Source organism: Glycine max, chromosome 3 (assembly GCF_000004515.6).
Source record: "Glycine max cultivar Williams 82 chromosome 3, Glycine_max_v4.0, whole genome shotgun sequence".
Classification (NCBI taxonomy): Eukaryota; Viridiplantae; Streptophyta; class Magnoliopsida; order Fabales; family Fabaceae; genus Glycine; species Glycine max.
This window is the reverse complement of record NC_016090.4, coordinates 2,956,923-3,027,512: the sequence shown is the minus strand read 5'-3', so window position 1 is coordinate 3,027,512 and position 70,590 is coordinate 2,956,923. Positions and strand designations below refer to the sequence as shown.

The following is a 70,590-nucleotide window of genomic DNA, read 5'->3' as shown; positions in this document are numbered from 1 at the left end:
GATAGAGGGAGCAAAAATAATTTATTTTACAGGAGCTTAAAAAAAAGAATTAATAAAGACAACAAAAATTATTAATTTTTTTATTTTTTTAGATAAAAAAATAAAATGAATTTAAGAACATGAAACATTTTTTTGTTATTTTTTGTATATATTTAACAACATTAGCCTCTTATCTAATTTGAAGTTAGAAACTATGGGTATTATATATTATATTATGTATTTCCTTCAAAAAAAAGAATATTATATTATTATGTATGAAAATTGAGACCCACATGGGCTTATACAACAGAATATCTATGTGTAGTGTGTGTTTTTTTTCTTTCATTATAACAACTGACAATGGGTTTGATTCTGGGTGGTGTTATGATGAAATTTTTTATGATGTCATACTTATTTAAATTTGATTTTTAATTATTATTTTATATCATAATTCATCCAAATATTTAATACAGTTAAAATAGTCCTCAAATGTCTAAAAATAATAAAATTGATTCATTTAATATCATTTACATAACATTTTAAAATAGACTAATATAAATTTAAAAAATACAAAATTTACTGTAATAACTTGAATCACATTATTTCTTACAATATGATAATTAATATTATAAATATGACAGAAAAAATATATATGAAAAAAGATAAAACAAATAATAATGTTCTCTAAAAGTAATATTTTAATAAGGTCAAATACTAGTGATTTTTGGACTTTTAATATTAATAATATTTAAAGTCAAATCAAACAATTATAAAAATTTTTTTGATCAATTTGGTTCGATTTTGATCAAAATACCTAAATGACCCAATAAAAAATCAAACCAAATACATAAATGATTCAATCAAAACTCTTTGAATCAGATTTGATCAATTTGAATTCCAAAATGACCCATAACCATAAACATCCCTACAAGCGGATGAATAAATATATTTCTAGGTTTTTTGAATAGCCTACAATACTTATAACTTAATGCTCAACTCAAATAATTATATTATTAATAAAACTCTTTCTTATTAAAAAATACAATATTATATTTTTTTAACCTATATATAATTTAGGAATGATTATTTAATTAACTAAATATTAGAAGATGACTAAATAAAAGTAAGAGTTTAATGTTTATGTACTCATTGTGTTAAATAATTTATATTGTCATTTAATTATACATCATTATTTGAATTACATTAAGATAATATTTTAAAAGTTAATAAATTTATCATGATAAATAGATTATGATTGAATATAACTTTTTTCCACTAAGAGAGTATTATCTTTTTTCTCTAAAAATCAATACCCAAAATTGAATATTGAGTATACAACTACATTAAAAATTTAGCACCAGGATTCAGTTAAAAAAAATATTTAGTGAGTTTTACTATTCATAATAATATTTTACCCCACTCTAGCGTGATTGTCTTTGGTAAAAAGATCGTCCCTTTCCGTAGAAAAACGTTGTCTGCACTCTCCAGTGCTTCATCTTCTCTGACAATGGTACTTTCTCTCTCTACATTAGGGTTTTCTTCAGCACTTTCGCGCCTAAACTTCTTCCCAAAGCCACCACCTTCTCTTTTCTCCGCACTCACCACTTTCCGCAGAAACCAACTTCCACTCAAATCGTCGCTCGCCGCATCGAAACGTGACGGCGATGTTGTCGTTTTGGGCATCGAAACCAGCTGCGACGATACCGCCGCTGCTGTCGTAAGTAATCTTGCCTTCGCTTTTTTTCATTCTTTCTTATTTTTTTGCGTTTGATGGTTTGGTTTGTCGTTTAATTTCTTTTGTGTGTGCTGTATAGGTGAGAAGTGACGGTGAAATTCTCAGCCAAGTAGTGTCTTCTCAGGTACGGTGTCGTATTGTATGTGCTGAATTTGCTTTCGTGGTTTTTCTCAGTCAAGTGTGAAAAAATTGTGGATTTTGGTGAAATTGATGCTGAATTATTCCCATTACCTGTTTTGAGTGGGGAATATTAATTGATGATTCGTTTGTGCGAGTTTGGATTGGTTAAATGAAGATAATATTTCAAGTTTGCAGTTTCCTGAATAGAGGTTTTGAAAGAGATGAAAACGATTACTTTTACAAAAAACTAAATAAATTGAAACAAACTTGAGTTTAAAAGTTGCAATTAGTATGATATATTTTTTTAGTTCTTGTTTCCTCAACACCAATTTTGTGTGTGCATGCGTGAGCTTTTGCCTTTATTAAGAAATTAATTCAAATACCTGAAACTTTATATATACTATGTTTTAAAATTAGAAAGTTTTTTTAACTAAGGAAATTTCAAAGTGGCAGTTGGTCAGAGATATCAGATGGGTGGGTGAGACTTTCTTTGAATGTGGTAATGCTATATGCATATCCCAGGCCAGAAAAAGAACATAGAAGGGGCATTCTAGGGAAGCATAATAAGATATAATAATGTGACAAAGTAAAAGCAAAAACCAAGTAAGCAAATTGCACAGGTAATTTTCTTTGTTGTTTGGTTAAAATGATTTTGATGCTTCTGAAAAGTTTTATTGATCATTTTGAGATGTGTGGGAAGAGGGTGTCAATCTGTTGTGAATTGTGATTACACTTTCTGTGTAATGATTAATCACTAATGATCTGAGTCACGTATTTTTTTATTAAGCACTTGATTTCATTGAACATGAAAATGCTTATGTTCTATTGGATGCCTTTTAGAAATATTGTTGTTTTCACTTGTTTCTTCATGAACTCAATAATGTTTGCTGAGCAAAAAAAAAAAAAAAATAATGTTAAATGTTTAATCACTTTTGTATTGGAATTGAAAACTACAGCATTTAATCTTATAAAATCTTTACAATGGGTGTAATGCATAAAAATGATCTTCCAAACATTTGATGTAATCTTTTACTGTTGTACATGTGCTCATCAGGAAAGAATATCACCTTATATTTTCCATAAAATGAAAAGTTTAAAATTTAAATAAAGAAAATAATTAGATGTCTTTAGTGTTAATTTGTTCATACATCTATAATTAGGCAGTGGTAATGATTCCTGCTACTAATAATGGATAGATCACAACCCATTGGTAGCTTCTTTCCCTTTATCCTAAAAAAATTATAAGCTTTATTCTTATTAGCCACTTGATTTTATATTCGTCATCTTTCAGCTACCTAACATACCTCTTTTTTCTTTCTAACTATGTAACTTCTCCAAATTAAGGCAGACCTGCTTGCGAAATATGGAGGTGTTGCTCCAAAAATGGCAGAAGAAGCTCACTCAAAAGTTATAGACCAGGTACATCATTCCTGTCCTTTTCTTTATATATCCCAGCTAGAACACATTTTGTATAGGTAGGTCAGGGCACGCAAGGTATGTCTTGAGTATTATTTGTTCACATACTAGTTTTTGGAACCTTTCCACGAAGTGGCCGCATACATCCATTGTAGTTCCCTTCTGTAAACTTTATTTATTTATCTGCATTCAACTATTTATTTATAAATATTGCATTGCGTATAATGCACTTCAATGCTATAAATCTTTGTAGTTCCTAGTGCTTGTCTAGGTTGCTGGTGGAATATTCCTTCAAACATAACCCTGGTGGAATGTAAGTAACTTCTGAGTTACATTGGGTGCCGTAGAATGATGTTTGGAGGGTGCCACCAGATTCTCAAATCGATTTCTAATTTGGCTTCTTATACTTTTTTCTTTGACTCTCTTTCTCTCTCTATCCCTTTCTAGAGTATTATTGGTTTGGGCTTAACCTTTTTTCTTATTCATTATAGGTTGTGCAAGAAGCCCTTGATAAAGCTTATCTGACCGAGAAGGATCTTACTGCTGTTGCTGTTACTATTGGTCCTGGTTTGAGTCTCTGCCTTCGTGGTAATGCATGAAGTCAAGAAACTTTAAGAATAGGCTTGCAAATTGTTTGAGTGAGAACACTGATCATCTTTGATCGTTATATTTAGAAGAATGAATACATTTTGTATTTAGAAGAATAATAATAAAAGATAAATATTACAGTCATAATTCATCTTGTCTTTCTTCTGCTTTTGAGGAATTATTGGTGTTAATTATGTATATCTTCCGTCTTTGTCTTTGTCTTGCTCAATGCAGTGGGGGTGCAGAAAGCCCGGAAAATTGCTGGCGGATTTAATTTACCAATTATTGGCATACATCACATGGAAGCTCATGCTCTGGTTGCCAGGTAAAGTTATAGTTCTTTACTGAATATGTTAATCTTCTACTAATAGATGGATGTGGAGGCATGCTATCAACAATTGAAATGGCTATGTATAGTCTGTTATTTCCTATTTTTAAAAACAGAAAAGCAATAAAAACTTGTTTGATAATAGTTGATTTGGAAAACTGTTTTCAAAACTAATATCTCTTAGTTTTTAAAACCAGAAAATCAAAATATCTCTTAAGTTGTTTTTGTTTTGTATTTTTAGTTTTCTATTACTCACGTCTTCTCTTATACTTTAACTTCTATTTTTTGAAAATTATTTATAGAATAGATTTTAAAACAGAAAAACAAAACTCAATCAAAGTATCAAACACACCTTTAGTTTCTTTTTATTGTTTTCTTCTACAATTTCTCTGCACCCTTTAGTGTTCCATAAGAAATTATTTTTTTTGTTGTGAGTCATAGTTATCTTTTTGTTATAGGTTAATTGAGAAAGATTTGCAGTTTCCATTCATGGCCCTACTTATTTCAGGTATCATTCCTAGTTTTGGGTTTTAGTTTTGTTAGTCAAGAAGCACTCATGCTGGAATTTTTCTTCCTCACACCTGATCTATCTTTATTCCTTGGATCATAAAATCATTGTTTCTTGTTTCTAGTTCTTTTTTCATGTTTTAAAGAATTTGGAATTTATAGCATGCTTGGGTAATAAGATCCATGTGGTATAAATAAATTAAGCCAGGTCAATTTTTGACGGTTTTGAAATTTGAATGAGTAGTATGCAGCTTGATACATCAGGAAAGTTTGATGATGTACAAAGAAATGTACAAAACTAACATATTTCACAAGGTAATGCCATTTATAAGAATGTGCTTTAGATATTCCATGTGCATGTATATTTGTGATGTATGTTAGATATATGTGGTAGCATATCATGTATATATGGTAGAATCAATCAGGAACAATCTTAGGAACACATTCTCTGAACTCATGCTCTTCATCTCTCTCTCTCTTTTTCTCTGCTTACTTTTATTCTCTCTCTTTCTCTCTGTCTTGTTCCCACTTTCCTACATTTTCTCATATATGCTTTGTTTCTTGCACTCACATGTCACCCTTCCAGACACTTTCCTAAATTTGGGCACATAATTGTGATAAATGTCATTTATGTAGAGGTGATTCTTGTGGTGTAGTTTCTGAACAGTCCAGTGTATTGCAAACTTGTGATTTGATACAGCCACTGCTGACTATATATTTTTCAGGTACAAATACACTAGGCTAACTTGTGGGAATTGTATTTATAGGGGGACACAATTTACTCGTTCTTGCTCGTGATCTTGGGCAGTACATACAACTTGGAACTACGATAGATGATGCTATCGGTGAGGCATATGACAAGACAGCAAAATGGCTCGGACTGGATTTGAGGAGAAGTGGTGGTCCTGCTATTGAGAAGCTTGCTATGGAGGGTAATGCTGAATCAGTCAAGTTTTCTGTAAGTTAGCTGCACAATATTATATTCCTCTCCCTTCCCCTAGCCCGTGATTGTTGCCTTAGGTTGAATATCTATCCTTTTCTGACATTGCCATGGCAGATGTTGTGCTTCTAGTGGAGATTTAAGTTTATTACCTTGTCATTCTAGATTCCAATGAAGCAGCACAAAGACTGCAATTTTTCCTATGCTGGTCTAAAAACCCAAGTACGTCTGGCAATTGAGTCCAAAAAGATGTAAGTAAATATTTGAAGTTGTTTGTTAATAGATTTGTTATTTTTAAAAATAAATATACGGAACAATGCTGTATCCTGATGGATAACCTGATGTAATATTTATTCCATATCCTATTAGCTTTCTCTAATGTAGTTGTTAGCAGCACAAATTTAATTTAATATAAAAACATTCTGAATTGAAGAAATGTCTGGTTGCCACATTCTGTATGGTATTATCTTTTTTCCCTCTCATTCACATCATTTCTTTTTTTTTGCTCAGCAAAAGTAGAAGTAATATTAGATGAGTACCAGAGGTACTAAGCTTACAAATAGTGATGTCAAGCACTAGGTTCCAGATCAGACTTGCTGCAGTCTTGATAGGAACCCAAGCCTGAAATCAGAATTACATAATTTGAACAAAACTGTAACATGATACTCCTACTCTAACTCATAAAAGCTAATCGAAGATTGGTCGACCAATGGTTGAAGCTTGTCTCAAAATCCTTCTCTAAGTTACGAAGCCAAGTCCATAATAAAAAGAGTGCATCATCCATGATTTTGTTAGCATTGAATAAGTCGTTGGAAAAGATAATGTTGTTCCGCTGCTGCCAAATAAACCATGTCAACGCTAGCCACCAACACTTCCACCTGTTGACCTTTACAGCCTCAGCCACCCCAAATATATGTTGAAGGAAATTATGTTTTGGGTTTTGCGGGAGAGGACCCACGCAATTCACCCAAGACATCGATTCCCACCACAGCGGACTGATTTTGCTGCAATGAAAAAACACATGACCTGTATTCTCCTCTAGATTACTGCAAAACACGCAACTCCTATCATTTAATTCCACCTGTCGTCTTCTGTGAAGGTTTGCCCTTGTAGGTAGTCGATCTCTAAGTAACCTCCAAGCGAAAGCTAATACTTTATTTGGTGCCTTTGTCTTCCATAGTTCCTCAAAAGCTGACAGCTCTGCCCCTTCTGCTGCAATCTCCCTCATCATGATGTAAGCACTTCTTGCGGAATAATGGCCACTAGGATCTGCCACCCACAACCACTCATCTTTTCTGTCTGGCTGAATTTGCTTGCTGTCCACATCGTTTAGAAAAGCGACAGCCATGCCTAACTCATTATCAAACAACGGTCTCCTCCAACTAAGCTCCCATTTCCATCCTATATCCTTACAAGCCCCCATCTGCTGAATGGTGTGATTTTGCTGACTAGAAATGAGGTACAACCTGGGATACTTTGCTGCTAATGATCTGTCTTCACCTATCCATTGATCCTCCCAAAACTTAATATGGTCACCACATCCAACCCTCCACTCTATACTCCTCGATAATGGCTCGCCATACTCCGGATGCTGTAATACCCTTTTTAAATCCCTCCACCAAATAGATTCATTGTTGGTTGTTGGTGCATCGCCCAAGCTCCTCCACCCGCCATATTTGGATTCCAAAACCCTGGCCAAAAGTGCTCCTTGCTGCTGAAATAGACTCCACTTCCATTTTGCAAGTAGTGCAATATTGAAAGTGTTTATATCCTTGATCCCCAACCCCCCTTTCTCCTTTGGAAGGCACACGGTGTCCCATTTGACCCAGGCTATCTTGTGATGATCTGCATCACCTCCCCATAAGAATTTTCTCTGTAAGCAAACCAGCTTGTCTATCACCTTTTTAGGAACAATTGAGGTAATTGGTTGCTTCAAGTTTCCACTGTTCTGACATACCAAATGCTCCAAAACTACTTTTTACAAAATTGATTTTGAGTCCCGATACAAGTTCGAAAGCCCTCAAGATTGCTTTGATGTTCATCATGGTAGCCTCCCCGAAGAATATTGTGTCATCTGCGTATTGGAGGAAGCTAATGTCCACATTGTTTGAACCCACTGGAAATCCCCTGTATAAATTACTCCCCACAGCTGTTCTTACTAGCCCATTTAAAGCTTCAGCGACGATATTAAATAACAAGGGTGCTAGTGGATCCCCTTGCCTTAGTCCTCTCTGTGGGATGAACTCCTGCGTGGGACTGCCATTCACCAGTATTGAAATAGAAGCAGACTTTAAGCATCCATCAATCCATCGAATCCATTTGTCATCGAATCCCATCCTTCTTAACATATACAGTAGAAAATTCCATGATACTGAGTCATAGGCCTTCTCATAATCGACTTTAAAAACAATGCAAGGCTTTTGGCCTTTCCTTGCTTCATCGACTACCTCGTTTGTTATCACCGCACTATGAAGCAAATGCCTTCCTTCGATGAATGCGGATTGTCTTTCATCAATGATGGAAGGCATAACCTTCATCAGACGATTGGCCAGTATCTTTGCCACTATCTTATAGATGCACCCTATCAGTGAAATAGGCCTGTAATCATTCAGAAGTTGTGGCTCCGGCACCTTCGGGAGGAGGGCTATAAATGATGCATTGGAACCTCTTGGAAAGCATTCGTTGACATGGAACTCATCTAAGAATCGGAGAACATCAGGTTTGATTAAATGCCAGAATCTTTTGATGAATTTAAAGTTAAGTCCATCTGGCCCTGGGCTTTTCTCGCTACCACATTCCCACACAGCGCTCTTCACCTCCTCTTCAGTAAAACGTGACAGTAACATCTCGTTTTGATGGTTGTCTATGGTGTGAAAGATTATGCTATCCAACCGAGGTCTGTGCTGGTCTGGTTCTTGAAACCGTTGCATAAAGAAAGATCTCACCTCCTCTTTCACCCGTGCCGGCTCTTCAGACCATGATCCATTAATCCACACTCCTCTTAGGCTATTATTTCTGCGACTAGCATTCATCATCAAATGAAAGTATCTTGTATTACAATCGCCTTCTTTGATCCATTTAGACCTTGCCTTCTGCCTTAGTAAAGACTCTTGTGATTGGGCCGCTCTCCACAAGTCTTCCTGAAGCTGCTTCCTTGTCATCATTTCATTAGGAGTCAGGTGTCTGTCGCCTGTGTTGGTCTCCAACTTGTTCAGCTCCTCCTCAATTTTCTTGTATCTCTTAAAAGTGTTACCGAACTGTTCCTTATTCCACGCTTTCAACTTTTGTTTCAGGCTTTTGATTTTTTCTTTCAACACATACCCACCCCAACCGCTTTGCTGATTAGAACTCCATGATTCTTGGACAATTTTCTTGAATGAATTATCCGAGAATCAACAATCTAAGATCCTAAAAGGTTTAGGATCCCAGTCAACGAATTTAGATCTAAGCAAAATTGGACAGTGATCAGAGAAATTTCTATCCAATGTGTGCTGGGTGCTTCCAGGCCATTTGGCTAACCACTCTGGTGACACCAGAAATCTGTCCAACTTGCTCTTAGCGGTGCCGTTTGGTCTAAACCATGTGAACTGTCTGCCCAACCATGGCACTTCCTCAACCTCTAACTCCTCAATCCATTCGTTAAACTCGCTCATGTTGCTTTCTCCTGACCCTCTATGACATATGCCCACTCTTTCTGATGATACTCTGATGTTATAAAATCTCCTAGAACACACCATAGCCCCTCTTGGCTTTGATATTTCAGCTGTTTCACATTGTCCCACAAAATTCTTTTATTCTGGATGTCACATGGTGAGTAGATGGTGATGATATGAATCAATTGCTGCTCCTGAAGCCACTCTCCTACTAACATTAAAAAACCTTGCCCAATGACCTTCCTTTATAACTTAAATCTTTTTTCACTCCACAGGCATAGAATCCCACCAGCTGAATTTGATGCCGCTTGAGCTTCCCATTTGACATCGGTGTTCCCCCACAGCGCTTGACACATGGATCTGTCTACAATCTCTTTTTTTGTCTCCTGAATACATAGCATATCTATGTGCTGTTTATTAACCATTCTTCTGATTGCTGGCCACTTAATCCCCCTCCCTAAACCTCTGACATTATATGTTATTATATTCATTGGACAATCCCCCTGCTTCCCAAGCTCTGTGCCTCTTTACGGTCTCTGTTCTCCATCTCCACTATTTTATTAATCGGCTCTGTTTGTGAAGAACCAGTAGTAACCCCCAGTGATTTTACCATCTCCCATATGTCTGCTGCCTCTTGGTTCAATAAGTGAGGCTCTGTCACTGCACACTCAGATTGTGTTGAGGAGTCCTCCGTATTGGCTATGTTTGTGTGATGTATTGTCCCACATTTGATTATGTTGTCACTCGGGACCTGCACTACATTTGGAGTGTTTGAAACTGAGTCCAGTTCTAAAGGTAATGGGATTCCAGGTGCAAGGCCCGAAATGGATTTCCTTTTGGACCACCTCTTCCGTGAATAAACTTGTGAATATAGCTGTAACTTGCTGGCTATTGGGCTAGGTGCTGGTTGTATATAGGAGGCCTTGGGGGTGTGGGTAGAAAAGCCCATAACTCCTTCTGAATTCCCCTTACAGTCACGTGTCTCATTTAAATTTGAGACTTGCCCCGTGCTTTCTTGTTGCTTCTTTTTTAAATTTCCTCTTTCAGACTCACTCACCAGCGTTACGTCAGCATTGAAGCTCCCGATCATTCACATCATTTCTAATATTTTATTATTGTAGATGTAGCCTTTACCTACAGGATAATTTGCATATTGCAAGAAGTATTATGTGATGCAGTAGTAAATTTAAATTGTGCAACATTGCAGACATCTTTTTAATTTTTATTATTACCTATTTATGAGTAACTGTATATGTGCAATTGCAGTGATGCCAAAATTCCAATTTCTTCAGCAAGTAATGGAGATCGACTGTCACGGGCTGATATTGCTGCTTCTTTTCAGGTTAGTTATACTTTTGTACATTTTGTAGATTACAAGAGTGTCTTCCCTTTCAAGTCTAGTTAATAAAGTTTAGTATCTCCCTGCTCTTGTTTAAAATTTCCTCATCTTCTCTTTCATTCACATTTAACCCATTTGTTTTAGCATGTGTCATATAACTACTATCTATTTCATTTTCTACATATCAAGCAGCGAATTGCTGTGTTACATCTTGAGGAGAGGTGTGAACGAGCAATACAGTGGGCATTGAAGATGGAGCCTTCCATAAGACACTTGGTAATTTGAAATCTAAATTACTGCCATGTCAAATAACATCAATACTCCTCCTATATATTAATTTCCATTGAAAAATCTAAATGTCATTCTATGTCTTGTTTGTTGCAGGTTGTCTCTGGTGGAGTTGCATCAAATCAATATGTCCGAGCCCGGCTTGATATGGTTGTGAAGAAGAATGGCCTGCAACTTGTATGCCCACCTCCTCGGCTCTGTACTGATAATGGTAATCATATATTCTTACCTTTGCTTTTAGTAGTGAAGGCAAACTCTATCAATACCGTGCTTCTTTGCAAACTTGACAGTCCAATGTCAGAACAAGTGAGGGTTGTATTAGACAACCAATATAAAAAAAATTGCCAATCTTTTATTACATCATATGGCTTGAGTGCAGTGTTAACTTCGCTACAACAGCTATATCGGTACTAGGATATATTGCAAAATTGGCAAGTGATGTCACTTTTTCTGGACACATGTGGATAAAGAAGTTTGTCCACAAGAATAAGATTGATGATTGAAATATTGAAATGCTAACAGTTAAATATATGGAAGTAGTTGACTGTATTATCAGAAGGAGTATTTACCCAGTGTGTCATCTAGCAACCAAGTGGGTTGGAGAAAAGGCTGAAGAGTTGGTCTATTAGACACTTCAAGATTTAAATAAGTTAATCCAAGCACATAAAAAAAGAACCAGTAACGTGGCTTTCTAACACTCCCCCTCATGCTGAAGGATACCATGTTAGAATGTGAGTTTTGACCTAATTGACCAAAAAAACTGACTTGTAAGGTGAGGATTAATTCCCACTTTTATACTTTATCTCGAGTCAATGTGGGACTTCAACACGCCCCTCTTTGCCCATGGCTACCTGCCACAACTAAGGTGAGATAGGGGTGAATTAAGGTGGCTTTCTAACAATAATGAAATAGTTCCTTCTTATTGATAGGGTACAAAAATTTACATGAATATAGTGTCTTGTGGTTGGGCTGTTTTAATGTTAGTTTTTACATTTTACCTTTCCCACTCAATATGAGGAAGAAGTGGACTTTAGGGGCTCTATGGTACTAATTAAGGGATCAAAACGTATCAGGTTATTTAGAAATCACATTTTCCCTTGAGAAGGAAACAGGTGCCAATCAAACTTGCACTGGTTCTGAAATTTCATTTACCCATATGTTAGGGCATTGACAAGATTTTCTTGTATAGATGAAATGTAATGCTCGTCCTTTTTCTCACATTCATTCTCCTTGATGCTCTTCATGAAGATAAAGAAAAAGAAATTCTCCATTTCTCAGTTGTAATAGGCTTCCAACCAGGGCCAACCTTCTCAGGAGAAATATTCACATCCAGGACACCCTATGCCCTCTTTGTGAATCTCATCAGGAGGAGGCTGGGCATTTGTTTTTCCACTGCAAGATGACAAGAGGAATGTGGGGGGAATCCATGAAATGGATCCGGGCTATTGGTGCTCTCTCAGCTGATCCGGCCAGTCATTTTATCCAATTCTGTAATGGTTTTGGTGCAGGGAGTAGGTACAGCAGGGTGTGTGGGTGGTGGATAGCCTTAACTCTTACCATTTGGCGACACAGGAATTCTTTGCTTTTCAAGGGGACCCCTTTTGATCCTCATAGAGTGATGGATGAGGCTCTATTCCTTGCCTGGTCTTGGTTAAAAGCTAGAGTCAAAGGTTTCACCACCCATTTTAATCACTGGTCTACCAATCTACAGGAGGCTTTTGGTTAATTTTGTTTTCCTTCTTGTTAGGGGACTGCTGGGTTTTATGTTTGTTGGGTTTTGCTTTTGGAAGGTGGCACCATAGGTGCCTTGTATTACTTTATTAAGTACCTCTGGTACTGATTACTTAATTTAATAATACTATTTTTGCCTTCCAAAAAAAAAAAAAAAAAAAAAAATATCTCAATTCTCTCATTTGTAGATCTTTTCGCAATCCAAATTAGTTGTTGAATGAATTTTCATTTCGTTTATCTATCTTTCTTGATCCATTGTTTAAAATACCAGATTAGGATGGTACTATTTTTTATGCAACATATCTTATTAGCTTGCTTTTGAACTGAATAGGTGTAATGATTGCTTGGACTGGTATTGAGCACTTCCGCATGGGAAGATATGACCCTCCTCCTCCTGCAGAAGAACCTGAAGACTTTGTGGTGTGTTTTCCTGAACATTGACAAATATATAGATCAAAGCATTTTTTATCAGCTGAATTTGCTTTCCCATTATGATTCTCTAGATGGATTTGAAAAATAACTTTATCTGAAAGAAAATTAAGGTTAATGCTTTTTACACAATCAATAACATCAATTGTAACCCAGGCCTTTAAAATAAATGTTTATGTCCATTTGCTTTCCTATCTACTCTCATGGGAAATACTGTTAAGATGTTTTTAACCTCTTCTAATTATTTTCTATATCCATATCCATTTCATTTTAACCTATTAGACAAATGTACTAGGCTACAGGATTTAGCAGACTTTTTCTCCATGTTCTTTGTTGATGTTATATGTTAGTAATGTAAAATTCAAACGACTTTAGTGCAACTTAGCATTGCTGAAGATTTGTTGGCTAACATGGAGTTTTTCTTCTCTAAATTTGAGTTAACCTGTGTTACATACAATGCCTATGTTTCACAAATCTGTAAATTTTGTTAAACTATGATTCATTTCAGTATGATATACGCCCAAGGTGGCCGCTGGGGGAAGAATATGCTGAAGGAAAAAGTGTAGCACGTTCGTTAAGAACAGCCCGCATTCATCCTTCTCTTACATCTATAATTCAAGCATCATTGCAACAATGACACTGCTTGAACTTCCATGTTGCTTCAGCCTCTCATGAAGATTTGCAGGGCAAGCCTCTCTCTTTTGGACTTATCTATGATTTGCCAAAATGACGTCTGGGCTGAATTTTCAAAAATACATGAAAAAGTGGGCTGAAGTTTGCTGTGGAAACTGACCATTGGCATCAAGCAGTAGCACGAGAAAATCCAGCAAAGCAATGTCACGGCAAGGAGAAACATTATAATGGTATGGTGGTTGGTAGAAGTGAAAAAAGGAGTGGGATGGGAAGAGATCAAAATTCATTGTGCTATTAACAAAAAATTTCAACTTAAGAGTAAAAGAAAAGAAAAGGCTAGGAAATTTTGTATTTATGTATTATTATTGACATATTTTGTCAATGGAATTGATTAACAAAATATTAGTTATTAATTGGCACAAATTGTAAAATATTTGTTATTATTGGCACAAATTTGATGGCCATTTAAAATAATAGATCTTACATGATTAAACAACTGTAATTATCTTTGTAATTAGTTTTCCCAGTTGTAGGATAACATTTATTGCATATTGACTATTTAATGCACAGATGTAGAAATCAAATGATATGAACACTATTTAATGTAGAATTCTTCACAAGAGAACACAATTTTTCACTTGCAAAATTTCTTAGTCTAATATGATATCAGTCTAAGTTGTTATCCTATCATAGTTTTGTCCAAAATTCTTAGCTTCTTGATTTTGTGAGACTATCTAGTTCTTACTCCTTGTTCCTTTTGTGATTTCTCTTGCGATTATTTTTTCCCTTAGCCTTATGTCTAGTAACAAGTATGATATCTCTTATTCATTTGCCTCAATGACAAGAATCATTTTGCCTAGCCATTCTAGTTCCAGATATTTGTTAAAGGTAAGAACCTTTGGGGTCATGTTGACAATAAGAATTCTACTCCTAAGAAAATCAACTAAATGAATATGCTACGTGAGAAGTCAAGGACACCCGAGTCATGACATAGATCATAGGCTCTCTTGATTCTCATATTGTTCTCAATTTACGCCCATTCAACACTGTAGCCAAGATGTGGGTCTATCTCAAGAAGATTTATAACCAGAATAATACTGCTAGAAGGTTTAAACTGGAACATGAAATTACTATATTTCAACAAAATAGTTTCTCAGTTTTTGAATTCTATTCTCAGTTCATAAATCGTTGGGCTGAATACACTGACATTGTCTATGAAGATTTGTCAAATGATGGTCAAATTACAGTGCAACAAGTTCATGAGACTACAAAAAGGGATCAATTTCTTGTGAAATTGAGATATGACTTTAAGGGTATTTGATCCAATCTCATGAATAGAGCTCCTGCCCCATCCTTGGATACATGCCTCAATGAGCTTCTTCGTGAAGAACAATGCTTCCTAACTCAAGCATCCATGGAACAACAAAAATTTGGCTCTTTTCTAGTTGCATATGCTACACAAGGAAAATTTAAACGTCGAGACCTGAGTGTTATCCAATGCTTATGTTGCAAAGAACTTGGACATTTTGGTTCACTTTATCCTAAAAAGTTTTGCAATCACTGCAAAAAAGATGACCATATCATTAAAGAATGTCCCACAAGATCACCAAGGAAAACTGAAACAACCTTTATTGTTGTGGTTGGTCCTTCTTCTGCTAGTGGTTCTGTGAATCAAAATGCTCTTGGCTCTACGCAACAATGACCCCTAAAATGGTCCAGCAAATGATAATTTATGCATTTTTTGCTTTAGGACTTTCATGTAAACCTTTCCTTCTTGTACTCTATGGTATTTTGATTCTGGTGCATCCAATCACATGATCAACACTGCTGAATCCCTTAAAAATGTCACAAGATATTCTAGTAACCTTTAAATTCATGTCGTTGATGGAAACAATCTACCAATCACAACTATTGGTGACATTTCCTCCTCTTTAACCAATTGATTTGTTTCCCTTGGTTTCACTAGTAATCTTATTTATGTTGGTCAACTAGTTGACAATGACTGCAAAGTTGCATTCTTAAAATTTGATTGTCTTGTGCTGGATCAACAATTAGGAAAGATGATTGCGAAGGGGCCTAAGGTCGAATATCTTTTTGAAAATTCTACCATTTCCAATTCATAAATAAAAAAGGTAAATAAGCCTTTTGATATGATTCATAGTGATCTATGGGGGATTAGACCAGTTATATCTCATGCTAAATACAAATACTTCATCACTTTTATTGATGACTATACTTGTTTCACTTGGGTCTATTTTTTGTGCTCTAAAGATGAAGCATTCTCTGTTTTCAAAAAATTTCATGCCTATGTTCGAATCCATTTTTTGTCCAAGATTAAAATTTGGCATTCTGACAACGGGTGGGAATATACATCTCATTTATTTCAGGAATTCTTGTAGACAAATGATATTTTATCTAAAAGGTTATGTCCTTCCACACCCCAATAGATTGGGGTAGCTGAAAGGAAAAAACGTCATCTTGTTGATAATATCTGTACCTTTTTGTTGGAATCTTTTGTGTCACATTGATTTTGTTGTGAGGCTCTCTACACTGTTGTTCACCTTATTAACTGCCTGCCTTCCCAATTATTAAACAATGATTCTCCTTTCTTCAGGTTATTTGGTCAAAATCAACTTATTTCAATCTACACACTTTTCGTTGTATTTGATATGTCCACCTTCCCTCGCAAGAATGCACTAAGCTCACAACTCAATCTTTTAAATGTGCTTTTCTTGGTTATTCTGCCCACAATAATGGGTTTGTGTGTTATGATCCTAATCTACATAGGATTCGAGTTTCTAGAAATGTCATCTTTCAAGAACATACATATTTTTTTCCAACTAACCAAGAGACTCCCTCTTCTACATCCACATCTATTGTGCCATTGTTTCCGAACAATTTTGTAGGAAAACCAACACAACCTTTAATGGTGTATCAAAGACGTTGGGCTATTCCACCAAATCCACCATCCATACCTCCAAGGTCCCGTCCTGATCAATCTCTGGCTGCTGATCCAGTGCTTCATCCAGCACCAGCTCCTTTACGTCGCAATACTCGTGTTAGTAAACCACCAGAAAGGTATGGTTTTTCTTCCCCTTTATCATTGACAACAATTATAACATATGTTCTTATTCCTTCTACTTATAGCACTAGAAGAAAATAAAACATGGGGGATTTTGTAACTTGTCCTTCTTCTGTGAAACCCCTTTACAGAAAATTTGTATTCAATATAAAGCTTCATTCAGATGGATCAATCAATCGATACAAGGCCAGACTAGTTGTAAGCAAGAATTTGGCCTTAATTATGAGGAGACCTTTGCACCTGTGGTTAAAATGACTATTGTGAGCACTATTCTTGCCATTACCGCATCTGAATCTTGGCAAATACAGCAGATGGATGTTAAGAACGAATTCTTCGATGGTGATCTGAAGGAGAAAATTTACATCAGACTTCCTACCGATATGTCTTCACCTTTGTCTAATGTTCTTCGTAAACTGAAGCATTCTTTATATAGATTGAAAAAGATACCAAGAATATGGTTTGAAAAGTTTCGCACAACATTGCTTGGTTTTTCCTTAATACAAAGCAGGTATGATTCCTCACTTTTCATACAAAGGAGCTTAAAAGGAATTGCCATACTTCTTGTCTATGTGGATAATATTGTGGTCACTAGATTATATCAAGAGGCTATTGATACAATCAAGAGACTGTTGCATTCAAATTTCCACATGAAAGACCTTGGCCAACTCACTTATTTCTTGGGATTAGAAGTACACTTTCAATAGAAAGACATTTTTGTCAATCAGCACAAATATAATCAAGATCTAATTCAATAGTTGGTCTCACTATTTCTGCTCCTATTGACACCTCAATGGAAATTAGCCTGAAATTGCAATGAGATAAAGGTGACCTTCTACAAGACCTAAATTTCTATCGTTAGCTGGTTGGAAGTCTTATTTATCTAACCATCACCAAATTAGACATCTCATTTGTCGTCCACACAGTTAGCAAATTCATGCAATTTCCTTGACATTTGGATCTTTCAACAGTACACCGTCTTATTAAGTATCTACTTGATACTTCCAGTTATGGTCTTTTCTTCCCTAGTGGTGCATTAACATAACTTTAAGCATAAAATGATTCTGATTGGGCTGGATGTCTAGACACATGGAAATCTACTACTAGTTGGTGTATGTTCTTAGGGGAAACTTCAATCTCTTGGAAATGCAAGAAACAAGACTCAGTCTCCAAATCATTCACTGAAGCAGAATATCATGCCATGTCTGTTGCACGCTTTAAGATTATTTGGCTAAGCGATCTCCATTCTAAGCTTGGTTTTTCACAAGAAAAACCAACCTCACTGCATGCTGACAATACAAGTGTCATTCAAATTGTCACAAATCCTGTTCACCATGAAAGAATGAAGCATATAGAGAGGTTGATTGTCACTCAATTTGGGAGGCGTTTGACCATTGAGTTATCACCTTGCCTCATGTTCCTACATTTGTTCAACTCATTGACATTTTCACAAAATCCTTGACATGTCAGCACTAAAATTTCCTAGTTAGCAAATTGATGCTTTTAGACTTGCCAACATCAATTTGAGAGGGGATGTCAATGGAATTGATTAGCAGAATATTAATTATTAATTGACATAAATTACAGAAAGAATATTTGTTATTATTGACACAAATTTGATGGTCATTCAAAACAACACATAATTATACGTCTATAATTATCTTCGTAATTAGTTATCCCAGTTGTAGAATATCATTTATTACAGGTTGACTATTTAATGCACAAATATATAAATTAAATTTTAAGAACACTATTTAATACAAAATCCTCCCTAGGAGAACACATAATTTTTCATCAGCAACTTTGTTAATCTAATATATTTCTCTCATTTGCATAATAAGATTATAGAAGTTTACCTTGATAGCATTCGTTTACATTATCTATATAATTAGAGATTTGAATTTTGATACCTTTTAAGTTTAGCCAAAATTTAATACTTGTATATTACTACTATTTTATTTTATTCCCTATTTACAGAATTTAGTTTTCATGTGACCACATAAATGTTGTATACATGCATCATGAATTCGGCTATGCAGGGTGCTTGTGGTTGCTGTGGATGACACCAACCTCATAGCTCTTGTGCTTGTCTTCTTGGTTTTAGAAAAAAAAAGCTAGAGATTTCCCTGTGTATGTTAATGAATTTCGACACACAGTTCCAATACGATCTAAAAGTTTCTTAATATTCACGCTGATTTCAACATCCCACAGATCACTAGTCACTTCTGTTCTAGCACATAAGTCATGGAACTTGAGATTTGTTACACTATCACAAGTCGAACAATGAGATTTAACCCCACCTTATTCTTAAAGCAACTTGTATAGTTTATAATCTTTATACCACTCAAATTTAATATTAGTGGAAGAATATTTGTCCTGCCAGCCTCAGTTTATCAGTAACAAGCCTATGCATTTCATGGTTATGCTAAGCATATCTCGAGGCTTGGCAGAAGAAGTTTCCATTAGTCTTGAGCTTGCTAGATATAAATTTTTCACGAAACATCAAACTACACCTCATTTATTAAAAATATATAATCAAGACCTCATTCAGTCATGTCAAATTACAAGATCATGCCCTCAATCCAATGGAACAATACCTATAGCCATTATGGCTATCAGATTGGTTTTATTCTTTATTATTATGCATGCTAATTTGGTTCAAGCCTGAAGAAATTCCATTAGAAAATCTCTGTACCATTGTTAAGCTACAAGTTTCATATAGTTTTTCTGTATTCTAAGGTATTCAAAGAGCTACATAATGAGACTTTCCTTAAATTGAGGGAGGCATGTAGGTTGATTCAAGATTGATTTATTCATGAACTACAAGGAAAGCTACTATAACTTTTAAGAACCAAGAAGATTTCCCATTACTTTTCCTTCTAGATTGTCCGAGATGAAGCTCCCTAAGGTACTAATCATTTTCTGCTTCTCTTAGAAACCACAGCAACTTAGGTGCTCTTGTCATCAAAGCACATGGCTCAGAGGTTAAATCAAAGAGAAGGGGTGACATGCATGCGGGTTTGAAGGTGGAAGGATCACACACTATACAACATGACCAACTTGGGTCAATTTTTTTATTATTTCAGCTTTTTAAGAATTTAAATTCCCATACCTCCTTCCTTGCCAACGAAACCCAAACCTGAAAACATCACCATCAACTCCTATAGTTTTTTTTAATAATTTCGAAATTAAAAGAAATTAAAAGTTAATTTTTAGAAATTTATATATAATTTTAAAGAAATACTAATTTTGTCGTTGGAACATAATTTATATTACATCTTATCAATTTATTATCTATTATGTACATTAGATAAAATTAGAACTTATTATACTTTTATCCTATCATATTCTTTCTTTATATTCAATCATATCCTATATGATAACCAACAAGCTCAATTAACACCTTAACTATAAGTTTGGAGTACTCTACTCATTAGATTACTTTTTAATTAAAAAACAAATATAAGTTTAAAAATCATATTGAAAAAAGTAAAATAGTTTAATGACTTAATTAAAAATTATCAAATAGTTGAATATCATACGCATTAATTTAACCTATATTTTATCATTTTATTTAGATTTATTAATTAATCTAGGTTCATGAATTTTTTTTTTAAAAAAAGTATCTGGGTTCCTAAAGTAAAAAAAAATCTATAAGTTTGGTTTTGTTAGCTTAAAGATAATAATTTGTGAAGGTTTTAAAGATATCAAGATTTAATTAACAAATTATTAATTTGAATGATATTTAATTCGATTTCTTAATAAAATTTTAACTTTGATTCTTATAAATGAAAAAAATAAATTTTCCAATAAAAATTAGTTATGAGAAGTTATGAGTTAAAAAAAGACTGTAAATGATAAGAGAACTAATTAAAAAAATAAATTATAAAGATTTATTTAAAAATTTGCAAACAGCCTACTCAATAATTAAATTTAAACGTTTTATTTACGCAGGAATAAAAAAAGGTGGTGATTCTGTTTGGAGCTTTCATACAAAATGCAACTTGAGAAATAACCAGAGCAGAGAGTAGCCATCCGTGCCGTTATGCGAAAACCCCAAACCTTCCTTTAATCAGACCTCAGATTAAAATCACACTTTCATCTTCTTCACTAACGATAATGGTAACCGTAAGCGCCCTCTGCTATCTTTTCTTCTCAAAATTTGTGATCCATTGTTTCGATTTTTTGCATCATCTTCATGTAAATTTCATAGGAATTATACCCTGTTTTTCTTGCTAATAGATATGGTACACCTTTTTTTTTTTAATTAGTTTGTTCAATTTGAATAATAAAATTTTCAAGTGGGTTGGTTCTATACTAGTAACTTTTTGAGCTTAGATTCTTATTTCAAACCTTACATTCATGAGCTGACTGGGTTAATGATATTATAGTAGTGTTATGTTTATTTTATTTTTGATAGGCAAATGTTAGTTTATTAGAATGTTAGATTTTGTTGGTAGATGGATCGAACCGGCGACATTTTTCCTCTTCCCTTCTTCCTTAACCACCCAATCAACCTCATATCTCCTTGTTATGTTTGTTGTATGACTGACCTGATTTCAATTTTTTATTGCAGAAGATTGGTTGAGTAGTAGTGAACTGAAGAAAAATTGGAAAAATTCTTTAGGGGTCAAAGTCTTGAGATTTTAGAAGACACGCACGCTTCATTGTGTTGGCTCACTTGAAATTAGTCCAAGATTTGAGGCTCAAAAAGAGTGGTTAGTTATTTTAATTTGTTGCTGCACGTTAAGTTGTAGTTCATTGGTTCTGTGTAACTTGTATCTTGGTGTCACTGTGTGTGAGTGATGAACTCTGTTGTGCATTTACTGTTTTAAGTAAAATCACTTAAGTATGAATTACTGTGCTTTGTTCATGTTTTAATTTTTAGGTTGGTTTAAAACCAAGGGTGTATCTTGGTCAGATTTATAGCATATTGATTTTATAATCAAGTATATAAATCCTTTTAGTGATGATTTTTGATACCTTGCTTTATTTATTTCTGTTGACAAAGAGCAGCATATTAAAAGAAGAGTGCTATGTTTTGTAGGCTGAGGGTAATTCTGATGAATTTTATCTTGATTGTTGCCGTCTTGTTTTAAATATGTTTACCTATAATGCTTATTTAAGGTAAGCTTGTTTTTAAAGTGGGCAAGAATGCATTCATGATCTCAAGCTAGTAAAGTTTGAGTGACAATGTGGTTTAGATTAGAAAATAGTATATTATCTGGTGCATATTCCTAATCTCTGCAATTGTGGTAATTTATCAGTAATTATTTTGGCCTCACTGTTAGCAAGTGTCAGTACAATTGCAATATACCCTTCAGCTTTTGATCATATCCACCTTGGTTCTTAAATTCATAAAACGTGCACAATTGTCAATTGATTGAAACATCTGTACTAGTGCATGTGAAAGGATAATGCCTTTCTAATGTGAGTTTGATGTTAAAGTGAATTAGATGGTAGTCATCTTTAAAGTATATGGGGATCTTAACCTGATAAAATTCAGGAGACAATCACATTTTGGCAAACTTTTCTAAAAATAGTGGCTTGGATTAGAAAGTATTACTAATATTCAGTGCACATCCTTAATCCCTGCAATCATGGTCATTTGTCATTAATTATTTTGGCCTCATTGTTAGTAATGTCCAGTACAATTGCAGTAAGCCAACTTTCCGTTTAATGCAGCTATTGTTAAAATTGTTCAGGAATTGGCTAATTTGAGATATTGATGTAGACACTATAGTGTAAATTGGGCTAGGACTCAACTGACCAAAAATTGTATCTAGAGAGCATTTAGGCCAATCTTGATAGACTAATGGCTTCTTTTTTTATATATGTTTGTGGCACTGAATTTTTACTTGGGCCAATCTTGATAGAATAATGCCATTCAGGAATTTCATTTAAAATTATGCTGTCCTATTTTATATATGTGGCACTGAATTTTACTGTCCTAATTTATAATGATTATTCTCAACTGATGTGCTCCTTCAACTTATAGTGTCTACCTTTTATTAATATATGAATTCTATTGTGCTGTCTTACAAGTGTATGATGTAGCTCCTTCAACTTAAAATTGTCACTTTAACTTGTTACTGCACACTGCTATTTGGAGTCATGGATATGTGTAGATTTGAACATTTGTCAAGTATGTGTGATTTTATATACAACTCATACAGAGTCTACCGTTAACATTTTTTAATATATGAATTCTGTTATGGTGTCTTACAAGTTATTTTTTCAAAATAAATGACCCTTAAAAACAGTTCGGACCAGTTCAGAGCAGTTCAGTTCAATGCGCCTCTAAAACAGTTCGGTTCAGTTTGCCCAAACCGTTTGACAATTTGGATGGGGCGAACTGCATTTTAAGTTCAGTTCGAATTGAATAGCCCTAAGTCCATGTTCATATAAGTGAACAAGCAGTGGAACTTACTTTCATAGATCATTGTCAAGCCATGTTTATCCTGTTTGTTAATAAACTCAGATTCAGATACCCCTTAAAAATTCCATTTTTAGGCCTCATTTGTTGTTTACATGTATGTGAAGTGTGGAGACCTGTTAGCTGCACAGGTTCTATTTGATAACATGGCACATAAGACCCTTGTTTCATGGACTACAATAGTTTTGGGATATGCCAGATTTGGTTTTCTAGATGTTGCTCGGGAGCTTTTGTATAAAATTCCAGAGAAGAGTGTTGTGCCTTGGAATGCAATCATTAGTGGCTGCGTCCAAGCTAAGAATAGTAAAGAGGCATTGCATCTATTCAATGAAATGAAAATTAGGAAAATAGAACCTGATAAAGTGGCCATGGTTAACTGCCTATCTGCATGCTCACAACTAGGAGCTCTTGATGTAGGAATATGGATTCACCATTATATTGAAAGACACAATTTTTCTCTAGACGTTGCCTTGGGGACTGCACTAGTTGACATGTATGCAAAGTGCAGCAATATTGCAAGGGCTGCCCAGGTTTTCCAAGAGATTCCTCAAAGAAATTGTTTGACCTGGACAGCCATCATTTGTGGTTTAGCACTTCATGGGAATGCCCGTGATGCTATATCCTATTTCTCAAAAATGATTCATAGTGGCTTAAAACCTAATGAGATCACGTTTCTTGGTGTCTTATCTGCTTGTTGCCATGGAGGTTTAGTTGAAGAAGGCCGCAAATGTTTTTCCGAAATGAGCTCTAAAGTCTATATAGCCCCTTAGCTTAAACACTACTCATGCATGGTGGATGTTTTAGGAAGGGCTGGTCATTTGGAGGAAGCAGAAGAGCTTATTAGAAATATGCCGATAGAGGCAGATGCTGCTGTATGGGGTGCTTTATTCTTTGCTTTTCGTGTTCATCGCAATGTTCTAATAGGAGAGAGGGAAGCTTTGAAGCTTCTTGAGATGGATCCTCAAGATAGTGATATTTATGTTTTGTTTGCCAGCTTGTACAGTGAGGCAAAAATGTGGAAGGAGGCAAGAGATGCAAGGAAAATAATGAAGGAAAGAGGAGTAGAGAAGACTCCTGGTTGCAGCTCAATTGAGATCAATTGCATTGTGTATGAGTTCATGGCGAGGGATGTGTTACATCCACAGTCTGAATGGATTTATGACTACCTGGTTTCGTTGACAAAACAACTAGAGCTTATTGTGTTTACACATGATATTCCTGGTTATGGAGATAATCTTTTTTCCTAAACTTGTCAGCTATTTTGGTATATATGGGCTCATTTAGTTACATTCTTCCCTGGACAGCCTGCACTTATTTTTTTTATTCTATCCGGGTTCGTAAATAACATGAAGCCATGTCTCTCCCGTCCTGCATCCTTTCACTGATTTCATTCTTCTTGTGCCCCTTCATAATACTTGTAAGTTCTTCATCTCAAAAGAATGCAGAGTAAGAAGTATTTGGTTAGAATTTGTGGCTCTACTTCAGTGTCTTAATTGGAAAACTTGAAGACTTGTCATGTACGTCAACAAATATTCTCTTTGTTAGTCAACCACATGTTCATTGTATCCTCTTCACCTGTATGGAGTTTATTATGCTTCAGAATGCGGGCATCATGTTAAAGACACCACGTATTCTGCTAAACTGTGTCAAATTTGTTATACATTGCTAGGACGAGATGAACAGGACCATGTTTATGAATGCATTGGGTTCACTCTCTCCCAATGTTGAAAGTTGCATTGTTTCTCTTTTTCCTTTTCTTTCATTAAGCATTATACTTTGTTGAAGACATCATAAAATATAAGTGTGAATTGTCCAAAGCTCCAATGGTGTGGCTGTGGAGATTAAATAGGATGCAGATTGCAGAATATGATTTTAACATGTTGGATTATCATTTTTTTTACGTGCTTTTGCCCCTAGCTAGTTGTCCTTGCTTAAACTTCCCTCCTTATGATGGTCAGTTCTCCTACTCATGGCTTGGTTCGCCCTGGTGAGCTTGATGTGATCTGTTATAATTACAAAGCTTTAAAATGATCAATAATTGATCTGCCAGTATGATTTCTATGATAAGATTATTCAAGACTAATTTTATATGATTCTCCGTGACAAGAAATCTTTGTACAACAATTGTAAGTTGTACCCGCCTAAGAATGTTTACTGAGCAATGACCTGAATAGGAGTGTCTGCCTTTAGAGTGATAAAGAAGCAATACCTTTCCCGTCATATGTTTTTGATCTATTACAGAACCAGAACCAACTATGGTAATCATTAGTTAAAACAAAATGCCTACATGATGTTATGTACATTTTGGAGAATACTTGCATAGGTTTTAATGTTGGACTCCTATGCTAAACTACATTATGGCTTGGTTATATACTCTATGGGAAGCAGAGAGCAAGTTGAAGAACACTTGTGTATAAAACTCTTGGTTCTCATATATTGCTTATGTGGATTTTGATCACAATTGCATTTGAAAGCATTTGATTTGATTTAATCAATATATAGCGGTAAAGTTGTGCCTTGGTGACTTGTTGGTCATGGGTTCGAATCCGGAAACAGCCTCTTTGCATATGCAAGGGTAAGGCTGCGTACAACATCCCTCCTCCATACCTTCGCATAGCGAAGAGCCTCTGGGCAATGGGGTACGAAGTTTTTATAGCATCAACAAAGCAAAAAGAATATTAGTTTAAAACATTTGTCAAAATCAGATTACTGACATTTCTTGTTTCTGCCTGTTGGTTTCATATATATTGCTTCCAGACATGATTCATATGTATTTACTTTTTCTCTTCTCTGTATTGTTTATATTTTAGTTTTGTTTTTTTTTTCCTGCTGCTACTTGTTACCTTTTTATTTTTAATATGAACAACTAAATTATTCTGCTGTCTTGGACTCAGGAGGAGGCGTTGGAAGGAAGCTGATATTGTGAATTTTGTCTTGACATTGACCAGAGCAATTCAGAGCTGGAGTCAAAAAAGGCCATCAGTATATCACGGTCAAAGTGAACAATATGGTATGGTGGGCAAAATCCTTGGTTGCTTCAACTTCCCCAGTCCCCTTGTACTTGTTAATTAGATTGAACCATTGAGGTTTACTGATAGCTTCCCTTTCAATGACAGGGTTCGCACAAAGAGTTGCCTAGAACTGCCCAAATTCACCTTGTGAGTTCGCACCAAGAGGTTTATGAACCATGTGATGATTCTTTTGCACTGGTTGATGCTCTTCTAGCTGACCGCAATAACCTGTTGGAACATCGTCCAACATTGTGCATGGAGATAGGCTGTGGTAGCGGATATGTCATTACTTCCCTTGCTCTTCTCCTTGGGCAGGAAGGTTGTGGCATCAACTACATTGCAACTGATATCAACCCTCATGCAGTGAGGGTAACCCATGAGACCTTGGAAGCACATGGTGTTGGTGCTGAGTTGATAGTAACAGATATTGCATCGGGGCTAGAGGACCGGCTTGCTGGGTTGGTTGATGTTATAGTTGTGAACCCTCCTTACGTGCCTACCCCTGAAGATGAAGTGGGTGTTGAAGGTATTATGTCATCTTGGGCCGGTGGGGAGAACGGCCGGAGTGTAATTGATAAAATTTTGCCCGTTGCAGACCGTCTTTTGTCTGAAAAGGGATGGCTATACATGGTCACCCTTACAGCTAACAATCCTTCTGAGATATGCCATCAAATGAGAAAGAAAGGGTATGCTTCTAAGATTGTTGTCCAAAGATCCACAGAGGAAGAAAGTCTTCATATCATCAAGTTCTGGCGGGATTTCGATACTGAAGCAAATGAAACTGACCAATCTGCTTCTGGGTTCATAAGCTTCATGCTTACACAAATCCCTCTACTTTCATATTGGAGAGGCACCAATAGCAACAATAAGAGCTGAACGAAAAAGTAATTGATTTCCTGATACTGGGATGTCTTTCTTATCTTGACCACCTGAATGTTTTGCTTTGCCCTAGCTTATAAATATAACAACCAATTCTTTCCTTGTTAGCTGGGCAGCTTTATGGATCATTTGACGCCATTAAACTTTATGAAAAACTCAATATTCAATAATAATTTTCTCTTATCTTTATCCTGCTTACATTGCCATCTTCTCATTAAGTATTATATCCTTACCTTTTCTTGGATGCATTCGTTTCTGGAGTTATCTTCTGTTATATGTTCACCTTAGATTTTTTTTCCATATGTGCTTTGACTCACTTCACTGTCATAAAAACACTACTAATATCTTGTCCCAAATAAAATAAAAATATATGTTGTTCCAAAAAGAGTAAAAAATAACTTTAAAAGTAAATTATCTTTTCTAAAATCTTATAAAAATATGGATCTTACCAAAATAATTCTTGTTTTTAAATTCTTTTATCTAATGTTATAGTTGATGTTGCTAAAAGTTTTAGTGACATGTATCATAAACAACATTTAATAAAATATCGTGGAAACATATTAGTAATAATATTTATTTATATTTAATGATATTTTTTAAATATTGTCAAAAACTTTGAATAACATTTTCATTGAGTGTTTAATCAAATAAATGTTGTTAAAGATCACATGTGTAATAATTTTTTTTCGTCAGCAATAAAGTCATTTGTATTAAAATAAAAGAGGCACCAACAATGCCATAGGCAAATACAGGCCATAACTATACCAAAATCCCAAGTATTGACAGCAAGTTGAGATGATTATATCCTATTTATAACAAGATGCATCATAAATACATTATAACCACCCCCTCTCCTGTTTATAAATGTTTTCTATCCCCCATAGTTACCACATTGTGCCTACACTTGATTACAGCACAACTTCAACCACATTGTCATATTTCCCATGCAGTGATCAACTGTGAATGTGTATGTTATCCTTCAAGGCAAGCCCTCAAATTCGAACACCATTGCACATATGAGTAGCCTAATGAATTTCCCATGTTTCTCAACCAAGTTCATGTATTGAACTTTACATCTTGAATGACTTCTAACATGTTAATCGCAGCTCCCCTAAACACTATTGCATTTCTTCTAAGCCATATTGACCACACAATACCATACCAAATATACCTCCATTTTTTGTTAGCGCTCATTGAATGATGATTCAAGAAATGTTAATAGAAGTGTTGAGATCCATCCACGTATAACAATGAGACCACACTTGTCTTGCGATATTACACATGAAAAAAACTTAAGATTGTTTCCTCCACACCATTGCAAAAAGGGCATTTACCATCAATCTCATTTGTTAACAAATTTCGCTTCCTTAAATTCTCTCTTGTTGGAAGTCTATTTCTAAACATCCTCCATAGAAAGACATTGATCTTGGGTATAGTATTAATCTTCCAAACCTCCTTATAAATCTCACCACCTTCATTTGCAAAGACCCGATCATGAAGAGCTATGTATGTTGACTTCACCGAGTAATTACCATCTTGATCTACCCTCCATCTCCATGTGTCCTCCTCCTCATGAAGTACTCTCACTCTATCAAGATCCTCATGTAACCTCTATACTATTTTTCTTTCCCACTCAAACCATTCCCTCCTCCATAACACCCTCCACTTCCACTCTTCCTCAACCCACATTCCCAATGACTTCCTTTTCTTGTAATGAATTTAGGTACTATCTTGGAAATTTGATAGCAAAAGATTATTTCGCATTCCAACCATCCTCCCAAATTTGAATTTATCCACTCTACCCACTTTTCAGTCTGACATAGTATCAAACCAATTTGAATTTAGGTACTATCTTGGGATTATTGTTTCCTGAGTCAAAGTTTGCCAAGTTAGGACATTGCATTACAAAATAGGAGTTGTGTGGTTTGACAAAGTAGAATTGCTTAGTATTTTTGCGTGGTTTATGGTGTGTGGAATTAAGGTGTTTGAGGAGAGCATTCATGCAATTAATTAATTAATTCCCCCATAACATGAAAGAAGAAAAAATACTAATGACCACACAGTCAAGCTTATTTGATACAATTTATAATAATGGTCTTTGATATTTTATTTTATTTTATTACTTCATTATTAATAAAGAAAAATAAATATATTATAATTTTCAAATTAAACTAGTTTTAAGTCACTGAATAAATGATAATTATAAAATATAGTTTATCGTTACGTCAAAATCAGTTATAAATTATCTAAATTATAAATTACAGACTAAAATAGTCTTAAATTTTTAAAAATTCCAAATACATGTTTAGAAAAAAATTGAACAATAAAATAAATTTTAATATTTAAGAATAAAAAGATATAGTCTACTTCAATTTAGTTATAAAAGTTTTTTTATACAGTATCAAAATATCACTTAATAAAAAATATTGGTATTATTATAAAATTCTATAAATCTATCATACATTTTAATTTCATCAAATGATTTTATATTGAAAGTGTATACAATATTTGCTCTAGTTTTAAACATAAAAATGAAAAATCGGAATCAAATAAATAAAAATGCAAATTCTTCATTTTTCAGCTTTATTTTTTCTATTAATAATCTGTTTAATTTTCCATTTTTTTATTTAATTTAAATAAATCACTTTTGCGGTTTGAGTCGACCCTCCTCCTTGAAGAAACAAATCATCATTGATGTTAATTTTGATTGAGTATTATTGAGTTTTTTTTGTGAACATAAGGAGTGAGAATTTGCCAAAGAAGAAGAAGAAGAAACATGGTGGAAGGTTAGAGAGTGAGAGAGTGTGAAGCATGGAAGTGGGTATGCTTCCAATCTCAGCTTCAAAGAGAGGAAAACTCTTGGCTGCTGGTTACACCACTCTCGATGCCATTGCTCGTGCCTCCCCCACCCACCTTGCTCGAGGTTTTCCTTTCCAGTTTCAATTCTCAACCCTTCTTTCATTTTCCAATTGGGTATGCATATATGTTAAAAAGTTCCTCTTTTTTTCACCTACCCATTATCTCACTTTGACAGATATTGATGTTTCTGAGAGTGAAGCCACGGAAATTCTGAATCTTGCAAGCAAACCTAGTGCTTTGGAGAGACCGAATGGGTCTCACACTGCTGTTGTTGGTGGTATGTGTTGTGTTGGTTCCAATTTGGGTATTTAGTTATTCTTAAAGGTCATTTTGGTCCGTGAATTTGTAGGGTGCTATCACATTACACATTAGTCTCTGAAGTCTGAATTGAAGAATTTTTTATTTATTTATTTATTTTTTAAAAAAAGAATCCCTGAAAGTGTAAATCGAATCACATTAGTCTAAATTTTTTTTTTTTAAAAAAGGTGGGACTAAAGTGATAATACTAACGTATATTTAGGGACTAAAATGATTGCAAGTAGTTAAGTTTAGGAACTAAAATGATAGTGATTAGTTAAGTTTAGTGACTTAGTGTGTGTTTGGTTAAAGCCTTTCTCCCGTTGCAATGCACGTTGAACGCAATTTTTCTGAGAGCAAGCTCTCGGGGCGTTCAATGTGCAGAACACGTATACAAACAAAGCCTTATTTGACATTCTAGGGACTTGTTTAACATTATTTTGTTTCAGGGACTAAAGTGACAACACCTACCACTTTCAGGGACCAAAATGATCATTTACTCTTCTTTTGGGTAGTGATAAGAATTTCTAACTTTTATGTTATGTATAAATGGTGCATGCTGATTTTAAAAGACCACAACCCTTCTGTTTCCATGACTTCTTTGGATTACTGAATTGATAAGGACTACATTGGATTTGGTCAACCTTTGCTCTTGAATTTGTATTTAAGGTAATGTTTCAAGGGGTTAAGGATGGGGAAAGCTCCTATGTTATCAATTATGTGTGTTCTTGGGTTGTGCAGTTGAAAGTTATGTGTGGTCCTGGTGTCATATGATCGAGGTAACCGATCTCCTAGTGGGATAAGGCTTTAGTTGTTTTTCCAAAAGAAATTTCAATTTATGATATCAAGTGTTTTCAAGTTGGGATGCAATATGTCTTAGAAACCAAGTTTATGAAATTTTGGGAAAACTGAGAAGCCAGAAGCAATAGCTTTCATTGATATAAATTTGTGAATCCTTCCATGTGAATAATGCTGACGGGGAATATCTGTAGACAAATTATTAAGGACACTATTATTGAATTCACAACCCATCATATATGGCAAGCCAATTGATTCTCCATTTCTCCTGCATAGTAGTATGTGAAGATTATTGATTGGGGGAAGTCAAAGAGCTATCAAGTGGCTAGGCTCAATGAAAAAGTAAATAGGCATCCTATTTATCTGGCAATAAGTGGTTTGATTTTACTTGAAATCTGACCTTCTCTTGTGATTGATGTATTACTTTCTTTTGTATGATATGAATTGAATTCATACATTCAGTCAAGCATATTGTACGAAGCGTGATTCCCTCAAGCATTACGAGTAACTTTTTTTTTTTGTTTGCTTTTTCCATTTTGTGTTTTTGTATCATTCAGGTGGTCAGACTGCCTGGGATATGCTCAATGATGAAAAGTTTTCTTCTTACATTACCACATCTTGTGCAGATCTGGATAACATCCTTGGTGGAGGAATTAAGTGCAAAGAAGTCACTGAAATAGGTTAGTACTGTTTGGCTTCTCTTAAGAGTATGAAATCCATAATCGTGTCTTCAAATGAAATATACATTACTTGATTTGCGGCATGCATGGATCCTTGCAGTTTGCTTTCTTTCTTCCCTTTCCTCGTTGCAATATATAATTCTTTCTTTCTTTTAGGTGGAGTTCCAGGCATTGGTAAAACACAAATTGGGTATTTTTTGTCATCCCAATTTTCTATATCATGTTGCTATTGTTCTTTTCCATCCGAAGTTGTCAAATATTTTGGTTATTTGTAGTAATAAGTGGTGTTTATGTTTGCAGGATTCAACTTGCGGTAAATGTTCAGATTCCACAAGAATATGGTGGCCTAGGAGGGAAGGCAATATACATCGGTAAGAGCCTTTATTAGATTCTAATACTCATTCAACATTTGATGCATATCATTGATTGCACTTATTGTGCCAATGTGATACTCAGACACAGAAGGAAGCTTTATGGTTGAACGTGTTCTACAAATTGCTGAAGCATGCATAGAAGATATGGCAGAATACAGCCGGCACTTTCATAAGGATTTTCAAGCTTGTGATGTTAAAATGCACCCTAATAATATCTTGGAAAATATATTCTATTTTCGTGTTTGCAGCTACACTGAGCAAATTGCTTTGATAAATTACTTGGACAAATTCATCACAGAGAATAAAGATGTAAGTATAGTATTTGATCTATTGAATTTTTTTTCCAGCAAACATATTGAAGATGATCCTTGACATCATACATTGTATTGGATTGTAGACAATGGCAGTACTCATGCATTGACTTTCTTTCCTTTTGCTTTTAACGCTGTTGTTTTGTTACATCTTAACTAATTCATAGTGATCTGTTTTTAAATACATAATTCCAGGTAAAGATCCTCATTGTTGACAGTGTTACTTTCCACTTCCGCCAAGACTTTGATGATATGGCTCTCAGGACTCGATTACTCAGTGAAATGGCTTTGAAGTTGATGAAGCTTGCAAAAAAATTCCGTTTGGCTGTAAGAATCAATTTATTCTACTTGCCAGTGGTGTTTTGTACTGAACTAGTCATTGATAGCATTAGCAGCCAAATCATGTTGATGCAATTTGTTTGGACTTTGGATCAAGTGTAATACTTGCAAAGACACTTTAACGCCAATTTTGTAGATAGTTCAAATAAGGTGTTTGAATTAAGTGAGAGAATATAAAAAATAAAACAATGAAAAGTTACTGTGGAACTGTATATGTGTCTGTGTCGATGAATCCCTTGCAATCCGAGGGTAGAATGTATATGTGTCTGAACCTAGGGAATTAGATTAGTTCCATTGAGCACTTTACTGTGGAACTGTTTTGCTTTATCTATTATCTTGTTTTGTCTTCCATAATTTTCAATTGTAAATGTCATGTTGTTATGTTGAACTAATTAGATTTTCTGGTAGGTTGTTATGTTCAATCAAGTAACAACCAAGCATATTGAAGGTTCATTTCAATTGACCCTTGCACTAGGTAAGTGTTATTTCATCTTGCACATCTTGCTTGCACTTTTTAGCTTGTAAGTCCAATATCTTTTTATCCCTTGATTAAAGAAGTTTGTTGTTTATAATTTATAATGCTGAAACAGGAGATAGTTGGTCGCATTCATGCACAAATAGGATAATCTTGTTTTGGAATGGCAACGAACGACACGCATTTATCGACAAGTCCCCTTCTCTGAAATCAGCATCAGCTCCATATTCTGTGACAACTAGAGGGATACGCAATTCTACTTCAAGCTGCAAACGAATCAAGATGATGTGAGATTTTGAGTAGGAAGATAGTCTATAACTCAACCTTACCTCACCATTTTTGCTTATTTCTTTACCAAATTTATGGACATAACAAGATTATACCACATGCTTCCTACAATCCTTGCTTTGTGTAGCCTCAAAGTACAGTGAGTTTTGGTTTGGTTTATATATAAAGCTCATCTTAATTGAGTTTGTCTTAAAGTGAACACATATAAGGGGTTATTCACCCTTAAAGTACATACATATTAGAGATGTACTTACTCTAAAGTTTTTCCTTGGATTTACTTGATATTTGAAAAAACTATACAGATTACAGAATAATTAACCTCACTGAATTCACATGCTGAATTATGTGTTCTTTTTAAAATAGGTTAAGTTATTAAGAAGGTCCCTAAACTATTTGGTAATTTTCAAATAGGTTTTCTAACTTTTTTTTTTTAATCGGGTCTTTGATTTTGTAATTTTTTGAATTTCTAAGGTTTTTAAATAAATTGTCATTTTTTGACAGTTTAAGGTGTCATAAATTAACTCTAAGGATGTAGTACTTTCTTAGTTTAAGGATCCAAAGTAAAACAATTTAGTTTAGAGGTCTATTTAAGAATTCTCAAATAGTTAAGAGACTTATTTAGTAATTTAACGTTTAAAATAAATAAGATTGTAAATATGATGAATGCTCTATCCTCTGATATTGCCATTGAATCAACGGTTGTATGTCTTTGCACAAACTAGCACATGGAAATTACTCCTGCCGGTGATGATATGAAAATGAAAATTAAAAATTTTAAATAAAAAAATGAAAATTAATGATGAATCAATGTGTCATGATACGTCACTCATTTCTTTTCTTGAATTTTATTTTATTTATTTTACATTCATAGGACTTTGTTTGCCCTTTGAAAGGAAGGGTTCAAGGGATGTAATTCAGATACTACGAACCTATTTTATTTATGATATTAAATCATTTAGGGACAAAATTACATAATTGTTGAGCATAGAGGCATAGGAAACATCAATTTGTGGAGTCTCAATCGTCAAGAAACATCAACTTCTGGAGTAGACAGTCGTCAAGATTGTAGTAGGTTGATTCAAAGTCTATCTTTTTCCATTCAATTCATATATATCAGCAAAATGTATACTTTGATATTAAAGAATATAAGATTTGTGATAAAAATGAGTCTGAATGCTCCATTAGTGCAAAATTTTTATATTATCATATCGTAATGGGATCACTTGTGATTATTTTTTTCTTTTAACAATTGTTATAGTTAGACTTATAAGAATATCAAATTAAAAGATATGTAAAGCCACAATTTTATACTAGTTGCTTCAAAATTAAGCCATATCCAAATAGAAACCAAAATTTAATCATGATGTTATACTTTAAAGTGCTAAGATGAAGGGTTGGTTATACTGAGTTACTGACCTTTGTGGCTCTCATGGGCCACGTGTGGAGCAAAGGCTGCTAAGTGCAAGGGATTGCATTTATTTTGCTGTTGAAATATTTTTACATGCATTGATTAAAAAAAAAATCGTGGGTCAGAGTCTCCTAAATCACCGGAACAATGATAAAATAGTTTTATTTATATATTTTAGATAGGTAAATAGTTTTTTTATATAAAAAATACTATATTGGTAAAAAAAAAAAACCATCATTACCTAACATCACCGGTTAGGCAGTCACCGCGTGGCACGTGCAGGGCAACCCCAAATATTTTTGTGAGCTTCCAAAACGCATACAGAGTTAGTAAAATAAAAGTTATGAGTAAAAAGATATTAGACAGTTTGATTTTTATATACTGTTTTAGTATGCAAATATTTTTAAATTATTAATAAATTAAAATAATTTTATGTATACTTTTTAAAATAATTACAATTAAAGTTAATTATCTTATTATTTTATGATAATTGTATAATTAGACAAGAGTATAAAAAATATTTACATTTTTAGTATATTTTAATTAAATTCCACTCTCAAATGTTATTAGAGTCAATTAATAATAATTGAATTTTACTCAAAAAAATGAACGGATTTTTATATAAGAATTAAAATGACACAATGTATCTTATAACACCAATATTGATTGACACAACAAAAAATAATTTATGTTCCTTAATTAAATGATTTAACGTTCAAATTTTAGTCTTAAGTATCAAATAAATTATGTAGGGAGAAAAATACTCACCTTCTCCTTGATGGAGATGAATCACCACTTGGTGATTAATTAATATAGTGGTACAATATATCTCGTAATACCAACACTCATATCAATTGGTAATAACAATTTATATTTTTTAATCAAGTGATTCATGATTCATCTTGACCTTAAGTATGAAATAGATGATATTGAGATGAGAATATTCATTCACTTTCTCATGTTGAAAATCAATTCTTCTAACAATAAATACTTCTTATTAATAATACGGTGAAAAGAAGAAAAAAAAAACTCACACCATAAGAGTCTAGTCCAAAAGGTGAATATTGTCAAAATTATTAAAATAAAATACTTTAATTACATACCTAATAGGGATGAATTTTTATAGGTCTTTTATTAGTACCTTTTTTTAACGTAAAATAATGCTTGTGTTTATGGTAAAAATATTCCACTCCAAATAAGCGGGATTCTTGTTGGTACTTGGTTGTGTTTAGACATGGTAATGGGGCGGGGCGTAGACTGTATTGTCTCCCCAATCCTCAATCTTGACTCCCCAACATGTCCCCATACCCGTACCCCACATCCAATGAGTTAAAATTTATTATTTCATCTCCGTATCCGTCGGTATCAAGTATCCCTTGCCCCGTCCTGAACTCAATTCAAATTAGAAAAATATTTTTTTAAAAAAAATATTAAAAGTTTGATTTTAGAAAAAATAAATTGATTGTTAAACATTTATTTTTAATTACTTATATGTCAATAAATTTACTATAGCACATGTGTCTACAAAAATGGTTACGAAAAGAATATTAAATTATGTAAAAATTCTAAAATAAAATTAACAAGTAATAAAAATTCTAGGTCTTTTAATTAAATTATGCAAAAATTCTAAAAATTTTAAGTGGCGGGGTGGGTCCAGGTTTGGGGGTCGGGGCGGATGTAGTAATCTCATACCCGTACCAATATCCGATTTTTGGTTATCGGGAAAAATTCAAACCCAAACTCATATCCGATCAACTCGAGTATTACTCGTCAAAGTCGAGACGGATCCGGACGGATACCCACATGTACGAATTTTTTTGCCATATCTAATTACGTTTTTTTGTATTTAGTTTGTTGGTTCTATTTTTCTGAATTAAACAATTTTACATATATTAAATGCATCACACTTAATTAATAAAATAATCTTTTTAGGTTGATGTACATAACTCCTTAAAGTAATTTTTGCTAAATTACTGATCCTTAATATTATAATTGTTAGTTAAATTAATCCTTAAAAATAATTAAATAGTAAAATAATAAAACATTTAAACATCAATTAATTTATTCGTTAAAATTATAATGGTTGGTCAAATAGACTATATAAAAATAATCAAATAATCCATGAAATTATAAACTATTAATCATTTTAGTCTCCCATTAGTTGGTCTCACTACAGCAATTCCTAAAATTAAGTTATGTGAAACATACATAATTAAATCACTTATGTTTTGAAATTAAAAGTAATAAGAATATAAAAGTAAATTATTTTATAAATTTATCTCCTCCTCATATATAACAAAAACTATTTCTCTTCCCTCCCTTGAAATTTCTTCCTTCTCTTCCTTTATTTTTTGGGAGAGAAACGTTCTCCTCCTCTTAACAAAACAAAATATCTAACCAAAATTCATCCAATCTTTTTTCCCAACCCTCTTTGGAACCAACTAGAGTTATAAGTGAACATAGTATGCTTTAGTTTCTAAACATTTTTTCTCCTGAAAAAAAATACTAGTAATATACTATCTTCTGACATATTATTTTGAATATATATTTTGTTATCGATTGAATTTTTTTGTCACACAAAATTATGAATTTTGTATCTTATTTAATGATTATTTATCACGATTCATTATTTTATAATTTTAAATATATTTCAACTAATAATAAAATGTGTATTAAGTGAAGTGCATTATATAATTTATTACAACCACTAGAGTACCACTATTTATTATACATCTACGTTTAGTGCATTAGAATTCAATTTGATATTGAAATTTGCAAAAATATATTTTAAACTTTGAGTTTAATTGTTATATATTTTTAGTGGTATAAAGTTGAGTTGAAAATCGCAATTCATTCATGACATGCGTGGGTTTTAAAATAGTTAAAATAAATTTAAACCATTCTAAAGATGTCAAGGAGTCTAATTAATTAATTTGATTAAGTAGGGTGAACGAATTATTATAAACACTTTAATATTATTTTTTATTTTTATAGATATGAAAAAAACATTTTAAAGATATGAAATTTTGCAATTAATGATGTAAACAAAATTTATAATGTGAATCCATACCAATTAAATTCTTAAAAGAATAATCCAAACATAGTATTTTGGTAAAAAAAAAAAAAAGGGAACTAAAACTTAAAATAAAGACCAAATAATGTATTTTATCCAAAATAAAATACTACTAAAAAGCTGTCCCATGCAAGATGCCACCAACCCCAAAATTAATAAAAATTTTGCAACAACAAGGACAAAATAATAATATTTTTCCTTTTCTCACACTGTTCCAGTTCTCTGTAGGCGACAAGCTCAACAAGCACCACCTACAAAACCAAAGCTCCTCAACCAACTCCACAATGCTCCTCCCTTCACTACTCTCTCTCTCTCTTTCTCTCTCCCTCCAGTCTCAACCATGGCTTCTTCCACTTCCTCTATCTCTCTCTCCCAAGCCCTCCTCCGCCCCACCACCACCTCTCTCCCCTCCTCCTCCTCCTCCCTCCGCCTCACCCCCACTCTCCGCCCTACCCCACCCGCCCTCTCCCTCCGCCGCCGCCTCACCACCTCCATCCGCGCCGCCGCCTCCGTCAAAACCGTCGAGAAGGCAACCGCGGACGCCGCGCTGGTCGAAAAATCCGTCAACACGATCCGCTTCCTCGCCATCGACGCCGTCGAGAAGGCGAATTCGGGTCACCCGGGGCTCCCCATGGGATGCGCTCCGATGGGTCACGTGCTATATGATGAAACCATGAAGTATAACCCTAAGAACCCTTTCTGGTTCAACCGCGATCGCTTCGTTCTCTCCGCTGGGCACGGGTGCATGCTTCAGTACGCGCTTCTGCACCTCGCTGGGTTCGATAGCGTCAAGGTAGGGACTTGAAATCCATGTGGGGTGGCTTGGATCTGTTAAAGTTTTGTGCTTTTGGGGTTTTGGGTTGATGGGTACGTGTTTCAGTGTTTGGCTTGGATCTGAGCACACTAATTTGAAAAGTTTTTTTTTTTTTTTTTTTTTTAAATCGGGTTGTGATTGTTCTTTTACTGCATGATGTTTGTGGGAAGTGTGATGAGTTTGTGCATATTTTGATCAAATACTCAAGTGAAGTTGTTGGGTTTGGTGGCGGTGGTGAGTTTGTGTTGAGGGTTTTTATACTGGCATTTGATCACAGATCATAGATTGTCTTGTACGGAAAAGTTTGTTGACTTTTATAATGACTATGTTGAAAGTCAAACCTAGCATGATCTCTGATCGGTTAATAGTGCAAGTTTTTTTTATGGGTTTGTTTTTGTTTTTAACTGCATGTTTTTCATATGTTTCTGGAAAGTGTGATGAGTTTGTGCATATCTTGATCAAAGTCTGAATGAAGTGAAGTTGTTGTTTTAGGGGGATGCTGAATTTGATTTTAATTTAATTTAAATAAATTACCTGTGTAAAGGATTTTTGTACCGCCTTTTAATCACAAATTGTCGTGTATCGAAAGTTTGTTGAATTTTATAGTAACTATCTTGGAGGTTATACCTAGTAGGATTTCTGATTAGTTAACCATGTAAATTTTTTTAATGGGTTTGTGTTTGTTTTAACTGATGTTGTTTTTGATATGTACGTGGTAAGTGTGATGAGTTTGTGCATATCTTGATCAAAGACTGAAGTGAAGTTGTTGTGTTTGGGGGGTTGACTCTTTTAGGAAGAGGATTTGAGGGAATTTCGCCAATGGGGGAGCAGAACTCCGGGACACCCTGAGAATTTTGAGACTCCGGGAATTGAAGTTACAACAGGTTTGATATGAGTTAGAGTTTGTATAATAGAATAGTAATTCTTTTTATTTTTTATTTTTATTGTTTATTTATTTATCCATTATTGCTATTTTTGTAGGTCCTCTTGGTCAGGGGATTGCCAATGCTGTTGGTTTGGCCCTTGCAGAGAAGCACTTGGCTGCAAGATACAACAAGCCTGACAATGAGATTGTTGACCATTACACGTAAAAATAACTAAATCATACACAACTTGCAAGACTTTAGTTGTTGGTGTTTTGCTAATGGCGTTTGTTTTATGCAGGTATGCTATTCTGGGTGATGGTTGTCAAATGGAGGGAATTGCAAATGAAGCATGCTCACTTGCTGGCCACTGGGGACTGGGGAAGCTGATAGCATTTTATGATGACAATCATATTTCTATTGATGGTAACACAGAGATTGCGTTCACCGAGAGTGTTGATAGTCGTTTTGAGGGACTTGGGTGGCATGTTATTTGGGTAAAGAATGGAAATAATGGCTATGATGATATTCGTGCTGCCATTAAGGAAGCAAAAGCTGTCAAAGACAAACCCACATTAATCAAGGTTAGTTTACTAATTGTGGCAATGATATGCATAGATTTCTGGCTTGTAGTTACCATAACAATCATAATCTGTCATGATTTATAGGGATTCTTTTAAACTAAGGTTATAAACATGATATGTTACTAAAGACTGCATTGCATTGTAGTACCTCATTTGAGAAACTGGAAGTTATAGGTGGGAAATCAAAATAGTAAATTATGGGTCAGTTTATTAAGTGTAGCTGGTTTGTCTTTTGCTAACTCTATCATTTCACAGGTCACAACAACCATTGGTTATGGTTCTCCTAACAAGGCTAACTCCTACAGTGTGCATGGAAGTGCACTGGGTGCCAAAGAAGTTGATGCCACCAGGCAGAACCTTGGATGGTCACATGAGCCATTCCACGTGCCTGAGGATGTCAAAAAGTATGGATGATGGGTTTAGAGATTTCTTTTTTCCTGTGACACTGCTGAGGTTTATAATGATACTGAATAAGAATTGCTTGTCTGTCCCCAGGCATTGGAGTCGCCACACCCCTGAGGGTGCTGCACTTGAAGCTGAGTGGAATGCTAAGTTTGCTGAGTATGAAAAGAAATACAAGGAGGAGGCTGCAGAATTGAAATCTATTATCAATGGTGAATTCCCTGCTGGTTGGGAGAAAGCACTTCCGGTGAGTAAATTCTAAACTCACAGGTTTTTCTTACATGTTTGTAACTTTTCAAGGTTTGGATTACATACTATCCAAAGTTGATCATGATTTCAGTTTGATTTGGTAGTATGGGGCTTCAAAAAGTTATTCCAAATATTAAAACCTGGCTTCCAATTTGATTTCAGACATACACTCCAGAGAGCCCAGCGGATGCCACCAGAAACCTGTCTCAAACAAACCTTAATGCCCTTGCAAAGGTTCTTCCCGGTCTGCTTGGTGGCAGTGCAGATCTTGCTTCTTCCAACATGACCTTGCTCAAAATGTTCGGGGACTTCCAAAAGGATACTCCAGCAGAGCGTAATGTTAGATTCGGTGTTAGAGAACACGGAATGGGAGCTATCTGCAACGGCATTGCTCTTCACAGCCCTGGACTGATTCCATATTGTGCAACCTTCTTTGTATTCACTGACTACATGAGAGGTGCCATAAGGCTTTCTGCGCTGTCTGAGGCTGGGGTTATTTATGTCATGACCCATGATTCAATAGGACTTGGAGAAGATGGGCCAACCCACCAGCCAATTGAGCACCTAGCAAGCTTCCGGGCAATGCCAAACATTTTGATGCTTCGTCCCGCCGACGGTAACGAAACAGCCGGAGCATACAAAGTGGCCGTGCTCAACAGGAAGAGACCCTCCATTCTTGCCCTATCCAGGCAAAAACTGCCCCAGCTTCCCGGAACTTCCATTGAAGGAGTTGAAAAGGGTGGTTACACCATTTCGGACAACTCCACTGGCAACAAGCCTGATGTCATTTTGATCGGAACTGGTTCGGAATTGGAAATCGCTGCCAAAGCTGCTGATGACCTAAGGAAGGAAGGGAAGGCTGTTAGAGTTGTTTCCCTTGTTTCTTGGGAACTTTTTGATGAGCAATCAGAAGCCTACAAGGAGAGTGTTTTCCCTGCTGCTGTTTCAGCCAGAGTTAGCATTGAGGCAGGATCAACATTTGGGTGGGAGAAAATTGTTGGAGCAAAGGGAAAAGCAATAGGCATTGATCGTTTTGGAGCTAGTGCTCCAGCTGGAAGAATATACAAAGAATTTGGTATCACTAAGGAAGCTGTTGTTGCTGCAGCTAAAGAGCTTATCTAGAACTTTTGATTTTTTTTTGCCTTCTGGTTTTGGTTGAGAGCATTCCATGTCATGAATAAGAAAAAGGTTAAATATCCTTCGATTGGGAATTTGGGATTCTAAGTGAAGAAGCAACATAGATCAAAGAATTTTGTGAACTTGTAATAACTATTTGACAATTTAGTTTTGCACTGCCACATGGTTAAATTCAATGTTTGATCATATCAACCATAGATGCTAGTGTATACTACTTGTATAATTTGTTTCACTTGCAGATTCACTCTTAGCATTTGAGTGTTTGGATGGCCGTGTTTTGTTCATTAAGAAATGTTGACATGGATAGTTTGTTGCATGGTAAATTGGTGATTAATACCTTTTTAAGCTTCTTTTGGCAAGTTGTTAAAAAGTGTTTTGTTTTAATCTCTAGTTAATCTAAAAATGCCTACTTATTTTATTTTGACTTTCAAAACTTGTCTATATGCCGAGTATAAAAAAAACTTGTCTATATAAGTTCCTTATGGAAAAAGGACCTACAAAATAATTTAAAAATGCTGAATTTGTTAGGAAGTTTGACAACTTTAGACATTAATAATTGTTTTTTTTTTTCATATATATAATTGACTTTCAAAACTTGTCTATATATTATAAATTCGTTATGGAAAGGGCGACCACACGTAAAACGTAACATGCCAATCTCTCCCTAGTGAACTGTTATTCTCATTCAGTTTTTGTAAGTTCACCTTCAAATTTTCAATTTTTTTTTTGACAAAAATATCTTTGATGGAACACGTTAGGGGTGTAAATTCACCATTCATCATTTCATTCATTATACACAATAGTCTTTCATAATCCAATGAAAACTTGTTTTTGTTGTTTTTTTTTTCTGAAAAATCTTTATAAAATAAATAAAAACATTTTTTTGTTATAAATTTCAGTTGAAATACAGAACCATTAATTCTACAGAGTGTTAATGTTGATGTAAAATAAAAAAATATTGGATATCAAACTTAATGAACAGAACAAAAATTACAAAATTGTACAATTAAAATGATAAAAAACCAAATTCACAAAAATAAAAATTAAGGACGAAATTTGAGAAATGATAATTAAAAACGATTAAAAATATAATTAAACTAAAATTTATTATGTAATTCTTTAATATATATATATATATATATATATATATATATATATATAATAAAAGTTTTACATTATAATTTTGAAATGAAGTATTTGATAAACGAACAACCCACCCTTGGGGTTGGTGAGAGTGAAACGGAGAACAGTGTCTCCCTCACTTGGTCTTCTGAGTCGAGTCCCATTCATCACCAACCCACTCGTCAAAATTGTTGTATGCTATGTAACCATTTTGTTTTTTAATAAATAAAAGTGTTTTGTTCTGCTATGCACTCCCCATCAAATACCATTTACTTTTTTTTGTCTTCTATCAATTTCTATTTAGTTCCTAGTTGCTACAACTTCCAGCTGGTGAAAAATAGTCAACAGAGACTACAATATTCTAATAAAATAGAATAACAAAATCAAATATATTCATTTAATATGATTTTATTTTTATTTAATTTAAAACATGAATTATTTGTTTCTTATTTAATTACCGTTTCGTTCACTTCTCAATTAATAAAATAAAAAATTTCTACAATTATAGAAAAAGTTTAGTTTTGTAGATTGTTAACATAAAGATTTTTCCTATTAACTAATTAATTAAAAGTCATCTTATATATAAGTTTTAAAGTAATTATCTTATATATGTACCAAAAAGTTTTAAAGCAATTATTATAAAAAATAAAATTTTATCATATACAATAATCTATAATTAAATGAAAGTATAATTTTTAAATTATTAATACGTTAAAATTATTGTTTTAAAATTTGAATGATCATATAGTAATTTTATTTTATACCAAGTCCCAACATTTCCTATTTTATTCCACTTTTACCAATAAATTTCCTCATAAACACTTATAAGAAAAAGAGTAAGTAAAGAATAAAATAAGCTTTTCTATAAACTATAAACAAATTTGTATAAACTTTCTTATATTAGTTTTTCTGAAAACTAATTTTAAATTATACATAAATTGAATTTACTGATAATTTTTTTATTTTCTTTTTGTATAAGAGTTTTTTAAGAAATTTGTTCAAACATATTTTTATGACATGTCAATGCTTGAGAGATATAAGGTGAGTTAAATCATAAATGATTAAAGGAAAATAAAAGAAGAAAAAGATAATTAATTTAATTTTTTATTAACATTCTAACAAATTAACATTATATAAATAAAAATAATATTTCAATAATTGGATCAATAATACTATTGTTCTTAAACACCAAACCAACCTTCTAAAGTCCTAATCTAATCCAAAAGCCATCATTCATTTTCCTTGGTAGGTAAAGTTCCAAAACCTTTACCAACCTTTTCACTCAATTATTTTGGTGTAAGCAATTCGACATGTGTTAGTGTTAGTTGGCAACCAAAAACCCCTTTATGTGACTCACTCAATCCAACAACCTCTCACACCACCAACCCCCCCATAACTCATAAGGCCAAAACCATTTCTCACAAAACCCTTCATTACACACATTATTATCATTATCACACACACAAAAAACCTCTCATTTCAAAGAGAGAGAGAGATTTCACAGACCAAATTGCAGAGGACGACAAAGTTCACAACTTCAAGGAAAATCGAAATGGCCCAAGTGAGCAGAGTGCACAATCTTGCTCAAAGCACTCAAATTTTCGGTCATTCTTCCAATCCCAACGAACCCAAATCGGCGAATTCGGTTTCATTGAGGCCACGCCTTTGGGGTCCCTCGAAATCTCGCATCTTGGTGCACAAAACTGGAAGCCTTATGGGAAATTTTAATGCGGGGAAGGGAAATTCCGGCATGTTTAAGGTTTCTGCCTCCGTCGCCGCCGCCGCAGAGAAGCCTTCGACGGCGCCGGAGATCGTGTTGGAACCTATCAAAGACATCTCGGGTACCATCACATTGCCAGGGTCTAAGTCTCTGTCCAATCGAATTTTGCTTCTTGCTGCTCTCTCTGAGGTAAAGTTTATTTATTTATTTTTTCTGTATCCAAAAATGTAAATTGTTAGTTTGTTAATTTTTGTTAGCAGTGAGAGTCGAACTACTTGGCTTCTTTCTTAGTCATCCAACCAACCTTATATCTCCAAAATTTATTTATTGGTTTTTTTTGGGGTTATGTGGTTAGGAATAGGAGTTTGATGCGTGGAGTGGATTTTGAATATTTGATTTTTTTTTTGTATTATTCAGTGAAAATGAAGCATCTTGTCCCATGAAAGAAATGGACACGAAATTAAGTGGCGTATGATTTAGAATGATGATAGAAATGTGTATAGGTGGTTTTAATGTGTAGCAATAAGCATATTCAATATCTGGATTGATTTGGACGTTTCTGTATAAAGGAGTATGCTAGCAATGTGTTAATAATGTCTTGTTAAAAGTATGGATGGCTAAAATAATCATAAAAATCGAGTGGGAGTAGTATACATATCTACAGGAAATGTATTAGGTGAGGCATTTGGCTTCTCTATTGCGAGTAAGGAACAAGTAATCTCAGTTAATGTGAAAATCAATGGTTGATATTCCAATACATTCATGATGTGTTATTTACGGGAACGCAATATTGACTGTTGATTTTATCTGCAGCTGAGATTATATACTATATCCTTCCAAAGAAATCTTTGACTCTTGATTATCCAAGTATGGTTGTATTACCAATTTTAGCTCTAGAAGATAATCCCTCCCCCAAAACACAAATTAGAATGGTGCTGCAAGTTCTGTGTTACTTTCATTCTATTATTTTTATAACTTTTAATTATTTAATAGATGTCTTGTTTGGCATAAACTATAATTTATTCTGTTTTTTTTTATTTACTTATTTAGGGAACAACTGTTGTAGACAACTTGCTGTACAGCGAGGATATTCATTACATGCTTGGTGCATTAAGGACCCTTGGACTGCGTGTGGAAGACGACCAAACAACCAAACAAGCAATTGTGGAAGGCTGTGGGGGATTGTTTCCCACTATTAAAGAATCTAAAGATGAAATCAATTTATTCCTTGGAAATGCTGGTACTGCGATGCGTCCTTTGACAGCAGCTGTAGTTGCTGCAGGTGGAAATGCAAGGTCTGTTTTTTGTTTTGTTTGTTCATCATGATCTCTGAATTGTTCCTCGTATAACTAATCACATCAGACTATGTGTTCTTCCTCCATCCTGTTATAATCTAAAAATCTAATCCAGATTAGTCATCCTTCTTTAAATGAACCTTTAATTATATCTATGTATTTATTTAACATGTAAATTAGCTTGTCAAGTCAAAGTCTAGCATATAGATATACTGATTACACTCTGAGGAATGCACCTGAGGGTCTTACTCATGATCTACTTCAACCTTGCCACTTTCTTCTTTTATTATTAGATCACCTATCATGATTACTGGTTTGAGTCTCTAAATAGACCATCTTGATGTTCAAAATATTTCAGCTACGTACTTGATGGAGTGCCCCGAATGAGAGAGAGGCCAATTGGGGATTTGGTTGCTGGTCTTAAGCAGCTCGGTGCAGATGTTGATTGCTTTCTTGGCACAAACTGTCCACCTGTTCGTGTAAATGGGAAGGGAGGACTTCCTGGCGGAAAGGTATGGTTTGGATTTCCATTAGAATAAGGTGGACTAACTTTCCTGGAGCAAAATTCTAATTTAAACCCTGTTTCCCTCTCTTTAGAATAAGACACTAAGGGTATGTTTAGGAGTTGGGTTTTGGCGAGAAAGGGAAGGGAGGGCAATTTTTTTTCTAATAAATATTCTTTAATTTGATAAAATTTTTAAACGAAGGAATATGAAGATAGATTAGCATAACTTAATGTTTTAATCTTTTATTTATTTTTATAAATATTATATACCTCTATTTAAAAACAAGATATTTTTCCTCCATTCCCTTTCCCTTTGAAACCTCAGTTCCAAATATACCGTACTTGAATTATATTTTGGAAGGTGTATTGGTTGGAGACCTTTCCTTTTCAGAGGTTATCCCTCACCTTTATTATAGCCTTTCTACTCTCTCAATGAGTTCATTGTGCATTGAGTCATTGAACTTCCTGTGAAAAGAAATTGTTTACTTTTCTTTATTTGTTACCTACATCCTTATTCCTGTTTTAAAAAATACTAAGTTTTCTTTTAGTTATGCCTTCCCCTCCTTATTCTCTCCAAAGAAAATATAATAGCGAATGTTGGTTTATCCATTGTGAATCTTATTATCCTATTTCACATGCAGGTGAAACTGTCTGGATCAATTAGCAGTCAATACCTAACTGCTTTGCTTATGGCAGCTCCTTTAGCTCTTGGCGACGTGGAAATTGAGATTGTTGATAAACTGATTTCTGTTCCATATGTTGAAATGACTCTGAAGTTGATGGAGCGTTTTGGAGTTTCTGTGGAACACAGTGGTAATTGGGATAAGTTCTTGGTCCATGGAGGTCAAAAGTACAAGTAGGTTTCTATGTTTTAGCATTACATCACTTTTTAGTATCCAAAATGCAATGAAATCAAAACTCATGTTTTCTATCAGGTCTCCTGGCAATGCTTTTGTTGAAGGTGATGCTTCAAGTGCCAGTTACTTCCTAGCTGGTGCAGCAGTTACTGGTGGGACTATCACTGTTAATGGCTGTGGCACAAACAGTTTACAGGTATTCATGCTTGACACTATTTTCTATTATCTTTTATTTTATGGTCTATACTGTATCATTCCTAATTCAACCCCCTTCTTTTCTCTTTCCCCTCACTTCCAAAAAAATAGAGCTTATCATTGTATTCTTAATAGCTCTTGTATGTCCTTTTTCGTCTCTTGAGCAGATTCTACCGTGATTATCCTTTTTAGTAAACTTTTTTTTGTGTGTCTTTTAAATAATTGATATCATCATGTGAACTCACACATCATCTCTATCCCTTCCTCATTTTATTATATTTCATTAACAGTGATAAAGATAAAAATAAATTGTCAAGTAAAGCAAGTTGGCATGTCAGATAATGATGCTTCAATTGCAAAATTGGTGAAAGCTTGCACAGTACATTAGCTTTGGTGACAATTGTGATGTAGATAGCCATAACCTCCCATGCAACTTATTATGTTGTTTGCTTAAACTTCTTTTGCACTTAAACACGGATTAGAGAGAGTGAGGATGAACAATAATAACAGACACAAAGCTTAGTTTTATACCACCCGGCACCCAGTGGTGAGGACCAAGCAGCATGAGTGAGATCAATGGCAGCATCTGATTGAAGCTTCTTGTGGTATTTTTGGAGATGAAATCTTGAGGCGAATTAGGGCATCTGGCTTAACAATAGCCATTGGTTCAAATTTGCTTTTAATAAAATTGATTACAGAATCAAATTCTTGAGGAAGCCTTCAAGAACTACATCATGATGTTCCCTGTGCAAAACAGGTTCGCCGACAAAAGAGAACATCTACAAGTTCCTTTACACATGCCAAAAATTCCTCAACTGAACAATTGCCAAGAGTCATGTTGCGAATTTCAGGTTGGAGTTGACGAAATTTGGTGCGTGTATGATTCTGGAAATGAGCATGAAGTTTTTTCCTAAGCTCATAAAAGTGAATGCAGCCAAGAACCCTAGATAGGATTGAATCGGAGAGAGGCTTGAAGCCAAGATAACAGCAACTGATCTTGCTGTTCCCATGCTGCGTAGGACTCATTGATTCTACCAAGATCACAATCTTCTGTGGTGAGAAAATGGGGTGAATTGTCAACCAATAGAGAAAATGGTGAAGGCTGAGTCTTGATGATAGGCTTGATTTGCTTGCGCCGAAGAAGAACGTTATTGTTGTAGAGTTTCTCAGTGATTGTATGAGAGTAAGTTACAGGTGCGATTGGAGATGACGGACTTGTGGTGGGAGGAGGGTAAGTGTTAAGTGGTGGAATGTGTATCAGAGGTGGTTGCCCAGCCAAAGAAGCTGGTTGCGGTGGTGCAGTGGAAGCCATGGGTTTTGATGCTTTTGAGAGAAAACATATGAAACTGAACTGTAAACTTTTGTATTATTGATTAGCTGATTTGGTAGTACAAGAGAGGAATATATATACAGTTTTAATGTAACTACCTAACCAAACATGAGGAACTCTCCATACACAGAAAGACGTATACAAAGGATAACAGACAAACAGAAACTTAGATATACTCATACAGAGAAGAATTACAGGATGAATCTGAGAATTTTAATTGGGAAACTGAGGAAAATATCAAGGGTTTCAGAATTCATTTTGACGATAGGCAAATCATGGACTTAACTTAGACCTCAAGGGTACGCTTGGGAGTGGGGGTTTTTAGAGGGAAAAGGGAAGGAGGGCAAACTTTTAATTCCTAATAAATATTCTCTTTTTTGATTTTTTTTTAAAATAAAACAAATAAACTTATAGATTAGCATACACTTAATGTCCTAATCTTTTATTTATTTGCATGAGTTTTTTTCTTTTATATTCTTTCTGTTTCTGTTTTCTTTCTTTAGTGTCTCTTGTCTTTCCTTAATTCCTTATCAATACCTTGTTTATTTTTGAAAACTTAATTTTCCTCATTTTTTTAACCTATAGGCTATACTATAGTATGTATAACTATTCAAATAAATAGTAGAAAATGTTTCAAATATTCCCCAGAACTGTTTCAGTGAACAAAGTTCAAGCCAGAAAAAAGAAGTATATCTTATTGTGAAGAGTAGTCTCAAGTGGTTAATTGTCAAATTGTATCATTTTAGAATACAAAATTAGAAGTGGTTTGATTAGTTTATACGAACGATTATTTAAATAGGGTTGATGATGTGGTTAATTACTGATCATATGTGAAGACTGTGAGTCGATGACCAGCCCAGTGCAGTCATTTTAAATTCCATTATTTTTTAATTTGTGCTTATGTTAAACTTTGTCCTTCTTTCAAAGGGAGATGTAAAATTTGCTGAAGTTCTTGAAAAGATGGGAGCTAAGGTTACATGGTCAGAGAACAGTGTCACCGTTACTGGACCACCACAAGATTCTTCTGGTCAAAAAGTCTTGCAAGGCATTGATGTCAATATGAACAAGATGCCAGATGTTGCCATGACTCTTGCCGTTGTCGCACTATTTGCTAATGGTCAAACTGCCATCAGAGATGGTATGGTTTAGCTGTTTGTTTGTGTTCAAGAGCTTGTTTTAACAAATTGTTTTTTTTTTAATTATGGTTAATGAAATTATTATAATTACACTAATATTGAAATTGGATCACTAACCATGTGAAATGCTTGAATTTTTAGCTTGAAAACTTCTTTTGTGGACAATTTTTCTTTTATCTATGGATTGTGGGGCATCTATGTTGTTCCTTTAAGCTTCGTACAACCTGGTCTGTGGGCTGGTCCAGTCCTTCTTACTCATGACAGTCTTTTGCAGTAAACTGGTTAAACTTGGGTGACCTGTTGACCCACCTAGATTGGCCTGTTCTTTTTAAATAAAACTTCAAAAGGCTACTTATAAGATTTCAACATGATACTTGAATGATCACCCTTACTCTAAAGGCCATTATCTGTTCAGTTATGTTCTTCTTCTTCTTCTTATTATTTTTAATTTATATTATTATCCAACGATCTGATCTTTGAACATGATGCTGGACAATCATCAAAGCTAGTTTGGTTACATCATATAATACCTTTTTTTTCATATATTATTTTTCCCATAATATATTTTTGTGTTTTTTTTTCATACAATATTATTCTGAAAAAAACGTGTTTCGTTTTTTTCCTGGCTTGAATGCTATTTCAATGACTGGGCCTTATTATTTTCTGGTTTAGGTTATACAACTGTCCTCCAATTGACTTTTGAAGGCTTCAATAGTTTTCTTCTTAATCATGGAAGGCACTAGAGTGCATATTGAATATGTTAGAACATGGAAGGCTTAAATATCTTTTTAGTCTTTGCAATTTAACGTTTTTTTGCTTTTAGTCCTTGCAAAATTATAATTTTTTTTTAGTCCTGGCTAATTATGTTTGTTTTGTTTTTTGTCCTTATATGCTTTAGATAACACTTTTTTTGTTACTGTTCAAAGCACTATCTAAAGTGCTTTAAGGACTAAACACAAAACAAACATAATTTGCAAGGACTGAAAAACAAAAAAATAATTTTGCAAGGACGAAAAAATAAAAATAAAAAACACAAAATTGCAAGACCAAAAATATATTTAAACCAACATGAAATTATGGTATAAAACCATTCATACGTCTTCATCTAATAGCTTAAGCTTTTGGGATAGTTGGTTAACAATATGGTATTAGAGTCTTATGATTTTTAGGTGGTCTTTGAGTTCAATCCTTGCTGCTCCCAGTTCTAGTTAATTTCTTTTTGGTCCACTTCAAATAAAAAGTTGAATTTAAGGGTAAGGCAGCTGGACCTGCACATTAATCATGTGTCAGGCTCAAAGGGCTTTTGTATGGGGGGCATGTTTGGAATATAATATAGAATCATTCATGTGGTTTCACCTATCAAGGATCAACTCTAGTTTTTGTCATACTTGTATTATTACAGTGTCTAAACTAGACATGATCTTTTTCCGGAAGGAAATTTAACTTAAAAGGAACTTAGATGCTTCTTGTTCTGTGATCTTTATTTGTTTATTTTTTCCAATCTTTTTAACAATTGAAAGGTTTTAGTTGTATCCAATCTTTTTATACATTTGGACTATCTACCATATCATTTAGCAAACTTGTTTGCTGCTCAGATTCTCCTTTGGACTATCTACCATATCATTTAGCAAACCTGTTCACTGCTCAGATTCTCATTTATTCTTTGTTTCCTCTATTTTTCAGTGGCAAGTTGGAGAGTTAAAGAGACTGAGAGGATGATAGCAATCTGCACAGAACTCAGAAAGGTGAGTGTCTTGCTAATTCCTTTATGGTTTCGATATTACTGAACTTTTTACATCTCACTGACCTACTCTGTCTTGGTATTTCAGCTAGGAGCAACAGTTGAAGAAGGTCCTGATTACTGTGTGATTACTCCACCTGAGAAATTGAATGTCACAGCTATAGACACATATGATGACCACAGAATGGCCATGGCATTCTCTCTTGCTGCTTGTGGGGATGTTCCAGTAACCATCAAGGATCCTGGTTGCACCAGGAAGACATTTCCCGACTACTTTGAAGTCCTTGAGAGGTTCACAAGGCACTAAGCATTTTGTACATTGAGTAGGAAGAGAGAGAGAGATAAATACTCACAAAACAGTGAGTATATGCATGGCTTGCTTTTGTTTCTTAACATTCCCTTGTAAGAACTTGAGATAATTTGTATTGTTGGAAAGAGCTATTGATTCTGTTGTATCAAAGTAATTTAATTTCCAGTACAGACTTGGCTCTATTCCTCATATGTGGTGGTGTACATTGCATCTTTGCATTTGATCCCATTTCTATTGGGATAGGACCATACCTTTTTGTGTTTATTATTCAAGTCAAACTTAGCAGATAATATGTGGTGACCAGAAAATAGTCTAGCTAGCAAATAGACCTGTGATTGCATATTTGAATTCAGGACTTCAGGACATTTAATTAATGAGTGACAATGTTAAAAAGCTCGCCAACAGGAGTTGACACATCTGATTGAGTCTTCTATTAACACTAACTGTAACTTGAGTTTGATTATCAGATTCCTCCTGTTGGTAGGTAATATGTAAATTTCACTATATATTTACCGAGGTTGGTGGTCTTACTTTTTCATTTCTTTGACACATCTGATTGAGCCCTTTTTTTTTTTTTTTCTCATTTCTTTGACAATAAAGAAAGTTCTTATTCTTGGCAATTGCAAGGCGTTTGTGGAAGTCACATGAAATTCACCATAGGCTTCATTGTTCAAATCCTTTAGTCACTAACTAAAGGCTGGACCTATGCAAGAATTTTGGCTACTCTTATAAATGCTGTGCGGCAAAGACTACGGAAAAATATAAATTATTGCATATCTAGAGGTGAGGTTCATTGCTCCCATCCATTTTTCCAAGAACTAAAATATATATAAATTATTAATGTGATATTACATTGAAAAATAATATTTTTCTTTTAAATATGTGATCATAAGTTTAATTTTAAGTCTATTCATACGAAAAAAATATTTATTAGAAAAGATTAATTTATTAAATGGATCTCAATATTTTAAGAAATTAACTTTTAGCTCTCAACCAACAGATAATTTGAGTTAAAAAAATGTATATATAAACTATTGCATATCTGCTGATTTTTGTTTGTAACACCAATAAGTGGGCATTTTACTAAATCCATGTGACAATGTACTGAATGTTTTAGAATACAGTCTGGTTTGATAATAAAACGTGCATAAAGTCCAGCTTATGTTAACTCTTAATTCATGGAAAATGATGATATGCGAATTGAAAGAAAGAAAACCATAATGTAAGTGCATTTTTCTCTCTCTTTTTTAATATTATTCAATATCAGATTGCACATGGGAAGGGGTATTGGCTCATGTGGGATATTAGTTTTTGTCCCTTACCTAAAAAGAGAGAAAGAGAAAAATAACAATTTAAAAAGAGTACCACCGCTACCACCTTTTTCGCTTTTAAATTTTTGTTCTGTTTTCACTACTCTTTCATGCGTTGTTTGTTGGCTTCTGATAGTGACGAATATGATATAATGATTTTATGTTGAGAAAAAAGTGCCATGTAAATTCTAGAGATTGAAATTTTAGCATCAAAATATTTTATTTTATCACCTTTTAAAATTTGTTGCATGTGAAAGAATTTGAAGCTCTCCAACAAGGAAATAACACTTCAATCCTTAGAGTCATCCTCTAGATCCCAAAAGAATGTGATGTTTATACACATTAGTATATATATATATATATATATATAGGGTTTATATTATATTAATGAGTGATGCACGAGGACGGTGGTGACACTACATGGCCAAAACAAGTGTAATATAATTATTTTTTTTCTCAAGTATTACTCTATCCTTGAATATTATTAGTCTTAAATCTTCAAGCACCTTGTGAACGAAGCAATCTTGTCCTGATCCTGTGATAGGTCTACACTAGTCCTTACGTGTACCTAAGCACATGATAGTTTGCTGCCCTAACATAAATTGTAGCATAAGGATTCTTGGGGAGATGCTTTTGCCTTCAGTTTCAAGTTTGTTTACACTTTCATGTTGTTCTTTCAATGCATTTCTCTTTCCTTTCTGGACCCCCCCTCTCTTTAACACGCGCGCACACAAAAACAAGTAGACAATAATTAATACTACATGGCTTCCATTAAATTGGAGTAATTACATACTACATATGTTTTGTGAGTTTCTTTGTTTTTTTTTAAAACTATGATTCGATTGAAAGTAAAAATGACTAATCCTTGAAATACTGAGATACATTTAAGAGATTAATCTTATATTTTTCTATACACATAAGTTAAATCAAATTTTTAAGATATAAAATTATCTATCAATTATGACACATCATGTTGGTAGTTTTATTGAATTTATATTTACACAAACAATTATTATAAAATAATGTAGAGCCTTGTCATTAAGCTGAAGTTAGGATTATAATTTCATGCTTTGATTTTGATTGTACGTTTTTCTGTTTTTATTGTAAACTGTTTATTTTATTATAATTTGTCTTGGGGTGCCATGATCTTTAGGGAGCACCGTACAAAAGAGCAAGAGGACAAGGATACTACTAATGCTAGTAGATTCCACAAATTCGACCTTAGGTAGTTAGCTATGACAAATTAAGCATGGTAAGAGGAAAGAGGTGGAGAAAAGTAAGAATGAAAATATATAACAAATTGTGATTGAATTTTTCCTTGCTTGAATGGAAACATTTCAAGATAAGCCTCAACTTCTAAGTAGAGATATGTGAAGAGAAACTTAGGATTTTCTCTCTCTTTATAATGGTAAATTAGTCAGCCTGTTAAATGATTCGTTGGCGTAAATGAATTCGATGTAAAGGGAAAATCAATAAGTCTCTTCAAGGAAAAGTTATATCAAAGTATCATATACTGCACTTCATGGCTAGCGTTTACTTCGATTATAAGAAACGCATGTAGTTAATGAGCAAATCAATTATTTGAAATCAACTAAAGTACAAATAATTTTTCTCCAAAACCGCTCAAGTTCACTTTGAAAATAAATAAACCAATGCATATTAAGGAGTAAATCTAACCGTGTTTCATCCTGTATGGAGTATATCATAGTATTAATAAGGTACTATGAATTTTGATAATTAATAAGGTACTATGAATTTAGATAACTATTGACTGTTAAATTTAGGGGTGTGTTTTACTATCTGTTATTCAATTGCTTTATTTAACACAAAATTTAGTAGGATTTTCAGCCCAAATTAGTAAAATAGAAGTTTTACGGTTTTACTCTACAGACTTGAATTGAGATTTCTAATTTCAGAAATCAACAATTGCGGTCTTGATTAACTCTAATTAAACCTTTTAATCCCAATCTTTTATTTTCCCCTCAATTCTCTGAATTAAGACAATCAAAATTTAAACTCACTAAACTCACACGCTTTCCCATGGTAGAGAAATAAATAGGGAGTCCCTTAATAGCAAAAGCCTCAAAATTCAGAAAATCTCATCCATTGCATTTGCACATTCAACAAACCACCCATTATTATGTTCCCTTAATAAATCTCACTTAAAAAACCCTCCTCACCCATAATTAACCCAAAAGGAAGTTTCCTCCACACAAAATATATCCTTAAACAAAGAGCCTCTATAAATCTATTTTAAAACCCCCCCCAAATTCAAGGATCTCCAGCCAATCAAATTAGCATATTTTGCATCTTTTACTACCCACCCCACTTGCATTGCCTTTCCTCATTGAACAACACCTTTTGTTCTTACAAATGGAGGAAACACAAAAAATGCTACTCAAATGCATAATCCTATTTCATTAAATTAACCTCTTAATCCCCAATTTCTCCCATCTTCTTCTTCGTCAACATTTCCTCAAAATGTTCCATCCCTCTCTCTTTATGATAACATTCTTTAAATGTTGAAACCTTTTTTCTCTGTAAAACTATAAACCCAAAAGAGAGACCCATACCTCCAAGAAACTAGAAGATTCCCATTTCCCACATACAAATATTTCTTCTTTTTTTTTTAAAGAAAAGAACTAACTCACCAAACCGAGTCCCTTTTGATTTTTCCCCCTGTTCTCTCCATCAATTTCCCAAATCTCAGAAACAAACCGAACCAAACCACCGCTACCATTATAACCTCCTCCCCGTGCAAACCCTAGAAAACCCAACAATTTGGGGGGAACCTCAACCCAATCCCAGAAACCAAAATCGGCCTCGCAATTCGTCGAAACCGAGGAAGAGAAATCGTGGGCACCTTTCAAAATCCGAGATTTCCCCGACAAAATGTCCCAACTGAAGCAAATGTCGCACATAGACAGTGCCCCTCCGACCCCAGGGAAGTTCAAGATGGATAAAGCTTCGTACTTCAACCGCGTGCGGTGGCACACCTCGCTGGCGAAGCTCGCAGTGTGGTCCTTCGTGTTCCTGGGCGCGATCTTGATCTTTTTCCTCCGCTCGCCGGCATCGTCTCCGGTCCCGGCGGACCTCTCCCGGCGGTCCCTGCGAACCTACAACTGGGGCGGACCCGTTTGGGAGAAACGGGTCCGGGCATCCGCCCAGGTCCGGTCCCGAAACGGGTTCGCCGTGTTGGTCACCGGCGCCGCCGGTTTTGTAGGCACCCACGTCTCCGCGGCGCTTAAGCGCCGCGGTGACGGGGTGCTTGGACTTGACAATTTCAATGACTATTATGACCCTTCACTTAAGCGTGCACGCCAGGGGCTCCTGGAGCGCAATGGCGTGTACATAGTTGAGGGTGATATCAATGATGAGGCACTCTTGAGAAAACTTTTCGAGGTTGTGCCTTTCACTCATGTGATGCACTTGGCTGCTCAGGCTGGTGTGAGGTATGCCATGGAGAATCCTGGCTCTTATGTTCATAGCAACATTGCTGGTTTTGTGAATTTGCTTGAGGTTTGTAAGAGTGTGAATCCACAACCTGCTATTGTGTGGGCCTCTAGTAGCTCAGTTTATGGACTCAACACTAAGGTTCCATTCTCTGAGAGGGATAGGACTGATCAGCCTGCTAGTTTGTATGCTGCAACCAAGAAGGCTGGTGAGGAGATTGCTCACACTTATAACCATATCTATGGTCTTTCATTGACTGGATTGAGGTTCTTCACTGTTTATGGTCCTTGGGGTAGGCCTGATATGGCTTACTTCTTCTTCACTAGGGATCTTCTGAAGGGGAAGCCCATCCCTATTTTCGAGGCCGCGAATCATGGAACCGTTGCTAGGGATTTTACTTACATTGATGATATTGTGAGGGGTTGTTTGGGGGCTTTGGATACTGCAGAGAAGAGCACGGGGAGTGGGGGGAAGAAGAGGGGGCCAGCACAGTTGAGGGTGTTCAATTTGGGGAACACTTCGCCGGTTCCGGTTAGTGATCTCGTGAGCATTTTGGAGAGGCTTCTGAAGGTTAAGGCGAAGAGGAACATAATGAAGTTGCCGCGGAATGGGGATGTGCAGTTTACTCATGCCAACATTAGCTATGCTCAGAGTGAGCTTGGGTACAAGCCGACCACGGATCTGCAGAGTGGTTTGAAGAAATTCGTGCGGTGGTACCTGAATTACTATTCTGGCGGGAAGAAAGCTGTTGAGTGACCTGATTCTTTTAACCATGTGATATTGTCTTTTGAATTCTTGTTCATTATGATTCTTGTGATTGTTCCTTAGCGTTTCTCTGTTCGTTGTACGATCACCGCGTTTCATGTGTCAAGGATGATGCCATATAAGGAGGAAGAAGTAGGAACCTTGCTTCCTGCACTGAGGAAGTTTTGTTGTTGGGGGAGATTAATGCCTAGGCACCGATTTGCTGTGTCCAAGAAAACCAGATACATCATATTCTCTTTTATTCTTTTTCTTTTTCCTGAATGTATTTGTTGTAGTTTTAGAAATGTAGCATTCATGACTGATAGAGCATATGCTGATTGGTGGCAGTGTATAATAATTGTTAAGAAAAGGTAGTAAAATCACACAATAGTTTGATTTCCGGTTTTTGGACTGAATGAGTCAATAAGACATGTATTTTATTTGCTTATGTAATTTTTCACATATAAATGGACTCCTGTATTAATAATTCTTGCACAGCTCTACTACTTTGTGATCCTATTGCTAACATTTTGGAGGTGGCTCTGTGGCACCCTTTCTTCTGTAAAAGCCAGTCTGATTGTATGTGTTAATGAGTATATTATTAGGAAGTTCTTGAATGTTATTGCAGATGCTTGGCTTTGTTGATTGATTAATGGTTTGTAAGTTGCTAGATTTGTAACTTTCTTTTAATGCTTTGTTACCATTTGAAGGGATTAGTTTTTGAAATAATTTTTGGAATTAACTTGCAATTTCATAGCATTTGGTCTCTTGTTATCCATAATATTCTTGATGGATTTTCATTGCCATTTTCTTTTTGCTTTGCTCGTGTCACTGTCCACTAATAACAGTTCTATGTAAATGTGTGATTTATTTCTGTTAAGGACTTTCTTCTAATATGTGTGCTTTTCCTTTTCGTTTCCATTTTCAATCTAATCTTTCTAAGTGTAACTTTTCATTTTGAATACCATTTTCTTTTGGTATAGATTTGAAGTTTTGCCTTTTTTGATATAGATTCTACAGAGTTTAGTCTGAGAGAGATTGTTTTGGTATGAGGTGTTGCTTCCAAACACACTGTTTTTACTGGATTTCTTAGAATCACCTAACCTTTGTTTATTTACATTTATTTAATGATAAATTGCCATTTATAGGAGTAACGAAGACCTTCTGGTAAAAGCAACGAGGTTCCTACTTTTTACACATATTAAGCATGTCATTGTTGACCTAAATAGGTGAGCGAGTTTTAATATTTAATAGTCATCAAGATTTAGTGTAGCTGGAACTTATTATCAATTGTTGTACTGCCCATATTGTTTTGGAAATATTTATCACATTAGCGTTATCACTACTCATAATCCTTGCAATCGGTTGAAGACAAAGTATATTGTAATTCTGAAATCTCAAGTTGTTCTTAAGTACTCTATAGGGTAGTTTTGGTGAATTTTCTATTAGAAATCACTGATAGACTTAAACTGCCTGATATGTTCAACCAAGAAGGTAAAATGCATGGTCCCTAACCTCTTAATTTCCTGTTAATCACATATGACTGTAATGTTCGTGTATTAAGCTTTAGAAATTCAAAATGTTTACACATAGAAACACATAATACAGAGAGAAATTATTACTATTTTTTTTTTGCCTAATCCTATAATTTAATTTCGGGTATAATTACAAATCATGAACTAACTTTATTCACCTTATTAATATTTTCTCATTTCTAGGTTAAGTTCTTAGATTTAGTCAAGAAACCTAATCCTATTAAATTCACTTAGATACATTAATTATACACTTTTTTTAAGATATTAATTATACACTTGATCATTTCCTTGTACCCATTCTTTGCAACTCGTACATTCAATTTAAATTTTCTTCTTTCCTAAACAAAGGATATAAAGCCGAATTATATACCAAAGTATCAAAATATTATTAATCAGGTAAATCTAATAAAATGCAAACACCGATTTCCATATTTGACTGATTATAAGCTTCAAATGGCTACAATTACTGATAATCTTTTTTTATAATGCTGTTGGCCATGGGACTTGCTAGCTATATATATATAATAGTCATCAATGGACGTGCCAAAAAAACTTCCTTCCAAATTACCTTTCAACCTTTTCTAGAGAGGAAAATGAATGTCCAAAAGACGCGGTTTTGTACAAAGGAATTCTGAAATCGTTATATATTTTTTTTAATTCTTTGATTGGTCAGATAAAGAGATAGATTCTGACTAATTTAAAATTCGATCAAAAAATAAATAAAATTTAATTAACAATCATTTTTATTAAGAATTACACTTAAATAATAATATTTGAATGATTCAAATTAAATTTTAATATATTAATTACTTATACTTAATCATTTGTTAAATGATTATGGTGGGTGCCATATTTGTGGAAAAGTGAAAGCAAGGTGCGTGATGTGTATTGCATGTGGAATAACTTTATGAGAAACTACCCAGCTGACTTGACTCTGACTGATATACATACTGCCCCATCCTGCAAGTTCATTGAATACCTTGCTATTCGGTCGCTCCTCGAAACCCGTTTTCATTGCAATCAATAATTAATATTTAATAATTGTCAGCTTCATTGCATTCCAATCTTTCTGCACATTGAGTTTGAACATGTAAGCACTTTGAGTTCAGCTGGTAAAATTGGTGGGGACAGAGTTTGATCAAACCAAGTTAACATTCTTGAATGCATTTCTAATTGTGCTGTCATAATATTTATCACATTAGCGTTATAACTGCTCATAATCCTTACAATCAGTTGAAGACAAAGTATAATTGTAACTCTGAAATCTCAAGTTGTTCTTAAGTAGTACTCAATAGGATAGTTTTTGGTGAATTTTCTATTAGAAATTACTATCAGACTTAAACTGCATGATATGCTCACCCAAAAAGGTAAAATGCATGGCCCCCTAACCTCTTAAATCACATATGACTGTAATTTTCATGAATTAAGCTTTAGAAATTCAAAATGTTTAAACAAAGAAACACATAATGCAGAGAGAAATTATTACTCAAATGTTTCTTAGGATATGCTAGGCATAGAGGTTTAGAAAATTAAAAAGAAATAATTGGTAGATCGCAAGGTTTCAATAGTTTTAATACTGATTCTGATTTTAATTAATGTATATGAAGTATATGGTTTTGAACTCAAAGGATACTAAAAGTAAATAAAATATGAGCTTAAACACAAAAGGTTCAAAACTGATTTTTTTAAGGTTTAAGCTAATTTTAGGTGTCTAATGTGTAAATGAAGTCCTTTGCATGTAGTTTATACTAAAATACTTACATGCGTCCCAAAATAAGATTTCGAAATGTTTAGAAGTATAGTCTAATATAGATCAGAAGATTAGTAAAATTGCTGATTGAACTAAAACAAGAAAATATTTATAATTATTCAAAAGCAACAAAATATTTTCTTTTTATCCTAAGTTAGAGACATACATGTTCCTAACTCAATATGTTAAAAACTAATCCCTCTTTATCATCCATCATAAATACTAAAGCCTTGAATAAGTAATTGAGAAATTGCATCCCCTTATTCATCATAGATACTAACTACATCGGCTTTTAACGCAGCTCCACGTGGTCATATAAAACCTTAATGCGGCTCCATGCACATATACGTCGCTTAATTAACGAGACTCCATATACATATATAGCCTTAACGAGACTCCACGTACATAGTTCAATTCAAATCCAAGAGTTCTCATCATCTCAACTTTTATAATAAGAATCACGTGGCCACAGCAAACGGAAATCGATCTTCTTGGTCTACCATTCAATACCTTTCCACTACTTTACCACTCACTGATCTTCATTTCAATATGGAATTTTATATCTCAAATTCACCATTCTTTGCTTCAAAGCGGGATAACAATGAAAATATAATCCACTTTCAATTCAACTCATTACAACCAAAATTACATCAAGGAATACAATTCACACTTCAATTCCTTTAACACAACTCAATCAGGGAATTAATAACATTGAGTAATACTTACTAGCTAGTACATATTATCAACTACCTTAATAATTTTACCTTATCAAAACGTATTTCTCTAGTTAATTTATTTTTAGAAGTCAAATTTATAAGTTACACACTTTTCTCTCTTATTTTTCTTACTATTGTTTTTTTTTTTTGCCTAATTAATTCTATCATTTAATTTCAAGTATAATTACGAATCATGAACTAACTTTATTCACCTTACTAATATTTTCTCGTTTCTAGGTTAAGTTCTTAGATTTAGTCAGGAAACCTAATCCTATTCAATTCCCTTGTATTAATTATACACTTGATCCTTTCCTTTTACCCATTTTTTGCAACCCGTGCATTCAATTTAAATTTTCTTCTCTCCTAAACTAAGGATATAAAGCCGAATTATATACCAAAGTAAGTATCGAATTTCACTTCTATTTATTGTTAGATTATTCACTTTAGGCAAACTATTATGAATCAGGTAAATCTGATTAACTTACATTCATCACTCTAGGCATGTTCAATTCAAAATAAACTTTCAGAAAATTCTCACTGGCATCATATATAGCATATTCTTGGATATCAGATATCATGGTTCCGGCAAAAACTTATAGTTGCACCACTTACTGTATTATTTCCCAAGCCATTTCAATATTACCCATAAACACCCAAACACACAAGATAACATGATTTATTCTTCATTTTCCATAAACATTTTCAAGACAATACAACACTTTTTGAATCACAAACATCACAAAACTTCACCAAACCTTGCTCAAACTTTCTCCAACTTTAATATAACTTTGCTAAAGCCTAAAACATATGTTTTATCCATTAAAATTATGCAATAACAGAATTATGCAGCAGCACAGATGTCCTCTGCTTTAGTTGCAAAATCGTGACACAAAATGGCACCAAATTATCATCAAAAGCTTTTGTTCTTTCTCAAACAAATGTAACAATTTGTATTAAAGCCCCTTCCATCCAATAGGAGTTCTGGAGAATCAATTCTGATGCATCATTTCGTTTGGTATCTATGGCGTTCTATTTTTTAGACTAGTTGAATGTAACTTCAAGGATTTATACATGCGATTTGGGCAAGTATGATTCGTAGCATCATACAGGAACAACATGAAAGTTTCATATATGGAGAAATTTACAATGACATTAATGTTGGAAGAGCTTTATTTTATGAGAAGGTTAAATTATAAGTTGATTATATTGAAAAGATGTGTTCATAGAGTGTCACATCATCCCAACTGTTGATTATATTGAAAAGATTTGTTCATAACATATCATATCATAACTTAACTGATTGACAAATATTCAAAACAAAAGTTTTTGATATATCAGGAATCCAATGCAACAATTTTTTTTATTAGGAACCTAAAACAAAAATTTGTAATTTATCATGGACCTAAAACATATTTTAACCAAAATATTACTTTCCTGAGTTGTTGCATGCAAGATTTCTGTGTTCATACTCAAATGAAAGACAATAATATATCTGGAGTCATCAACTGAGCAATTGAAATTTTATAGAAAGGCAGAGGTGGGGGTAGTTTCGAAGCACAGAGTTCTTGAGCCACTTGTTGCATTGATGGTCTAGACTTTGGTTGGAAACACAAGCAAGCCAATGCTAGTGCTACCACAAGCATTATATCTTGAGCATCTTTTGGAAAAACAGGAAGAGGAAGACGTGAATCCAAGAGGTCCTTCAGTAATATGTTTTGAGTTGATGAATTTGATAAAGACGAGATGAACTCTCCTGGATGTCTTCCCATTAATGTTTCTAATGCCACAACCCCAAAACTAAAAACATCACATTTTTCTGATACAGTCAATGTGTAAGCAAGCTCTGTAGTAGACAAAAAGAAATCAAGAAAGTTATCTCAATACTACAACAACAAATCAAGGGGAAATAGTCAAATTCATCCTGAAAGTGAGACACTGACAAATTAATTTCAGAAAAATATAAATTTAGTCTTTGAATATGCAAAAAATGCGATAAATTTAATTTCTGAATGTATAAAAAGTGTTTGTGGGATTAATTTGTCACACTTTTTACACATTCAAGAACTAAATTTGAAGTTTTAATCTTTCGAAGATTAACTTGTCATCGTATCATACTTTCAGGGATGAATTTGACTATTTATCTTTAAATAAATTAAATGAAAACATAAGTATAATTTCCTCTTTATTTTAAAAATATCTCACCTGGGGCAATATATCCGTATGTGCCAACTACTAATGTTTGATTTGAAGAATCAGGATCAAGGAGTCTAGCTGTGCCAAAGTCTGAGACAAAAGCCTGCAAGTGTGAGTTCAATAAAACATTGCTACTTGTTACATCTCGATGAATAATGGGTGGTGTACAATCATGATGCATGTAGGACAAAGCATTTGCCATTCCTTTAATGATGTTCACCCTCTTGCTCCAATTCAACTCCTGAGCTTCCACATCATTATTCAAGGCATAAAATAAGCTACCACTTTCCATGTATTGATAGACTAGAAACATACACCGATTATGTAGGCAAAAACCATGAAGCTTTACAATGTTTCTATGGCATATTTCGGTTAGCATCTTGACCTCATTGCGGAAACTTTTGTCAAAAGATGGATTTTGAGCTTCCATTTGGTGAAGTTTCTTCACTGCAACAATTTTGCCAGTCGGCAATTGAACTCTATAGACACTTCCATATGCACCAGTCCCAATGCAGTACTTGATGTGAAAGTCTTCAGTTGCTTCAATGATGTCTTCAAATGCAACTTTGCCATCATAGTTCCATACAGAAAACAAGTCTCCATTCTTTGCTAATCCTCCTTCAAATTTGGTTTTAGAAAAGCATCTTGCGAAATATAATGCTAAAAGAATTACACCAAGAATTATACCGATGATAGGAAGAACAATTACAGTGATAGGCTTAGCTTTACTAGTTGGAGAATTTGTTTGGGGGGAAGGATCACAAGATGTAAAATTTGGTGGGTTGTGACTGATTAGTGAGTCTCTTGGGAAAGAACAATAATCTGGTATGTGTGCCTTCAAGTCAAGGTCTTGTGAAAAGTCAAAAGAATTGTATGAAAGGTTTATATATGTTAGAGTAGCAAGTTCCTTGTACAGTTTACCTGTGAGATTATTATAACTAAGATCCAACCTATCTAGTATGGAATTCTTTCCCAAAAGAGATGGAACCTCACCTTTAAGAAAATTGTGGCTAAGGTCAAGGTTATTGACACAACCAATTTGAGAAGGTATGCTTCCATTTAACAAGTTGTAACTTAAATCAACTGTTGCAATAGAGGGACATTTCAGATTCTCTATTGGGATTGAGCCACTTAACAGATTTGATGAGAGATATAAAGAATGCATTTTGCCCATTTGAAATAGTTTTGGAGGTATTAAACCGGAGATCTTGTTTTGTGAAAGATGTAAAGTGTCTAAATTGGACAAATTCGCTAGCTCTAGGGGTATGTGACCTTCTATTTGGTTAGAATCAAGGAAGAGGTGTGTCAAATTCTCCAATCGACCCAATGTAGGGGGAATTGTACTGGTGAGCAAATTGTTTGACAGATATAATATATGTAGAGATTTTAAATTTCCAAATTCTTCTGGTATGGGACCTTGAATACGATTAGAATCAAGAAGGAGAATAGTCAAATTCTGTAATTGACCCAAACTAGAAGGGATTGAACCGGTGATTGAATTGTTGGAGAGATAAAATCCAATCAGTTGTGTTAAATTCCCCAGTTCTGCTGGTATGGCACCTTCAAGTTGGTTGAAAGATAGAAGGAGATATCTCAAATTGACCAATTGACTCAAAGTAGAAGGGATTGAACCCGTTAGCGAATTATTATAAAGAGACAAAAGCACTAGTTGTGTCAAACTCCCTAGTTCTACTGGTATTGAACCTGCAATTTGGTAAAAAAAAAAAACATGGTGGAGATGTATTAGATTATTGGATTGACAGAAATTAGAATTTAGAAGGGATAGTGCAACCAAAAGAATTATCAGTTGAAAAAAGTTTTTTAGGCAGCATTCAATTTACCTTGAAGATGATTATTCGATAGGTAAAGATCGGTAAGCTTTGTAAGTGTGCTTATTTCTTTAGGGATGCTTCCCCTAAGACTCATTCCATATAGATATAGAACCTCTAAATTGGGGAAGGCAGTCATGTTCAAGTTCTGAAGCCGCCGCAATTCTTCAGATGGAGGAATCTTCCAACCGAGAATTATAATAACACTTCCAGCTTCATTACAAGTGATAGCATCCCAAGCACAATGGTCTGAGATATTTAGGTAATCATTCCACCAACCGCTTTGGAGCAAAGCCTGTCGTTCCTCATTTATGGTTGAGGAATTAGAAGAATGTGTCATGCTGGTAACAATAACGGATGGTAGCAACATGTTATAAAGGGCCATAATTAATAAACTGCAAACACAGTTTGCCATGCTCGATTGATTCATAATCAAATGTTTCCAATTACAGATAATTTTGTTATAATAATGCTATTGGCCATGGGACTCGGTATATATAATATAACAACCGAGTGCCCAACACGCTCATGTGGAAACTTCCTTTCAACCTTTTCCAGTGAGGAAAATGAATGTCCAAAGACACAGTTTTGTACAGAGGAATTCTGAAATGGTTATTGTTTTTGGGGGCCATATTTGTGGAAATATAGAAGCAAGATGTGTGCCGTGTATTAATTGCATGCGGAATATCTCCATGAGAAACTGCACGGTTGACTTGACTCTGACTGATATCCATACTGCCAGCTGTTATGCTAAAATTTTATATTATCTTTAGCATATATAAGCAACATAATATTCATAACAATAGATTATTTACAAATTATGCATTCACTGACATGTAAAACTAGCACTTGGAAAATAGTGACCCGTCTAATATTAAGTTTTTGTTAGTAACATTGATGGTTCAAAAACTGATGTTAAGAAGTTTCAATTATTTATGGAAATGTCATCGTGTATAATTTAACATCAATTTTTCTTGTAGTTGATGTTAAATTGATGATGTTAAATGCATATTTTGTAGTAGTGAACTCTGCTTGGTGACTCTCCGCACCGTTTGGTCTAATGTCACTTTGCCTGTGGAGTTCATATTCATGAACTGAGAGGGGATGAACAAAGATTTTATATATATATATATATATATATATATATATATGTATGATTGCTTGTTTTATGATCTGTATGTAAGGGTCCCATTTGAGGACTTTACCATAAGTGTGCCGCGTATACTTAAGGTGGCTTCGACCCAACTTCATTTGAATGGGTGGACAACCATCATGAAAGCACTCCATGCACTATGCTTGTATAGTCTTGTGCTAGTAACACCCAGACTCTTCTTGCATTATTTTTGTAGCCGTTTGCAAGATAAGACTCGGTGGATATCACTGATCCGATTGCTGAAGCATCTTCTTTTTTGCCCCTTCACTTCTTACAAGAATTTTCAAAACTGGTTATTACAAGGTAACAATAAGGCTAGCCGTTGGGAAGAATTTTTTCTACGACTTGTCAGGGAACCCTCTGTTTCCTTTCTATTGGAAACAATGCCCTCGATGGTACGACAAGTACCCAAAGGAGCTTTTGAGCACCGACGAACGCCAAGACCTCGAAACACTCTCTTGGAAACTACCTGCTTGACCTTTCTTGTCACTTCTTCAATCCCTAGATCCTGTTTTGGATCTTGAGGGTTAGTTATGTTTCCTTTTCGATTGAGTAACAATTTCTTGCTCTAACTTATAGATTTATCATTTGTGTTGTTTTGCTCTAACCGAAGGAACCAGATTGCTGCAAGTGGAGGTCCTTCTCCGAACCCCCCTCTCAACTAAACATTGGGGCCACAAGATGCACTGGTTGATGTGGTGCCTCCTTCAGAAAAAGATCCTAAGGGAAAATAGAAGAACAAGAAGCGGAGTCATTGCGAGCATCGAAGTGGTTCGGGGTAACCTTCTGGGAATCCGGAGGTTATCTCTCATGATAAGAGGCTTAAGCAACATTTTCTTGAATTTCGGCCTGTCATCGCTGCCACCTTGGCCAACATGTCAACAATGACTAATCAAGGTTTCTTTGTCAAGGACTTTGAGCTAGATCGTCTCATCAATCTGGTGATGATATCAGACCATGGTCTGTAAGTGTTGACCAAGGGTGATGATGCCACCAATTGGGCTAAGTTTTGGGCCTTTCTTTTCAAGGCCTCAACCGTGGCTCAACATCTCTTGGGGTCCACGAATGTTGATGCTTTGAAGAACTAACTGTCGAAGGCTAAAGACTCTCTGAACTCAGCACTTCAAGCAAACATGAAGCTGGTCGAGGACAACAAGAGCTTGGAGGACCAGGTACTTGCTCTGACCATCGAGGCTAAAGGGTTAGAGACTCGAGCTGCTAATGCTGAGGCTTTGGTTAAGTCTCGTGAGGGTGAGGTTGCCAAGCTTCGGTTTTCCTTAGCCGTTGTCGAGAAGGAAAGGTAGGAGACTACCACCGAAAAAGAGAAAATCCAACAAAAGTCCTTTGATGATGTGTATAATGCACATGAGGTTGGCTTCAACCATTTCCTCTGGCAAGTGTTTCATTTATGTGTGGTCTCAGACACGGGGGTCTTTGACATCAATAAAGATGTCTATGATGGGAAGCTGGTGCTGATAGATGACATCTCGAAAGACGCTGCCTCTACCCTAGAGAGGCTGATGACCCTAGCAGAGGACTTTCACGCTAAAGATGCCGATGCAGAGGATGAAGACCACACACGACCTAGGGAATGAGCTCTTAGTTTTATTTGTACAACTTTTTGTGTAGCTTTTCTTTTTGCTTTTTTGCAATCTCCATTGTCGGTCTTCAGCTTATATGAATGAAATTTCTTTTCCAAGTATTGGCTGACTCATTATTATTTTAATGTTATTGATAGTAGCTCACTTATCTTTGTATTCGGCCAAATAGTGTATTCAACGGTAAAATTATAAAAGTGAATTGCATAAGTGTAAGATTACTTTTTAACCGAAGCGTAGGGAATGTTAGCATAAGCCGTATAACTTTAATAAACTTTCAAGTTCAACCTCGTTCGAGGGGAGTACTCGTGAGGTAGCTGTAAATAATTTGTCGGAGTTCAACCTTAGTCGAGGGGGGTACTCGGGAGGGAACTATTAGAGAGTCTTCAAGTTCAACCTTAGCCGAGGAGGTTACTCGAGAAGGAACTATTAGTGAGTCTTCGAGTTCAACCTTAGCCAGGGGGGTACTCGTGAGGGAACTATTAGTGATTCTTCGAGTTCAACCTTAGCTAAGGAGGGTACTTAGGAGAGAATTGTTAGTGAGTCCTCGAGTTGAACCTTAGCCAAAGGGGGTATTCGGAAGGGAGGGAACCGTTAGTGAGTTTTCGACTTCAATCTTAGTTGAGGGGGGCTACTCAGGAGGGAACTGTTAGTGAGTCTTCTAGTTCAACGTTAGCCTAGGATGGTGCTCAAGAGGGAACCGTTAGTGAATCTTCAAGTTCAACCTTAGCCGATGAGGGTACTCGGGAAAGAACTATTGGTGAGTCTTCGAGTTCAACCTTAGCCGAGAAGAATACTCGGGAGGGAACTATATATCAGTGAGTCTGGATATGCTAACTTGTAGTCAAAGATAAGAGATGATACTATTTTTATTAATAGTTGGTTTTTGGAGTGCGCTTCGTTAAAACCTCCTTGGCAAAAACCTTTTCACATTTTTATAGGGATAAAAAATTGAGATAGGAAAAAAAGTACGACACTCGTTATAAAGATGCACCTAACTATAATAGGATTTCAAATGCGTAGAGTTCCAAGTCTTTGGGATGAACTTATCAGATAGTTCTTCTAACTTCTAAGCTTCATTCTTCAAGTTGTGTCGAACTCTGAAGAGCCCTTCCTAGTTGGCCACCAACTTCTCATCCGATGGGACCTTCCAGGCTTCATTGCATGTTCTCTAAACTAGGTCCCCTTCTTCAAACAGTCGAGGGATAGCTTAGAGTTGAAGCGTTGGGTCTTACGTTGCTTGCAGGCTTTAGTCATAATGACTGCATCTTCTCGCACTTATTTAATCATATGTCCACATCTATCCGTAGCGCTTCATTGTTTTCGTCCTCAATGAAGTAGTGTCTTCAGAGAGAGACTTCTTCTACCTCGATCGACAACATCATGTTTGTCCCATAGGTAAGGCGAAAATGAGTCTCCTGGGTTATAGATTGTGGGGTGCACTTATTTGCTAATAGGACCTTCGCAAGCTCTTTGGCCCATCTTCCTTTGGCTCCATCCAGCCACTTCTTCAACTCTTCCAGAATTACCTTGTTAGTTGCCTTGGCTTGTCCATTGGCTTGAGGGTGCTTCACCAACATTACCCAATGCTTAATCCCGAGACCACTCAAGAACTCGTTGAGCTTTCAATCTATGAATTATAGGCCATTGTCTGAGACCAGCGTATTCGGAATTTCAAAACATGTAATGATGTTCTTCCAAAAGAACTTTTTGATGGCATAGGCCATGATGTTTGTTAGTGGTTCGACCTCAACCCATTTTGTGAAATAATCAACCGCTACTAGCAGAAATTTCCTTTTCCCTGGAGTTGTGGGAAAGGGCCCAAGAATGTTCAATGTCCAAATAGCAACGACTAAGGGGAAACCATTGGATGTAACTCTTTGACCGACCGATGTATTAGATTTCCATGCCTTTGGCATTGGAGGCATTTCTTCACAAAATTTGAGTAGTTTTTCCTTAGAGTCGGCCAACAGTATTCGACCCTCAAAACTCTTGTTGCCATTGTAGCTTGTGAGACTAACTTTGACTGGTATATATACTTAAGGGGACCACATGG

At 34.7% G+C, this 70,590-nt stretch overlaps 7 protein-coding genes and 1 long non-coding RNA gene across 12 annotated transcripts; 7 read left to right on the top strand and 1 right to left on the bottom strand.

Moving 5' to 3' along the window:
- The first annotated feature begins 1,415 nt into the window (after positions 1 to 1,415).
- Positions 1,416 to 14,188, top strand: LOC100784367 (probable tRNA N6-adenosine threonylcarbamoyltransferase, mitochondrial). 4 transcript variants are annotated; one of them, XM_003521842.5, is made up of 13 exons: positions 1,416 to 1,696; positions 1,794 to 1,838; positions 3,179 to 3,253; positions 3,742 to 3,838; positions 4,073 to 4,163; positions 4,625 to 4,674; positions 5,441 to 5,631; positions 5,779 to 5,864; positions 10,533 to 10,608; positions 10,798 to 10,881; positions 10,990 to 11,104; positions 12,956 to 13,044; positions 13,562 to 14,188. In XM_003521842.5, the coding sequence occupies exons 1-13, from the start codon at positions 1,487 to 1,489 to the stop codon at positions 13,688 to 13,690; spliced, it is 1,338 nt and encodes a 445-aa protein (XP_003521890.1). In that variant the 5' UTR covers positions 1,416 to 1,486; the 3' UTR covers positions 13,691 to 14,188. The 4 variants fall into 4 exon arrangements, with proteins under 4 accessions (XP_003521890.1, XP_040870405.1, XP_040870406.1 ...); XM_041014471.1 differs by having other exon boundaries at positions 1,603 to 1,696; positions 3,183 to 3,253; XM_041014472.1 differs by lacking the exon at positions 1,416 to 1,696 and adding an exon at positions 2,288 to 2,454 and having other exon boundaries at positions 1,821 to 1,838; positions 3,183 to 3,253.
- A 7,326-nt stretch (positions 14,189 to 21,514) lies between these two features.
- Positions 21,515 to 27,280, top strand: LOC100790739 (pentatricopeptide repeat-containing protein At2g22410, mitochondrial). The gene is given in 4 exon segments (XM_041014317.1): positions 21,515 to 24,436; positions 26,135 to 26,165; positions 26,168 to 26,211; positions 26,318 to 27,280. Coding segments are annotated over 4 exon segments (1,986 nt in total). The 5' UTR covers positions 21,515 to 23,296; the 3' UTR covers positions 27,089 to 27,280.
- Positions 27,281 to 29,746: 2,466 nt separating this feature from the next.
- LOC100527406 (P-loop NTPase domain superfamily protein) lies at positions 29,747 to 33,772 on the top strand. 2 transcript variants are annotated; one of them, NM_001248697.2, is made up of 9 exons: positions 29,747 to 30,014; positions 30,126 to 30,227; positions 31,672 to 31,725; positions 31,882 to 31,915; positions 32,026 to 32,096; positions 32,182 to 32,408; positions 32,606 to 32,737; positions 33,158 to 33,224; positions 33,340 to 33,772. In NM_001248697.2, exons 1-9 carry the CDS (start codon positions 29,903 to 29,905, stop codon positions 33,513 to 33,515), a joined length of 975 nt encoding a protein of 324 aa, NP_001235626.2. In that variant the 5' UTR covers positions 29,747 to 29,902; the 3' UTR covers positions 33,516 to 33,772. The 2 variants fall into 2 exon arrangements, with proteins under 2 accessions (NP_001235626.2, NP_001335598.1); NM_001348669.1 differs by having other exon boundaries at positions 31,603 to 31,725.
- A 4,437-nt stretch (positions 33,773 to 38,209) lies between these two features.
- Positions 38,210 to 42,239, top strand: LOC100818028 (transketolase, chloroplastic). Its single transcript, XM_003521822.5, has 7 exons — positions 38,210 to 38,786; positions 39,601 to 39,691; positions 39,789 to 39,894; positions 39,972 to 40,254; positions 40,510 to 40,658; positions 40,750 to 40,903; positions 41,068 to 42,239. The coding sequence occupies exons 1-7, from the start codon at positions 38,334 to 38,336 to the stop codon at positions 42,025 to 42,027; spliced, it is 2,196 nt and encodes a 731-aa protein (XP_003521870.1). The 5' UTR covers positions 38,210 to 38,333; the 3' UTR covers positions 42,028 to 42,239.
- A 2,237-nt stretch (positions 42,240 to 44,476) lies between these two features.
- On the top strand, positions 44,477 to 52,423 carry LOC100811089 (3-phosphoshikimate 1-carboxyvinyltransferase 2). Its single transcript, XM_003521809.5, has 8 exons — positions 44,477 to 45,073; positions 45,935 to 46,179; positions 46,538 to 46,691; positions 47,326 to 47,540; positions 47,620 to 47,737; positions 49,994 to 50,204; positions 51,886 to 51,947; positions 52,032 to 52,423. Exons 1-8 carry the CDS (start codon positions 44,717 to 44,719, stop codon positions 52,248 to 52,250), a joined length of 1,581 nt encoding a protein of 526 aa, XP_003521857.1. The 5' UTR covers positions 44,477 to 44,716; the 3' UTR covers positions 52,251 to 52,423.
- A 3,261-nt stretch (positions 52,424 to 55,684) lies between these two features.
- LOC100790218 (UDP-glucuronate 4-epimerase 3) lies at positions 55,685 to 59,099 on the top strand. The gene is made up of 2 exons (XM_003521910.5): positions 55,685 to 58,813; positions 58,909 to 59,099. The coding sequence occupies exon 1, from the start codon at positions 56,456 to 56,458 to the stop codon at positions 57,770 to 57,772; it is 1,317 nt and encodes a 438-aa protein (XP_003521958.1). The 5' UTR covers positions 55,685 to 56,455; the 3' UTR covers positions 57,773 to 58,813; positions 58,909 to 59,099.
- Positions 59,100 to 62,725: 3,626 nt separating this feature from the next.
- LOC100789677 (probable leucine-rich repeat receptor-like protein kinase At1g35710) lies at positions 62,726 to 66,337 on the bottom strand. Its single transcript, XM_003521909.5, has 3 exons — positions 65,796 to 66,337; positions 63,964 to 65,658; positions 62,726 to 63,604 (listed from the first exon to the last, which is right to left on the bottom strand). The coding sequence occupies exons 1-3, from the start codon at positions 66,211 to 66,213 to the stop codon at positions 63,231 to 63,233; spliced, it is 2,487 nt and encodes an 828-aa protein (XP_003521957.2). The 5' UTR covers positions 66,214 to 66,337; the 3' UTR covers positions 62,726 to 63,230.
- A 691-nt stretch (positions 66,338 to 67,028) lies between these two features.
- LOC102660772 (uncharacterized) lies at positions 67,029 to 68,650 on the top strand. The gene is made up of 2 exons (XR_413406.4): positions 67,029 to 67,462; positions 67,550 to 68,650. It is a non-coding gene; the product is annotated as an uncharacterized lncRNA (long non-coding RNA).
- Positions 68,651 to 70,590: the final 1,940 nt, after the last annotated feature.

Bases quoted from the DNA above. Each gene is read 5' to 3' on its own strand.
- LOC100811089 (XM_003521809.5), top strand. From the start codon at position 44,717: ATGGCCCAAGTGAGCAGAGTGCACAATCTTGCTCAAAGCACTCAAATT. The intron at 45,074-45,934 runs GTAAAGTTTATT...TTACTTATTTAG, and splicing joins TTCTTGCTGCTCTCTCTGAG to GGAACAACTGTTGTAGACAA. The intron at 51,948-52,031 runs GTGAGTGTCTTG...TTGGTATTTCAG, and splicing joins TCTGCACAGAACTCAGAAAG to CTAGGAGCAACAGTTGAAGA.
- LOC100784367 (XM_003521842.5), top strand. From the start codon at position 1,487: ATGGTACTTTCTCTCTCTACATTAGGGTTTTCTTCAGCACTTTCGCGC. The intron at 4,164-4,624 runs GTAAAGTTATAG...TTTTTGTTATAG, and splicing joins GCTCATGCTCTGGTTGCCAG to GTTAATTGAGAAAGATTTGC. The intron at 5,632-5,778 runs GTAAGTTAGCTG...TTGTCATTCTAG, and splicing joins CTGAATCAGTCAAGTTTTCT to ATTCCAATGAAGCAGCACAA.
- LOC100789677 (XM_003521909.5), bottom strand. From the start codon at position 66,213: ATGAATCAATCGAGCATGGCAAACTGTGTTTGCAGTTTATTAATTATG. The intron at 65,659-65,795 runs GTAAATTGAATG...ACCAAATTGCAG, and splicing joins ATCGAATAATCATCTTCAAG to GTTCAATACCAGTAGAACTA. The intron at 63,605-63,963 runs GTGAGATATTTT...TGTCTACTACAG, and splicing joins ATACGGATATATTGCCCCAG to AGCTTGCTTACACATTGACT.
- LOC100790218 (XM_003521910.5), top strand. From the start codon at position 56,456: ATGTCCCAACTGAAGCAAATGTCGCACATAGACAGTGCCCCTCCGACC.
- LOC100818028 (XM_003521822.5), top strand. From the start codon at position 38,334: ATGGCTTCTTCCACTTCCTCTATCTCTCTCTCCCAAGCCCTCCTCCGC. The intron at 38,787-39,600 runs GTAGGGACTTGA...TGACTCTTTTAG, and splicing joins CTGGGTTCGATAGCGTCAAG to GAAGAGGATTTGAGGGAATT. The intron at 40,659-40,749 runs GTATGGATGATG...GTCTGTCCCCAG, and splicing joins GTGCCTGAGGATGTCAAAAA to GCATTGGAGTCGCCACACCC.
- LOC100527406 (NM_001348669.1), top strand. From the start codon at position 29,903: ATGGAAGTGGGTATGCTTCCAATCTCAGCTTCAAAGAGAGGAAAACTC. The intron at 32,409-32,605 runs GTAAGTATAGTA...ACATAATTCCAG, and splicing joins TCATCACAGAGAATAAAGAT to GTAAAGATCCTCATTGTTGA. The intron at 32,738-33,157 runs GTAAGAATCAAT...ATTTTCTGGTAG, and splicing joins CAAAAAAATTCCGTTTGGCT to GTTGTTATGTTCAATCAAGT.